General features: G+C 35.9%; 1 protein-coding gene across 2 annotated transcripts; it reads left to right on the top strand.

Moving 5' to 3' along the window:
• The first annotated feature begins 13,066 nt into the window (after window positions 1-13,066).
• LOC142337997 (3'-5' RNA helicase YTHDC2-like) lies at window positions 13,067-58,579 on the top strand. 2 transcript variants are annotated; one of them, XM_075387633.1, is made up of 5 exons: window positions 13,067-13,203; window positions 24,292-24,625; window positions 26,205-26,392; window positions 39,484-39,909; window positions 54,229-58,579. In XM_075387633.1, the coding sequence occupies exons 1-5, from the start codon at window positions 13,140-13,142 to the stop codon at window positions 57,552-57,554; spliced, it is 4,338 nt and encodes a 1,445-aa protein (XP_075243748.1). In that variant the 5' UTR covers window positions 13,067-13,139; the 3' UTR covers window positions 57,555-58,579. The 2 variants fall into 2 exon arrangements, with proteins under 2 accessions (XP_075243748.1, XP_075243755.1); XM_075387640.1 differs by lacking the exon at window positions 13,067-13,203 and having other exon boundaries at window positions 24,571-24,639.
• Window positions 58,580-71,049: the final 12,470 nt, after the last annotated feature.

The raw sequence follows: 71,049 nt of genomic DNA, 5'->3' as shown, positions 1-71,049 counted from the left end.
AATAAAAATAGTAATAATAATAATAATAATAATAATAATAATAATAATAATAATAATAATAATAATAATAATAATAATAATAATAATAATAATAATAATAATAATAATAATAATAATAATAATAATAATAATAATAATAATAATAATAATAATAATAATAATAATAATAATAATAATAATAATAATAATAATAATAATAATAAAATAATAATAATAATAATTAATAACAATAATAATAATAATAATAATAATAATAATAATAATAATAATAATAATAGTAATAATTATAATAATTAATAATAATAATAATAATAATAATAATAATAATAATAATAAAATAATAATAATATAATAATAATAGTAATAATAATAATAATAATAATAATAATAATAATAATAATAATAATAATAATAATAATAATAATAATAATAATAATAATAATAATAATAATAATAATAATACTAATACCTAATACATCTTATATTTATTGAATTTTAATTCAGCCCAGGTCAACATACCACACGTAAATTGTTCCGGATCCCGTAATTTGTTTTTTTAGATGTTTTAGATGTTTTTAGATGTTTTTAGATGTTGGGACTTTTAACGTAATTGGCCATAATGAAACTCAAAGTTGAAAACAGCGCTATCAGCAACCAGACAACCGGATTTGGTTGTCTCTGATAGGCACTTTGTTCGTTTTTTTTGCTCTGTTTGCAGGTTGGGTAGTCTAATCTGTTATAGGCAGGCAATTGATTGCTTCGTATTTTGAAAGGTAGTGTAGAATTTTATAGGAAGAAAGTTGTTTTTCTGTCAGTTTGATTTCGGATGAAAAATCGTACTTTCTTCTATCAAAATATGTTTTGACTGCCCATTTTAATTGCTTCTCTCGAGAAAAATTGTATTACAAAATTTATTTTTACTGATTTAACTATTGCACTAAAATGTATTCATTTAAACTGGATGATGGATAAATATAATTTGGTACATAGAACTTTTGAGCCACACAAGTTCCTGTGCAAGCTCCTCGATCTATATGTTAGTAATAAGTATAGGTTGAAAGAGAAGAAGGTTCGCTAGTAAGTCAATGAACTTTTTTAAATATTGTATTTTCAACAATGAGTTGATCGAACTAAACCAAACTCTGTATGCAAGATCTCCGATTGTCCGAAGAGTCCCAATCATTGCAAAGTTTTGGTCTAGTTAGTTCAGTAAAAATTTGACGTTTTCGCATACTACGTGGGAGAAAGCAAGAATATTTTCCTAAATAGTTATTCTGAATCGGGTCAAGCAGTTTTTCAAACCGAAACTAAATTTGCATCGAAGATCCGCATTGTATCTAGATTATTTTTTTCGAATTATAAAAAGATTATAATTTTTTTAGTTAATTTTTTGCACAATCATATGCAGTAAACAAATGCCCACTATTTTCAGCTGCATGTGTTTTCATCAAATGCCTGTACGATGCCCCAAAGACAAGGCGGCAATTCCTGCGCGAACAAACGGTCAATTCAAATCCCGATGTGGTGGACATAGTGAAAGATTTCACACCTCTCATTAGAGAGTGCATTATCGGACTGATTTCGTGTGTCATGTTTGTAATGAGAATAGCAATAGAATTCATCAGTGCTGATGTATATGAGGTCATGTATTTCACATTTGGAACCTTTTCTGTTCATCTTTTGGCTCATATGATGTATCGATTCTAAATCCTTGCTCACTATCTAAATTCGTGGAAGAGAAAATAAATTTTGTTTGATGTTTTTTATGAGTTACAGTCATACATTCATGGATGAACCTTAAAGAAGATCATCCAAACTAGAAACATAACGCTGAACTGTTCACTACAAAATTCTGCCGATATCAAACTCTTGAGTAAAGTTCTCACTTCAACATTAGTTTTTACTTCTATTATATCTTAATAAAATGGTACGTTTCCAAGTTTTCCCCTTTCCGTGCTTTATTGAAAGTATTATAACGTTACTGAATTGAAATTATTTTGTTTTATTTTTTTTTTCATCTATGGCAGTAAGGATCTCTTAGAGGAAAGTTCTAGAATAGCAAATTTTGGTCTACCAGTGCTGTTTTCAATGGAACATTTTAGTTTAGTAAATCTAAGTGTGCCGATCATATTTTGTTTTTCGGATTTTTTTTCCATTTGCGCCCCCCCCCCATTTTAGTAGCTGCGTAGTACTTGCTCCTGTCACACGCACTTGTCATATACTTTCTTGTTAGAGGAGTTAATATGTAATGGCACGTTTTCTGAAAGGGGGGGGGGCATAACACACCGGGGAGGGGGGACATAAGCGGAAAAGATCCCATTTTTCTTATTGAATGTAAGCAGTTTATATTTTATGAAAAGACCAACGTGGAATCTACTTCCGCTATCTAAGCGATTTTGCGAAATGTGTAGTTGAGCGGCTTGCATCGTATGTAACATCCCCAGTTGAGAGGTCGACTCACGAAAGGACCGTGGTGGACCGATATCGGTATGAAAAGACAGTGGTCGACCGATAATGGATATGATCAGACTTTAGGTCGACCTTAATGGTCAAGGTTGATTTTAGATCGACCGATATTGGTCATGGTCGACTTTGGATTGGCCTATAATGGTCAAGTTCAAAAAAAAATCAACACTGTCTAAAATGTTGTTAGTAGTGTTAAATTTTGCAATATATAATAATAACACACGAAGGTGTCAATCAAAAATTTGATAAAGAAAGTATATTTAGTTCTCGTTCAGGCAGGCATTTATTGTAATGTTTATAGATTGAAAGCTGAAAATCAGAGATCAACATAACACGAAGTTGTTATTATAACAGCAACATAACCCGGAGGCAGTTATTATAGCATTTGCGAATCGCTACTAAATTATCTGTGGAGTGAGCGTCGGGACAAGGAGGCTTGGTACTTTGTGACTGAGCATAATAATCACTCTCATCGCACCAGCAAACAATTTTGAAATTTGCATTACTACAACGCATTCATTCCCCAGAAATCCCTCAAGTAGAAGACATAGCTTTTGTTATAATGTACATTTTAACGTTTCGATACAATTAAGAATCATTTTAAACCGTTTTTGAAAGTATACGCTGTTAAATCTGCCAATTTTTGCTAGGATTATGAGCAGTAAGGCAAAATTCACGCTTTGTAGCGAGGCGGGGGGGGGGGGCGTCCTCCCCCCTTGTGACGATCTGTGTACACGCGTTGTCACGGGGGTGGGGGAGGTACACTTTTTGGGGTTCGAAAAATTTTGTCTCTCAATTTTGCTGTAAGGACAAAAACTTTCGTCTGTAATTTTGCTGTAAGGACAAAAAACAAACGTAAAAAGTTTCTCGATTTGAGCAAGTGACAAAAACTTTTCAAAAGCATTGTATTTCGTGTTCGGCAAAGACTTGTAATTTTTTTGTGAACTTGGTGTTATAAAAGAGGTGAAACTAGTGAAAATTTTTGAAAAAAGTTGATGCGGCGAATGAGTGAAATTTGTAAAACTTCTCAAAAATTTTGTAATTTTTTTTTACAATTGTAAATCCTTTTTCTAGTCTAATGAGACTATCGAAGGACTGAAAGCAAGGGTGACTAACCTGATGGAATACTGAGGTAAGGAAAGACAAAGATTGCAAAAATTTGATAAAATTTTGTTCCAATGTAAGAAATTTGTTAGTTTTGCGAGTCTGAGACCGCACAAGTGGTATTAATGTTTTTTGCCCAAAGGTTGAGTTAACAGATAAGTTAGAAATAGTGAAATTGGAGGCTTGTTGGATTTCAAGCTTGGAGAGAAATTTCAAGTAGAGTTTCGAACTGAAAATAGCGCATGAGAATGAATGGAGGGCAAAATATCGTGAAAATAAACAGAAAAATTGAAGAAATTGGGGTTCGAAATTTGTCTGAGAATTGATTAAAAAGTAATTTAATGAGTTCATTACTCTTTCAGGAAAAGCATGATATGAGGGCCAATTGAATTTTGCTGAAATGAAGGGTTGGGCTTAAGGAGTTTGGTTGGAGCACCTAAGGTGTGTTTTTGGAGTCATTTTGCGCCAAAAACGGACAAAATTTGAAAAGTGCATTAAAAATCTTTAAAAAATGGTAGTAAAAACTTTAAAAAAGGTTTTTGGTAGTAAAAATTTTAAAAAAATGTTTTTCGCCGCCAACAAGCATTTTTTTAGATTTTAAAAAGTGTGAAATTATGGTATGTGAAAAGCAGTTGAGGAATCGGGTTTATAATAAAAATTTTTAGTGATCTTTTTTAACGACATTTTTTGTACATTTGATGAACAAAGATTATATATCTGCAAAAAATGATGGTTATTGATGTAAGAATGTAGAATAAACTATTTAACGCCATTTAAAATAAATTTGGCAATTAAATTGACAGGAAGTTGGCCGGAATATAAAACAAAATTCTTATTCTGAGATGAACAAAATTTACAAGAAAGTTTTGTCAATTAGCAACTTTGCAGAACAAATAATAGTGACTAACTTGATAAGGAATGCATGTTATTTAATGTTAGTTTCTTGCGTTTTTACCTAAAACTATCATTGTTGTGAGTAACAAACACTTGAAAAAAAATAAACCGCTGAAACCGCAGGTTGGGTTTTAAGCGGTCCACTTCCGTCAAGTTCAAGTTTAGTCTTAATGTGTTTCAAAGCCAATGTCGAACAGGATTATGAATTAGCTTGTCAGGTTAAGTCTTGGTATGATATGGAATCGTACGGCGCGTTCAAGCAGGTTGACCCACGATCCGCAGCGGATGCTCGCGCGCAGGAAATACTTGAAATAACATTTTTTCATAACGGGCAAAGATACGATGTCGGTATGTTATGGGCTGATGACAATATCCAACTCCCGAATAACTACTTTTCGTCACTAGTACAACTCAAGTCTCTCGAAAAGCGGCTCACAACATTGAAAGAGAATTATGCTAATACCATCCGTGAAGACTTTGAAAAAGGTTACTTAATTAAAATCCCTGATGCTCACAAGGTCGAGCAGCGGTCATAGGTTGCGTAGGGTATTAAATGGTGCAGCAAAATTCCATGGCACTTCTTTGAATAAATTTATGCTCACTGGTCCCGACCTGCTCCAAAACCTAATCCATGTACTACTTGGGTTCCGTCAACATCAATTCAGCGTGTCCGCAGATATCGAGGGTATGTTTCTCCAAGTGGGTGTCCCCGACTGTGACCAGCCATCTTTGCGTTTTTTTGTGGCGGGAGGACCTCACAACAAATGTTGTAGTGTATCAATACACGCGCCATATATTTGGGGCTAATGACTCGATCACATGCGCTAACTATGCATTGCAACGCACAACCCGAGACAATGTCAGTCAGTACCCAGAAGCAGAAGCAACCAAAGCCGTCCTAGAAAACTTCTACATCGACGATTACCTGGATCCGGTGGAGTCACCTGAGAAGCCCTCAAAAGATCGAAGGAGTTGGTGCATCTTCTCCATCTCGGTGGGTCCAAGCTTACTAAGTTTGTAAGCAATGTACCAAATCTGGCTGATCGAATTGATGGGTCACATCAGTCCATCGAAACAAAAACAATTGCCTCATTTAAGGAAGAATCTTCGCACGTGCTTGGGTTGAAATGGGATCACAACAATGATATTCTAGTTGTGAGCCGGGGTAGTTCCAGTACAGTAACTAAGTCTTTAACACAACGCTTGGTATTAAGCCTGGTGTCTAAGGTATTTGAACCCATCGGCCTAGTGGCACCATTTACCGTTGGTGCCCGATTGTTACTAAAAGACATCTGGCGTGTCAGCGGGCAGCACGGGGATGAAGAATTACCAAAAGACACTGTTGAAAGGTTCCTCGAGTGGAGTGTAGAACTACCAAAGCTTGCCGAATTCACTATACTAAGGCGCTACTTTTTGGGAGAATTTGAACACCTGGAACCACACATGTTTGGCGATAGTTCCCAAGAGGTCTTCAGCGCTGTTGCATTTCTCCGAGCTCAAGCTAACACTTCTACTGGGCCAAAAACAGAGCTTGCATTTAACCTGGCTAAAGCTCGCGTAGCACCTATGAAGGTGATGACAATTCCAAAGCTAGAGCTGCAAGCTGCCCTAATGGCTGCTCGGTTGAAATAAGACGTCTGTCGAGCCCTTACTGTGCGTTTTAATAAAGTTTTTATGTGGACTGATAGCACTACTGTCTTGCAAAGGCCTAACTCCACAAGCAAGCAACCAATATTTGTTGCAAACCGTGTATGCGAGATTTTAGAACACACTAGCGTTGATGAATGGAACCACGTTGCCTCAAGCAATAATCCGGCAGATGCCGGTACTCGTGGTATGTCCGCTGAGGTTTTGCAATCAAGAAGCTGGGTGAGGGGTCCAGATTTCTTAAGAACCAAGGAATTCCAGTTCGAACCAAGCATCGAAGTAGTTAAAAACATCAAACGTGGTATAGTAACTAAGGAAACTGACAAAACCAGAACTTCATTGGCCGCACCCGTAACCAAGTCAACTAAGGAGCCACCCCCGCAACTAATTCCCTGCGATAGATACAGTTATTATCAGAAGTTGCTACGGATAACAGCGTACGCACTCCGCTTGTTACCATCCCACGAATATTACCGTAATGCCGATGGTAGCATCATAGACCTCACAGAGCTTGACGAAGCCGAGTGTCATCTCCAGTATCTTGTTCAAGGGGAGTCATTCAATGCAGAGAGGAAAGATCTCCTCGAAAACAAACCCGTTAAACCGAGTAACCGTATTGCCCCATTTTCTCCATTTATTGGGCCAAATCGTCTAATCCGATCGGCCGGCCGCATCAAACGGTTGGTCGAATTTGACTTTGATGTTAAACATCCTATCGTTCTCGACGCACGCCATGCATTTGTTAAGTTGTTCCTTAGGCACAACCACGTTAAACATCATCATCAAGGTATTGACTACCTGCGGGCTAAAGTACAAGAACGCTATTCCATCCTCAAATTACGATCCTCACTGCGTTCAATTAAATCCAACTGCGTCACGTGCAGAATGTTCCGCGCTGCCACTAGTCAACCCATTATGGCTGACCTCCCAGCAGAAAGACTCGCATACCAGTCTCCTCCCTTTACGAACACCGGGGTCAACTACGGCCCCTTTTACGTTACTGTACATAGCACTACCGAGAAGAAGTGGTGTTTTCTCTTCACATGCTTAACTGTTCGTGCCGTTCATGTTTAAATCGTTCCGTCCATGGACGCCAGTTCGTGTGTAATGGGAGTGGAGCGGTTCGTTGCCCGTCGGTGTACACCTGCCATTATTTGTTCAGACAATGGCACTGACTTTGTTGGCGCGGAAAAAGAACTGCGCGAGAATATCTAAAGGTGGAACACCATCAACATCACCGTCGAACTTGCCCACAAAGGCATTAAGTGGAGGTTCAATCCGCTCAGTGCGCCACACCAAGGTGGCATCTTTGAGAGGTTGGTACGTAGTTTTAAGCGAATAATTTACACCATCCTCGGTTTTCGTCGTCTCACGGATAAAGTTTTGAACACTACCTTTTGTCTGGTCGAACATGCACTTAATTCACGTCCGTTAACGCCAGTAAGCGCCGACCCATCCGACCTAGGCACTTTAACACTGAATCATTTTCTCCTCGGTAACCAAGCAAGTAGTATTCCTTCCATCATTGGCGTAGATGAGTTTGATCACCGCAAGCGTTACGCCCGGGCGCAGTGTTAAGCTAACGCTATTTGGTCTCGTCGGATCAAAGAGTACGTACGGGCGCTGAACCGACGTTCCAAGTGGCAGACGCCTGCCGAGCAACATCTTAAGACCGGTGATTTGGTTTGGGTAGTTGAAGAGACCAATCCACGGAGTTAGTACCCCACTGCTCGGATCACTGAACTCCGTTTCGGTTCCGACTGCGTCGCGCGCTCCGCCGTCCTGCGCACGTCTACCGGATCGCTCGTTCGCCCGCTTGTAAAATTAGTACCCACTCTCCCAGCATCTTCTTCTGGGCCGGAGGATATTAACAAGTAAATAGATTTAAAGCGAGAGAATATTAACCAATCAGATTTGAGTATTTAAATTGCGTATAGAATTGCATCCAATTTACGTAGAAAGCTCGAAAAAAGTTCATATAACCTAATTTTAAGTAAATATAACCACGATATGTACAGATTATGGTGGTTTTCGGCTTAATATTTTTAGGTTCTTTAGACGATTGTCGATCGAATATGAACCGATTCTGACGTCAATAACATCAGACAAAAAGCCAGTAAAAGATCTTCGAAAAAAACCTTGCCGTCTAAACTCTCACTTGTTGCTATGATGGTCGTAATCTTAAAACGTGACTATCTTAATACGTTGCTATCACCAATGCTTATTGATGCTAGCGTGAATGAAAATACGTTGATTTACATACGATAGCGAATTGAAACTTCAAAACGAAAGAGTTGTTTCACACCTTTAATATAAGCTACTAGAAAGTCTGTCAAAATTCAGACAAACTGAATTAATCAAGAAAATTTTCATCGTCATTCAGCATGTAAATTAAATATTGAATTGAAAAACAGCAAAGAAATTTATACCCGTTCGTTTCGCTTTTTTAACGAGGTTAACAAAAATTTTCAGTTATTTTTACCTTTTTTACATTTCTTCGTTCAGAAGAAGTGTGTTTGAAATTCCTCTATAAATAACACTACCATAATGTCTGATTACATAGTAAACAGTAAACTTGAGATTTCATATCGAAAAAAATCTGACGGCTAAAACCGAACATACCAACAATTTCTTAAGTTTAAATACCGAACGTACAGAATATTCTGAAACTGAAGACATCGAATCTCTCTTGCGTTCTAAAACGACCATTTAAAATCTTCCTTACGTTTGAAACCAACAATATCTGTCAAACCAGACGTACCGACGCATTCTTACGCTTGATGCCGAACATACCAAAGATTTCGTACCAAATTTCCACAGTTACCTAGGAACCTATTGACTCACTATACATTGAAAGCCAACACACTCGGAGTCGACAGCGGATTGGGTTCTGTATAAGACACATCTAGAACTTTGTAGCTAATTGGCAATTTGCAAGCTTTGAAGAGTCATAACCTAATATATAAGGCGCTAGGGAACCCGGGGGGAAGTGACGGAAGTATGATCAATTGCACTCTGACACAATTTGGCCATGATGACTTAACAACCCTAAAGAAAAATTGTTCATCACTCAAGTTGCAAAAATTTACCAAAAAATATGATCAATCGCGTACGTGTTTCAATCCTGCGGGACTATGCAAAGGTTTTGCGAAAACACATCGAAAGTGCGACAATTCCAAAATGCGACTACGATGAGACCGTGGATCAGACGACAAATTCTTGTGATCAGCTACTCAGACACGATGTTGACATGAATAGAAATTGTTTGCATAGGTCCTCCTCAATGAAGCGCAAATTGCTGAAAACTGTGCAATTCAAGACAAGTACTATTTGACGGAACAAACTTTGAAAGAAAGCTCGAATATGGTTTCACAATCCGAACACTATAATCCTGCTGTAATCAGACAAATCATTCAAATGCATAGTGAAATTGCTTTGTTTTCGATTTTGTATTGAAGTTTGCTACAGCAAGATAGCAAAAGAACAGCTGAGAACAGGCTACTGTAGGCCTAATGCTGTTCCGCTGCGATTACGCAGGAACCGAAATTGTTATTTTATTATTAAAAGTTTGTCCAGAAAAAATGCATTACACCGTTTGAAGAGGTCACTAACTAGTATTGAACTTTAAATATTTTGAGAACGCAAACAAAAACCCAGAAACCCACCAAGACTTGATAATACCAATTCACCTTGAGAGTCCCAATTTGATATTGATACCACACTCGTCACTCGTGCAAAAAATGAAGACCACGTGTCTGACAGTATAAAAGGAGCTTAAACGCTGAGCTACCAACAGCAAAAGTTCCAAACTTAATTCTGAAAATCTGAGTCAGAAAAAGCTTCTATTTATTGTGAGCATTAAATCTGAGGTAAGTTAGGTCTCACTATTTAACATCTTTTGATGACTATCTAATCTTCTTCCAGCTAATTAACAATTAACATAGTTTTTATCAATATATAATCTTTCACAATTTTGTAATAGTTTATCACCTTCATTCATAATAATTTCATTGCTTACTACTCGGTTAATTTTTGATACTATTTAACATAAACAAATAAAAAAATGAACTTATATTTGCATCTATATAAATTAATGTAATAGACTATATACTAAGACCAGAAGATGTGGTTCCGCAATTCAACCCCGCCATTCAAGTCTTTACAGCACCGACCAGCAGTATAAACAAAACGCCATTAAAAAGTTTCTCTATTAATGTACTTAACATAATTTTAATTCAAACTTTGCTATTAAAATCTTTTTGCTCTGCTCTCTTATTCAATGCCTACTTTATCATAGTGTTTACTCGCTTAACAGTCGTTTTCCGTTCTTCTATATTTACATAATTTCAGTTCTATTTTTCAAAAAACAATTCTATCTGTCCTAGTGCTAATAATTCACTAGCTCCTACTCCACCACCTGAAACACACTGAGCTCATCACTCTTTGCTAAAGACCTCAATCACAGTGCCAATTCTTTTAAAACTCTGAAATAAAAAATATACGTTTTTGATTTAAAACTTAGAGAATCTTCTGCTCAATCAAGCTATGATAAAAGACAACAATTTCTATTGGCTCTCTTTTAACTAATACAGCACTAGGCTGGTTCGAAAGTGAGGTAACATAAGCCACAAAAAAGTGAAAGAAAAATTCATCTAAATATTTAAAGACGGTTTAGTTTAGGTTCAGACTAGAGGTTCACAATACTTTCAGGCAAGAATGGCAATAAATGAAAGCTAACTTGACCGCAAAGAAAGCGTAGAGAAAAAATTGCGGGAAGGATAAACTGGCAGTGACAAATAATTGCTATAAGAGGACTAAGGCCCCAAGGTTTGAAGCGCGAGGATCATCAAAGACAATGTCAGAGATTTAATGATCTCTCGGGAACTAACAATTGCGGTAGCTACTGAGCTTACTAGAGATCTAAGACAAGACACCTTTTAAATAACTAGAAAAAATAAGGGCCTCAGAAAGACAAACGGAACGCTGCATGGATTCATTCATGAATACCAAGAGACTCAAACATAAAAGTATGACTCAACGGTTCAAGGCTTTGCAATTCTTTCAGAAACATTGAATCTCTAAGTGCAAAAAAGAACAACATCAAAATGTCAAGAAATTGAGAAGTGAATAGTTCTGTCGGAAGAAAACTTAACACATTTCTAGTTATTAGGGAAAAAATAACAGAGGCAGGGAATGATACAAGGGTTTTAGAAAAGACTTATTTAGTTTTATTAAAAGTATTTGCCCAAAATCTAGAGAGTTTCTATATCTCCAAAATTTACAGAGAATCAAAAAAAAATCTCGCTACAAATCAACAGAGCAGTTTTAGGATAATGTGTGTCATGACTGCTTAACCTACACAAATGTACAGCCTTCTTCAAAATTGTGCTAAATTTACAATCAGAATACTTAGTGAAATAAAAGATTATATTTGTTGCTTTATAATGAACACAGTAGAGATTAAATTGCAAGAAGGATAACAATTTAATAATAATTCTTGTCCCAGATACATAGATTTTCGCACCCATTTTAGATTTGACTCTAACTTGACCACAGCACGCATGATATTATCTGACGCGGAATTGAGAAAAAATTTCACTAACACCATATCTCGTTGAGGTCTATAGTTGAAAGAGTTATGTAAAACTCAAGTGTTGCCTGTGTTTGTTTGCAGCTCATGCTCGTAGTTTATAGGAGCTATTTTTCTCAGTTATATCACAGAAATGAAATAACTAGAATTTCTGATTGGTTAATAGCTTTGTATGTCATTAACATCTCCCCATGTTTCAAGACAGGATGTGAGCATTAACGAAAATATTTTGCTAAGTTTGAAATAAAAACTATTTATTTTTGTGTAAACGAGTCCCATATTTGGTTATGATGGATTCCTACCAAGTACCACAGGCCACTGAGGCATGGTCATCCCCCATGAGGCATTGCCAAACGCTGTATATCATTATGAATAAAATTAGGTGTTAGACCAACAGAACATTTTCTGCTACAGTCCGCCAATGTATTGTTTTGTACATTACATTGTGCCAAATTTTGTCACCAGCAAAGATATGAGTTAGAGATGATTAGATATTAGTCCTTCAAACCCGCATTTATCAATTCTAGATTTCTTCGTTTTTATGTACCAATTATGTTTTTTTTTTAAAATCATTTCGGCCTAATTAATAAGCTCCTAAAATTGGAAAACAGTTACAAGTGCGTGTAGCACATAGAACTTTAATGAAATTTTCTGCTTTTCAATTTGGTCAGCAGTCATCTATGAAGATCACTAAATAGATCGTGTGCTAACTTCATTAGCGCATTCCGCATGTAAATTTTACTAACAGAGTACAACACTCCCTAACGCCTTGTATGACGTCTTCTATGATAGCGAAGGTTTGGAAGTTTGACCCCAAAGTTTTATGCAACGGAGCTGATCAATGACTGCTAATATTGGCATCTAATGAAAGAATGATAAAAGCCAAAAGAGTTGTTAATAGATGTCAGTAGCTAATAATATGCCTGTAGTTTTTTAGTTGCATTTTTGCTCATGGTAAAGTTTTGACTGTCTATTATTAAGTCTGAATGTCTGTTGTAATAAGTCAATAGGTCTGGGTCAAGAAGTTGAAGACCCTGGATTGCATTAACTTGACTTTTTACCTTCAAATTTAATCAAATTGTTAGTAAAGACGTGCTGTGTTAGTTCGCCAATTCTCATTACATTGAGGATACTTTTTCTGTTGAACTAAAACTGTTATTCAATTCAATGTGCACTTATTTTTATGAAAAAAGAGGAGTGAATAATTATAAAATTTCCGTTTTAAGTGCTTTATTTCCACGTTTTACATTTCAAAAGTCAATGAAAATATGTGACTAAATTACGTCATAGTGTGCGTGCTTCTAAAACTTCTATCTTTAAAAATCACGTGAACTAATTATTCAATTTTGTTGAAAATCACAAAAATGATTGCTTGGCCCGCAATCTTCATTTGTGCGAAACATCAAATGAATTCCAGCTCCTAACGAGCATCCAGCGCATGGAAGAATCCAACAAAATTGACGAGGTCAAGCTAAGTGGGACAGCCAGAAATTCTATCCAAGGTAATATCATTGTTAATAATTAAAGTTTTAATTCACTTAAACCCGCTTCAACAGTACGTTGCATTGTTACGGTTGTTAACAAAATTAAGAGTTCGAACTGCAGCTTTACTTAAGTACCAATTTTTAAGCCATTTTTTGTCTACATTTTGATTTTCACATGAAAGCAAATTTGAGAAAAAGTACAGATACAATACAAAAAAAATACAGGCCACAAAAGTAAAAGTACAATTCGCAATTTTAAATTGTAAGTTGCCTGTTTTTGAAAACAATTTAGACAACATAATTTTGGCCCTTTCGTTTTATTTTTTTTATATCAATTGACGATTAATTATCAGAAGTTTAATAAATATAATTTCAGAAAAACTGGCAGGTATACTAAAAGAGATAATCCAGATATAAGTTGACAATTTTCTGTTAGCAGTTGTTAGTTTAGTGGGATCTTTTCCGTTTGTGCCCTCCAGTACGTTATGCTCCCCTCAGTTACAGAGCAGGTGTCATTACATGGTAAATCATTATGTAAGAATTTGGCACGCGCGTCTTGGGGGTGCAAATAATATGCACCCACTAAGCTGGGGGGTGCGGCACAAATGGAGACGATCCGTTTATTCACGCGTAAAATCTGTTCAAATTTTGAGGCCCCATTACTCCAAATTTAAATCATTTTGAAAACAATTTTTTCACCATTATCTTCTTCACTAGTTTTCTCATCTAAATTTAGATAAAACGCAACGTTCACCTACCAGAAGTGTCAATGTAAAGGGATCTATTCTGTTCCGGCACCCCAGTTTTTTTATGACCACCAGTTGTAAATTATAAGTTGCTATATAGCACGTTACTATGTAAGAAAATAGCACGTGCGCCTGGGGTTGTGAACAATTTATGCTCACTAAGCTGTGGGGGGGGGGGGGGGAGGGAGGGCTGAAACAGAATAGATCCAGGTAAAGTTCTTGATTTGCATAAAAAATTGGGTTTTTCCCATTAACCCCCCCCCCCCCCCCCGTTTAGTGGTCAGATAACCTACAACCCCCTCCCCCCATCATGGTAATTACACCATAATGGGGGCTATATTGGGCATCAGGGGGGGGGGGGGCTATAATGGGAAGGAACAAAAAAAAATGCAGTGGAGAGAAAGTTAAGACAAAATTCAAATGTTCTCTCTCTAATGTTTAACACCAGTGCAAAGTAGTCTTAGTTGAACAAACCTGAAGACATATCACATCGTGTGACCAACTTTCGGGTCTCTCCCATAATTTCCCCCAAGAGAAAATTCAGCCCCCCGTTATGGTAAATTTACCATGAATAGGGGCTATGGGCTATTTGACCACTAAGTTGGGGGGGGCCGCTATAATGAAAGATTTGGCATTTGTAGTCTGTAAACGTTGCGTTTTACTTGACTTTCGTAACTAGACGAGAGTGTAGGGGAGCAATGGCGTACAAATTGTTTTTAAAAAGCAATTTTAAGTTGGAGTGATCAAAAATTGAATTTTACTGCGTAAAACTAGGGGATGCTAACTTACCATCGCCGTTCCGTGTATTAGAGGCATCACCAAGTTGAACAGACTTAAGGTCGAATTCAAATTACTGTAGTTTACGGAGAACTGATCGATTTCTATATGAATCTTATGTCAGTAGATTTGCCGATTATTCTTGGGTTGGATACATTAAACTTCTGACGTTTAATTGCTCTCAAACGAATTTTTAGCAATTATATTTGTCCTGTCGGTCTTTTTTGCAATTTTTTGCTTGACCGATTTTTTGTATGACGCTTTTGACTTTTCGTCCTCAAAAACTGAATAAACAGGTAAAGCCCAGCGGGTATGAAGTGCTCTTAGAGCCTTTCAGCTCCGTTTCAGCTCAAACTATTTTGAATACTTATACTTATGGTGTGAAGGGCGGTTCTTAGAGTTTGAAGACACCCCCTACTAATTACCCCTCCCCCACTATTGCCTCCATCGACCACCGCGATGTTGCAGCCCCACCCCACAACTGCCCACCCCTCCTCCCCATCATCCCCCGATAAACCCTCTTCCCCCAGTGGCTAAGTTCGAACAACCGATCATCATTGTTTTTTTTACTATTCTTCACAATTTTTTTCAAGATTTTTGAAATGTTTGTCATTTTTTGAGTTCTTTAAGCCCTAGGTGTCGAGCAATCTCCTCTAAACCGTGCAAATTTTTTCATTGTTTTGACATTTATTTTTCATCATTCAGGTTTTCCCAGACCCAGAACCGAAAAACGTTCTTAGGGGTTTGATAATAAGTAACTGAAAAGAATTCATTTGCCACGGAATAGCTTTCAATTTTTTATAATGACAAAATTTAGCAATTTTTGTGATAAAATTGCTTTTTCACGTTTTTTGTAACATCTTGTCGGATTTTAAGTTTCTCCAGCCTCAAAATAAGAGGAATCTCCTCTAGGGTTTGACGATAAGTTACTGTATAGTTTCTAAATGTAATGGAATGTTTTTCAAGATTTCAACACCATGAATTTTAGTGTTTTTATTTTACAAAACTTGTATTTTGATATTTATTGTCATTATTCAGATTTTTCAGCCTAATAATCTTCATTAGGACTTGAGAATAAGGTACTTACAACTGTTTTCTGGTCATGGATTAGTTTTCAATTTTATCACAAATTTTAGCAAATTTGACTTTTTTTTGCACTAGATATTTTTTTTGAAATTTTTTGAAGTTTTTTGAAATTTTTTGTTTTTTCCTAAGGTTCTCCAGCCTAAGGAGCCAAAAACCTCCTCTAGGGTTGGATTACAGTTTGCAACATAGCATCTAGATGCAATGGAATGTTTTTCAAGATATTAATATCTAAAATTTTGAAAAAACTAGCAATTTTTTCAAATTTTTTGAATCTTTTTTTTGTTTGTTATCCCTTTTCCGACACCAGTGTACCAGGGAACTACTCAAAGGTTTGATGGTAAGCCGTCGCATAGTTTCTAGAGTTAATGGAATGGTTATCAATATATTAATGGCTTTAGCAGCTTTTTGATAAAATTTATTTTTCAAATTTTCGGAAATTATTTATATGTTCCAAGTTTATCGATCTTTACGAGCCAGTGAAACTGTTTAATGCTTGAAATAGAGATACTGGATAGTCTCTTGAGACAATAAAATGGTTTGGAAGGTTTTAATATCTTGAATTTTTGCAAGATTTTGTTAAAGTTTGCGATTCTTTTCAAAATTCCTGATTACTTTTGTCCTTTTCTGAGTTTAACGATCATTACTTGCCAACGAAGCTTTTGAAATCTTGCAGATGGGTTACTTGACATAATTCCAGAGACAAAAAATATTTTTGAACAATTTCACAGCGAAATCTGGAAGATTTTTTTTTAAACTTTGCAGTATTTTGCAAATTTTTAAAATATCATTTTTTTATTTGATTTATTTACTAACAAGGCTAGAAAACTAAAAGTTGCAGAGTCGAATCAAGCTAAAGCTAGCCTCGCTAACCGTGGCTAACTACTGCCGAAGCCAACCACTCGCCGGAAGTTTGAGAGCAATTCGCCGACATTAGCCGGATATGTTTTTTCATTGTGTGCTATGAAAATCAATGGAAGCGCCCGAAACTTTTTTTGTCCAAATCGGATAATTTAGCAAATAAATTTGAAATTACTGCTTTTATGTTTGTCAGCGAGTGTAGCGGAATATGAGTTTTTCGTAGTCAGCCCTATTTCGAGCATCACAGGAAATTTGTTCAACTAAATCAAAGAGTTTTCAATTCACAATGAAACTGCCTGCTTAAAACGATGAAGGGGTGATCAAATTGAAACAAAATTACGTGATGCTCAAGTTCGTGCTAATTACTGAAAACTGCTAGTATGCTGTCTGGATCGATGCGTATTGTTTGCATCTCAACAGCATGTGCTGTATATATATTTTCACAAAACAATTTTTTGGATCTTTTCCATTTGTGTGCCTCAGGTTAGTGGTTACATGTTATTTGCAACAACCATGCACTGTTACAATGTTATTTGCCCATGCCATATTTTTACGCAATCATTTTTTTATCTTATGACACGTGCTCTAGAATGGGGGGGGGTGCTTAACGTACTAACGTACGGGGAGGGGGCACAAACGGAAGAGACTCGATTTCGACTTTTTGGATCTTCCTTTGTGCCCGCAGTTTGATATGCACCTGCCTGTTACAAAGCACGTTTCATTTCATAGTAAACCATTATAAAAATATTTGGGAAATACGCAAACTTCTTTTGAAAGTGCTTAAAATAGATAGTTTACTTTCTACAATTGCGATTTTAACGTTTATTTCTGTTAATGACTGTATAATTTTACTGGCTGATCTTTTTAATAAAGGGATTTATTTTGTTTTGCCCCCCGATTAGCTGGCATTTTTTGCCTCTAAGCGCTCATGCTTTTTTAACATAGTAAAGTGCTATATGACAAGACATAGCGAAACAGAGAAGATTCTTTTATCATTTCTGTGCGCACTTTTTTCAACTTACTTTGACGCAACTAGGAGACTTGAATCTTTTTGCTTGATTGTTGTAGTGCGAAGAAGTCCAGAAATTTTTTTAAAAATTAAGAAAATTAGAAAATAAGAAAATTCAGAAAATTAAACAGAAATAGTATTTTGTTTGATATATTTTACTGTTTTTATACGCCAAATTAATTTTCAAATATAAAATTACTGACAAAACTGCAAATAAGTTGCCGCGTTACATACCAATGTTTTTTCTTTTTCAGCATCAGTCTGAATTTGTATTTGATATGACTCCATTCTAATTATATAGATTTTTCGTTGCTCTAAATTTTAGAAAATCACAGAAAAACTACAGAATATATAAAGTTGGTATCTTTTACGTTTGTGCCCCAGCTTAGTTGGTACAAAAATTTTGTATCACCCAGGAGAAAGTGTCATACTTTTATAAAAAAGATTTTCAATGTAATTGCACGTGCTCTGTAACTGGGGATGCGTAGGGTACTGGGGGGCACAAAAGGAAGAGATTCAAATTTGGATAGATCATTAGACCCTCCAACTTATCATCAAAGACTTGCTTTCAAAGTAAATGTATAATTGGGATGAATAAATTACCGAGCTTCTTATCGAAATATGCTATAATTTATCTATATGTATTTCCGTAAATGTTTTTTTCTGTAGTACATAGAACAGGAAAAAATTGGATTCATTAAAGTTGATTCTAGAGAAAATCAAAACAATGTTGCACTGGTACTGAAACAAACTCCTCAGAAATAGGCAGATAGCCGAGTAAAAAGATATAATAATGCAGTTGAGAACATTTTGTTCACAAGTCTACAAAGCATTTGTCATTTCACAGTAAACCCTTGAAAAATTATTTGGTATATTTGCCAATATAGCCCCTCTAGTGGTAACAACCTATAGCCCCCCAATCATGATAAAAATACCATAATGGAGCGCCATAATTTCATAGGCGGCTCTAATGGGAAAGAACAAAATATTTCACGTGCACCTTGTATTTGCAAATAGTATGCACCAAATAAGCTGGAGCACAATAGAAAAAAATCGAATTTTTTAATGTGATGGCACGTGCTATGTAATTGATGATGAACAGAGTGCTGGGGGATGCTGGATCGTTAAAAAAAGTACAAAGATCTGTTGACTCTCCTTCCAGTTAAAATATCAAAAGAAACGAGCATGGAAGTTTCCATAGAAAGTGCTTAAAATAGGTAACTTACTTTTTAGAATTGTGATTTTAACGTTTATTTCTCTTAATGACTGTATAATTTGCTGGCTGATCTTTTTAGTAAAAGGACTTTTTTGTTCCCCCCTGATTAGCAGGCATATGCGTTTTTACCCTAAGCGCTCCTTCGCTATTATTATATTGAAGTGCAATATGACAAAACAGAGTAGATTCTCTTATCATTTCTGCGCGCAATTTTTCAACTTTCTTTGACACATTAAGGAGACCTGAATTTTTTTGCTTCATTGTTGGAATGCATAGAGGCCCAGAAATTTTTAAAGGACATTAACGGGGTAAGCTCATTGACAAAATCAAACTGAAATAAGAAATAATGTTTGATAAATTTTACTGTTTTTATGTGATAAATTAGTTTTCAAATTTATAATTATTGACAAAACTGAAGCTTAAGTTGCAGCGTTAAATGCCAAACTTTTTCAGCATCAGTCTGGAATCGGATTGCTTTGTATTAGGTGTGACTCTATTCTAAACATAAAGATTTCTTACTGCTCCAGATTTCAGAAAATGACTAAGATACTTCAGAATACACAAACTTGGTATCTTTTACGTTTGTGCCCCGGTTTAGTTGGTACATATTATTTGTACCACCCAGAAGAATGTGCTATAACTTGTACAAAATGATCTAAAATGTAATTCTACGTGCCCTGTAACTGAGGATGCATAGGGTATGGGGGGACAAACGGAAGAGATCCAAACTTGGATAGATTTTGAGGAGATAACAGTTTGTTGAGTGTCTCTAGAAATCTTTTTATCTTGATCTTGAAACCCATCAACTTACCATCAAATAATTGCTTACACAATAAATGTATAAACGAGATAAAGAAATTTCTAGTGGAATTCAATTCAAAGCTTCTTACGGAAATATGTTAAAATTTATCTGTACTTTTCTCCGTAAGTTGTTTTTGTTTCTGTAGTACATAGAGCAGGGAAAAATTGGATTTATTAAAGTTGATTCTTAAGAAAATCAAAACAATCAAACATCACAATGTTGTACTTGTTCTGAAACTGAGAGAGGCAGTTAACCAAGTAAAAGGTTATAAAAATGCAGATGAGAATTTTTTGTCCACAAGTGTATATCCTCGGCACACTATAGAAAATTGCAAGAAAAGTGTACGGAAAATATTCACACAAAAAGTCTCTATTTCTGCGTAAGAAACAGTAAATTCAGTTTGCATTATAGTTTTTAAAACTTGATTAAAAGCTTGATTCAAATGATGCATTCACTATCAAGTTGAACAGATCTCACCGTGTTCATAAACCTACGCGAGATTTTAAAACAAATTACAGTTTCCACTCACACTTACGCAAGGCTTTAAGATCAAATGGCATTTCTAAAGTGAGTTGACTGTTTTGAGGTGCAGCTCATGGTGCAAAAAATTTATCGTACGGACATCAAAATCCTTATATAGATGTTCACATTTACTTCAAATAAGAATTTTTGTGTTTTTCTGTTTTTGTCTTCGGTTGCACATCATGAGTCCATTCATACAAAAAACTGGCAAATGCAACCTTAATTACGCGGCAACGGTTATCACTGGTTAAATTAAAACTAATCACCGTTTTTTACCCACCTGAGCAAAACATTTTCATCTTTAACTACTAATTTTACTTTAGTGGTGGCGTTTATAAGTTCAAATACTATATCTACACTATTATTAGGCAATACAAACTGTTATTGACATTAACATGCATTAGTTTTTGAACATCAAAATGAAAAGAAATTTTGTTAACGGCTTACACGAAAAAAATCAGTAATTGATAACAACTTTTCCCTAATTGATTTCACTCCAACGGACCTCACAATATTCAAGAATTTTATCGAAGTTCACGTTGCTAAATTAGTGTAATTCTTAATTCTCCGTTCTTTTTTTCAATTTATTAGGCAAAATCAATGTTCAGTCAGAAACACAAAGTTTGCAGCGGAGATTCATTCAATCCCACTGAATTATTTAAGGAAAATTTATTAAAAGTTAAATTTTTTTTCATTCAGTTCAATTAAAAACCACAACAATTGAATTCTTACCGAATTAGGTTTCTTGTACATATGTATTCTACCACTTTAATAATTGCTCTCAAACGAAGTTTGTAGCAATCATTTTAGTCCAGTTGTTTTCTTATGAGATTTGTCGCTTGACCGATTTTTTGTCTGAACTCCAAAACTTTTCGTTTCCAACACCGGGATAAAATTAGCTGATAAAATCTCTTAAAGTTTAAGGCCTTGGGCCTCTAAGCTTGCGATTCACCAAAATTGTTTTGAGGAGACAATTTCTTAATCTTAAAAATTGGACTCCACACAGTCCTCAATCAATCACCCCTCCCACCCAGCTCCTCCCCCTAAAACTCCCCCGTCTACCAGTCTCGACCTGGCAATTTGGAACCGTCACTCGTCCAGCACTCCCATCCCTTCCCCGGTTGAGCGCCTTCCCCCCTACGCTTCACACCCCACCCCATGCTGATTGCCCTCTCCCCTAACGCTAGTATCCTTAGGCACCAGCTGGTTACTACTGAAGGCAACCGCTTACTGGTCGTTTGAGAGCAATTCGTCGGCTATGTTACAAGTTTGTTTTGGATATTTTTCCTTTTGCTGCGGAAACTTTATCCAAATTTCTCTGTTACAGAGCATGTGTCATACATAGTAAATCTATAGGTTCAAATTTTTGTAATGCTTTCGGGCATGCCGTTAATATGCATCAACTTAGCCGGGGGCAAAAGAGGAGAAATCAGTTATCTTAGAGTTTTATTGGTACCTATATGATGCTCACCAATAATAAATACGAGATGCTCAATTTTAAACTTCGGAAAAGTCATATTTTCGAGCTGTAAAGCATTGTTTAATGATTACTTTAAAAGGTCCTCAGGTTATATGTTAAAATCCAGACAGAATTTTTTCAGATGTTTTTTGGTAGCAGTGAATTGAATTGCATTTGAAATTTGTTGAACAATACCATTAATCTTTGGAATTAACAAAACTAACCCTGCTTGAAGCTATAGAGATCTGAGCAAGTTCAAAAAATTTTATAAAAGGTTCAACTTAATGCTGTTTTTGAAAAATGAATAGCTTCCTTCTAGTATTCTTCCTTTGTTCACCTGTTTTTCAAAATGGCCCATGAAATAGAGTTTTTATTATATAATTATATGTCTTCGTGTTCTTTCGTTTTTTAAGCGATTTGTCGTATGATTGATGATTTATTGTATGACCATATGATTGTTCGTGAAGAGGAGTGGGATGGATTGGTGGCTTGGACATTAAGGTAGAGAGGGGATTTTGTCTTAAAATTTTATTGGCATCTACGAATTGGCAGTAATCAAAATTGCTGGAAAGCTGAACTTCAAGTTGCACGAGCATTTTTTGAATTCTTTGACGAGTGAACCACATAAAAATGTTCACACCTCCCTCCGGACATTCAATTTTTCGTCAAAAGAATTGAGATGAACTGGCGAAGCTGAGAAGAATTGAGATTAGTTTTGTTGCTATTCAAGATGTTCAGCAATCATAACTCTAGTCGAAACTCTGAAAAATCATCTTTCGAAGGCGTAAAGCATTAAAGTCTTAAAGAAATGCCCCCCCCCTAATGAATATCTCTCCACCCCACACCCACATTATGCTAGCATCATTTGGTGAAAATTTATAACTATCTAACCTTCCAACTTCACCAACTTTGTTCGGAAGCAATTTTTCCGACCGTGGTTTCTGTTTAAAAACGTCAAAACTGATCCTGGCGATAGTTGATCAACCCCCCCCCCGCACACTCCACCACCGCAATTGCCACCACTTATTTGCAACTGGAGCAAACTTGCACCGCATTCATCTCTGAAAGACGTCGGCGCTTTGTGGTGACAATTTGCTTTTCACCACTATTCAGCGCAATTGTTACATTATTTTTGCGACAAAACCTCGACCCCGGCAGTGCACGTGCTCTGTAATTTGGGGATTATAGAATGGGAGGGGGGAACGGTCAAAACATATTCCAATTATCGTAGACCAATTTGTGTTTTTGGTGCAGATTCTTGTCTGACTATTCTCAATGTCCCCTCGATGAGATCTAGAGAAACTCGTAACCCGTGTTGAGGAATTTTGTTTTTCACTTGTAAGAAATCGTCGTTTTTTAATCGTTTTCATTAGACAAAAACGATCAAAGCCCTTACGTGGTAATCGTCGTTTTGTTCGTTATTTCGTCGTTATTTTTATGTAGGAAATGATCGTTTTTCAAAAAAACGACGAGAAAACGATCCCCTCTGGGATTCGAACCATTGAACTCCTGATCCATGTACCTGATGCACTGAGCTCTGCGCTATCAGGCCATTATACTTTTATGCCAAAACGATCTAATAGAGAAAAAATAGTTCAAGAGCAATTAAACGACGAAGAAACGATCAAAAAACGACGATCTTAACTGAAAAAAACGACGTAAGAAACGACGAAAAAACGACGAAGAAACAATCATTTCTTACACTTAGAAGACGACTAAAACGACGAAAACTAATGAAAACGAAGAAAACGACGACAAACCGACGAAAACGACGACAAAACGACTAAAAACGACAACTTCTTACAAAATATTGTCGTTTTTTCGTCGTTGTCCTCAACACGGGAAGGCTCCATAATAAATTTGTTTTCAACTTTGTCACGACTAAAATAGTTGTGAAATATACTATTTACTGAAACGGCTGAAGAGGCATATTTTAAGCGCTAAGGGTAGCTGTAGTAGATTTGGGTGATAATCTCTTTACTTTTTGCTATCCTTTCCCACTTTTTCGCTTTTCCATTGTTCCACTTTTTTTGCTCCTCATCATATGAATTGAGCCTTCGTAAGTATGTTTAAAATCTATAGAAAATTTATCATCGGGATTTAAGAAATGTGTTTTCTGACACGGAGCTTTGGTCTTGAATTTATTTTCGCTGATTTCAAAATTTTTTGTTATTATATAGCTGCCCTTCTAGTATTGTTTGTTAACATGCCATTCTGGAAAGGCAGAAATATTGTGCCGAAAAATTTCCGGGCTGACCATCATAAACACATCTTAGATCCATATCAAAGTAATGTATTGGTGCGTGCGGTATCTTTGATGCCATATCCAAGACCATACAAATCTAATCAATGTCTCAAATGAGGTATTTTGGATAGCATATTGAGAACAATGTGACATAATTTGATTTAATTTTGAATAAATGAAAATGTCGTTTATGGTGAATAAGATTCCATATCCAAGACCATAGAAATCAGCGAAAATAAATCGACTCAATGAAATTAAATAAATTCAATTTCGGAGGGTTGCAAGAGAGCTGAGAAAAACTGGAAAAATTATTCTTTCTCGGCTCTCGTGCAGCACGCCGCCATTGTGTCTGAGAAATCGACAAAGTTAGCTCACTCCATTGACAGATCTGCTGAAACGCTTTCCTGAAAACAGAAGTGAGGCTCAAAATGGGAGCAGTTCTAGAAATACGAGGTACAACTTCACCAAAAACACAGTTCTACACGACAGTTTGGGTCAGAAACATCCCTGCAAGCCACCATTTGTGCAGAAGAATAACCCTTTTCAGTCCATGTTTCCAGACATCTGCTTGAAGAAGAGTCTGATCATAGACTTTGTTGAGCAGAACAAAGCGGTGGCTTTTGTGGGGAGGAACTTGCAGGAGAAGTCACTTGTTGTACCTCAGTTTATATTGGAGCACGCGGCATTGAACAAATTAGATTGCCTCATATTGGTCTGCAGGTAATATTGATGAGGTCAGCATCTTTTTCCGGACATGTTTTGAGAATTCGCCGGGGAAAAACGCAAGAATTGCGGTATACAGCAGTGGGAAATTTATTTTTACCACCAAAGTTTTGACGTTTTAAGCACTGAATGCTTTGAAAGCGGTGAGTTTTTGTGAGAATTGAGGTTAATTTAGCGGAGCATTTTTATAAGAATTCGGATTTTTAGCGGCGAAGAAGTTTTTTGCCTCAATCATCGCATTAATCGCCGAAAATTGGAATTAAGTCTAAAATAAAATTTATAGCATTAGGGGTTAATCCTATGTTTCTTAGAGATTTTCAGCGTTCACGCCTCAAGTAGGGTAATGCAGATCATAAAAAATTAAATTCTAACGTTAGATTGTAAAAAAAAATCATTAATAACCGCACGGCGATAGCTGGGGCTATTATTGGCCTTCTTTTGGTTTTTTACAATTCAAAGAGCTGTTTTTCTTAAACATCTGTTCATACATTTTCATGATTTTTGAAGTCAAATTGGAGTACTAATTTTGGTGACGCCCAAACAGGAAGTGGATCGAAAAAGCGAGTGGTTTTGCGGCTTCAAATTTTTTAACTCCATTTTTGAAGTAGAGTGAGAACACGGTATTTGAACCAAATTTCTCTTTCTTGCTAGTGGTTTTTTGTTCACGAGCCACATTTTGACATTGATTTTCAGTTTCTTAAAACATTTCTTTATCGGATTTTTTTAAAACCTTTTTTCCCATTTCACTGATTGTCCGTTCTAGATCTATATTTTGTTTAGTCAATGAAAACTCTTTGAATTGTACGTCAGGACTTGTCCTGCTATTTTTTATTTCGTCGTGAAGATTTTTGTTACGATCATATGACCTCACGACAACTTCAAATCTGCCTTTTGTTCATGCGTTCTTGTAATTTAACTGAAGTGCGTGCGTGACGTCATTTTTTGATTAAATTTTGGTCACACGTGACCTACCCTACTCTCAAAAATGACTTCCTGACTTTGAAATTGAATTTTATTTTAATTATTTAAAGAGATAAGGTCAAGTGAATGTGTTGACATCCACTAAACCAATGACGGTAAATGACGGTTATTTGAGAGCAACTAAATAAATGACGGTTATTTGAGAGCACCTAATAGAAGCAGCAATAACTTATACAGATACTTAATCAAAATATAACATCTCAGTCTCCAATGAAAAGACTAATTTTTTGGTCTGTCTTTTACTGTTTTTGAGACTACAGATGTACGCAGCTACTGCGGCTATTTTCTGGCAATCAGCCAGCAATGTTTTGTTTTTCTTTTTTAATTCTGAGTGGTACAGAAACAATAAAAACGATTCTCGAGAGCCAGGTAGAGCTTAATTTAACTCAAAGATCGCCATCGTGTCGGTAAACGACGCTAGTTGGAGTCAGACTATAGTACTACTATAGTAAGACTATAGTATGCGGTGTAAGGCAACGCTCTCACTGTTTACTAGACATTCAACATGGGACAGAAATAAAGAAAACGTAACTATGTGGCCATGGATTCTTTATTAAAACCACCCAATTCCTGTGTCAGATCTCTTCTATTTCAGGTATGATGACATGATGGCAGTTGAGTCGGCCCACATATTGGCGAGTGAGAGAGGGGAGAAGGTGGGGGAGACAGTGGGCTACAAAGTGTGCAATGAGACCTCTATCTCCGCTTCCACCTGTCTCATCTTCTGCACCCCCACTGTCATCCTACACACACTCGCTAACAGAGGATCCAACCTCATACAGGGTACATAACACAATTATAATGCACTCTCATTAGAGCTGTTTTATTAATTGGCAAACGCCTCAAAAACGGCATAAACAGGTAGCGCCCAGTGGGTATTAAGTGCTTTTAGAGCTTTTCAGCTCTGTTTCAGCTCAAACTGTTTTGGAGACCTATACTTATGGTGTGAAGGGCGGTTCTTAGAGGTTGAAGGCCCCTCCACTGTTGACCCCCCCCATTATTGCATCCACCCACCGCGCTGTTACCCCCCACCAACTCACTGTTGCCCCCATCAAGCCTCGGTGCAACCCCCCCCCCCCCCCCCCCCCCCCGGTTTCTAGCTACTGACGACCAACCGCTCGCTAAAACACGCAAATTTATACTATTTGCACAATTTTTTTCAAGCTTTTGAAAAATTTTGAACATTTTTTTAATTTTTATCAGCCCTAGGTGCCAAGGAACCACCTCTGGGTTTTAGTAATAGGTTACTGCATAGTTTCTACTTGAAGTGGAATGTCTTGAAAAATTTTAACCTCACGAATTTTGCATTTTTTTTAGAACTCTGCCATTTTTCCAATTTTTTGACATTTATAGTCATTATTCAGGTTTTTTGAGCTTCAAGGGTCAGGAAACCTCCGTTAGGGTTCGATAATAAAATACTGAAAATTTTTTTTCGCAAGATACTGAAAAATTTTTTTCGCAAGGGAATAGCTTTCAATTTTTAATTTAACAAATTTTGGCAATTTTTAGGTTTCTCCAGCCTCAAGAGCCGAGGCATGCTCCTCCAAGGTTTGACGATAGATTAAAGTATAGTTCCTAAATGTAATGAAATATTTTTTAAGATTTCAGCGCCACGAATTTTAGCGTTTTTTTTACAAAACTTTGGATTAGTTTTCAACCTTTTTAATCACAAATTTTAACAGTTTCTTATGCAACTTGCAAATTTTTTCCTGTGTTTTGAAAATTTGGTGTCATTTTTTAGGTTTCACCAGCCTCAAGAGCTACATAACCTCCTCTAGGGTTTTAACATACTGCATAGCTTCTAGATGTAATGGAATGTTTTTCAAGAACTTAACATCAGTAAATTTTAAAACTATTTGCAGTTTTTTCAAGTTTTTTGGAATCTTTTAAAATTTTTCATCATTTTTTCCGGAACTAGGGTCCTAGGGACCTCCCTCAAGGCTTGATGACAAGCGGTAGCATAGTTTCTTGAGTTAATAAAATGCTTATCATTATTTTAATGACTCCAGCTTGAGCAGGTTTTAAAAAAAAATTATTTTTTTTTGAATTTTTCAGAAAATATTATCATGTTCCAATTTAATGGATCTTTATGAGCCAGTAAAAATTATTTACGGCTTGAAATAATGACACTGGATGGTCTCTTGAGACAGTGAAATGGTTTTCAAGACTTTAATATCATGAGTTTTATCAAGATTTTGTTAGTTCGCGATTGTTTTCAAAATATGTGAATTCTTTTTCTTTTTTTGCAAAACTTTATATTCCGTTTTTTAATTGATTTATTTATTGACAAGAGGAGTCAAGTTCAAACTAAAGCTTGCCTTAGTTAACAGGTAGCGCCCAACGGGCATTAAATGTTCTTAGAGCCTTTCAGCTCACTAATCTTCAAGTGTGTGATTCACAGATTCTGTTTTTGGGGACTTATACTTATGATACGAAGGGCGGTTCTTAGAGATTGACAACGCCCTGCTTCCCCCCACCCCCACTGTTGCCAACTCCTCAGCCCCCGGTGCAACCCCTCGTGCTCACCTACGCCCCTTCAATTAAGCTAAAGCTGGCCTCACTAAGCCGTGCCTAGCTACTGACAAAGCCAACAGCTAGCCGGTCGTTTAAGAGCAATTCGCCCGACGTTAGTCTGTTATGTCTATAGCTGCGAAACTTTAAGCCGAGCGGAGGTATATTGCGTGCTCTTGGTTTTTGCGACTCGAAGAGAAGTATTGGTTCTCTTAAGGTTTTTTTAAACTGGAAATACTATCTATTCGTTCAGGCGGCATTTTGACCTAATTGTGAAAGTGAGTAAAATTACCAATTGAACTAACTTTTTCCGAGCAAGAAAAGTGTTTTTCATGCGCTGAGTTTAGTGAATTACTTTTTGACTTTGGAAAGAGTTTTTGAGAGATTTGAGCATATAGATAACAATTATTAGCCGTATTTTCGTCCGTTTGGATTTTTTTTTCATTGTAACTGGGTTTTTTGTAGAAGTAGATTTTGATCGATGCCACATGAATATGCAACCATTTGAAATCAAAAACACAATGTTTCTGAGAAATTAATATTGCGTTTCAAGTGCAAAATTGGCCCAAAATTATTGTCAATTTTTACTTTTTTTCATTAATTTCCTCATTTCTTGCTCTTCGAGCGGACTTTTGAAACAAATTAGTAAACATGTCAACATTTTTTTGATAACTCCTCGTAACAAACAAGTTTTTGTAAAATAGTGTTTCGTTTGAGAGAACTTACGGAAATTGAAAAATTTTGTAACCGTTTAAGTCTATTCTTTGCTGTATTCAATTTTTATTAATTGGAAAATAAAGTAATGAGAGCGTAAGATAATTTGAAATTTGCTGATAGTGTACTTTCTTTTTTGTTTGTTTAACCAGCTAAGCTTGAAAAGTCAAGTTTTCTAAATGACTTCTACCTCTCACTAACGGCGCATGCGGGCATGACGGCATTTTTCACTCTCTCACTAGTAAAATTTTTAAGATCATGATTAGATTTTGATCAAATGTGAACTACCTCACTCAATAAAATGACTTTTTGCTCTTTAAAATTTAAGTTTAGTTTGAATTATTTTGAGGTCAAAGCAACTCATGCATAGAAAAAGTTCCAAGCAAGAGGTTTAAGCGGAATGACTTTTAACCATCTTTAATAGTCTTTCGTTGAATGTTTTACCTAGTTTTTTGAGCAGCGTCGAATTCTTTTCGGTTTAGATCTGTTTCTGTTTCTATCTCTATTATGGGGCACGCAGAGTTCTATTCTCTCGCAGCAATTCCGGCAACTTGCCAACTGTATTACCATTTAATTGTCGCTTTTATCTTGTATGAAACCCTGTTAAAAATTTTTTGTGGGGTATTCTTCATCCCCACCTACCTACCCCCCCTTACCCCATTATTCGCCTCCACTCGACCCCCCCCCCCCCCCCAACACTCACCCCTTCTACTCTTCCAAGTGGCGATCGGAATCCCACTGTCCTCCAGCACTGCCACACATACCTCCAATCCATTAACCGCATAGCTTGAGCCACACCCCCAACGCTCACCACTTCTACCCTCGCCCACATAGTGATCTGAACCCTCTTTCATCCAGTCCCCCCAAATCTACCCCCAATTCCTTAATCCCATAGCCTGAACTCCCCCCTCCCCCCCCCCCCCCCAACTCATGGCCCCCAACTGTGCTCACCTTCTAATGCTATCGTTCCTAAGCCCCAGTTGGTTACTACCAAAAGCCAATAGCTTGCTGGTCACTTGTGAGCAATTCCCCGATGTTAGTCGATTAGTCGGTTATGGTTGATGTTATTGATAGTATCTCAATCAATTCAATTGTTTCATCAGAATCTATTACGTGCAACCAAACTAACATAAAATTTTGGTACTTGGAAAATCGTAACCGATGAGCTCAATCCAGAGTGCTTTGTTTTCTTTGCACGAACTTTATTTTGAGGTGAACCAAAAATTAAGCAATCTAACTTGAGACAGCATATTAGCTGTGAACTTCTGTCAATGTCTAGAAGCAAAATAGTCTAGACAGGAAAGCAAACTATCAAGCTGAATAGGCTTGGTAATGAGTATAACAAGAAAAGCTGAGTAAGATAGTTTAGTTGAAAAGGTTCAATCCCGACAAATTAGAATCTGGGATAATTTACCGAAGTTTAACGGTTTGTCATGCACTGCATGAGAGTTGGCGGACCCCTTGCGCACACTGGTATCATTTGCATTGCTTTCACAGGGACTGGAATTAAAAAATGGCTATCATTAAGTTGTTTTTGTGCAAAGAATTCTATCATCAAAGTCGGTGCAAAGGGATCGAGCCAATTCTTTGTACCACTCGTACCATTTAAGTAAGAAAACACTAGCTTCCATTATGCATAACAGAAACCAAAAGAAAAATTTTTTCAAAGCAACTATTGTTCATATATTAATTGTAGCAGATTGAAGTCCTAACTGCATTTGAGAGGGACTTAAACGATTTTGCATTTTGTATTGAATATTAACTGGCTACAATATAAAAATTTTTACAGGTCGGGACGGACAATTTTTCCAACCTCTTCAGTTTTGGGATGCCAGAATACTGAAATGAGAACGAGATTGTGGTCATCCCAGGGGACCCCTTAGATAGGAGCATGCCTGAATTGGTACCAGCAGCATTATAGACAGGGGGTTTCTTAAACAATTTTCAGAAACAGTTCAAATTTCGGGTTAAAGTCAAAAATTGCTCATCTATGAGTTCTTTGAAAACCATTCGTGATTGACTGCAACTAAACCTCGATCCCACGCTTGATTAGACTGGAAGCCAACCTTACCCCCCAAACCACCCCTATATAAACCAAACCCCGGAAAAACATTTAACTCGGTGGTTAAACATTAATATGCCCAAAAAAATTATCTGCTCTGTGGTTAGTCATTACAATGCCCAAAAAATTTGGCTACCGTGACAATTTATCAAGTATTTATTGGCATTCCAACATGCCAAGATAACGCTTTATCATTGTTCTAGGAAATTAGCGAACTAAACAATGGGAGAAAAGAAAGCTGAAATCCTTGTTTGTGACAGAATAACGGTTTGTTTTGATTACGCAAAACACAATTTGTTTGCTAGGCTCAGTATAAAAGCAGCTTACACTGTAAATGCAACGCAGAAGACGATAAATTTGTAACCGCGATTGAAATATAGACGCGTTGTTTGGCATAATTTGTCGGTATTGAAGAGTTATAGGTTCTCGTAGAATTTATTATGAAATTTATTTACCCAAAGTTCAATTTGAGTTATTTTGGTTTGCCTGATTGATAGAGTAAAAATCTCGCAGTTATTTTTGCTGCTTGACTGTGGTTCATTCGATTTTAACTGAGGTATAATTTGAGCTGTGTTAGTTGAACCTGATGCTATGGGCATTTGATGTTCTTGAAAAAAGAACTGACTTGAAGATAGCTTTCTTAGTTAGTTGTTCTAGCTTGATGGGAATAGTGTTAGACCCATTTAACGTAATAGTTCGTTTTGTCATGTGATCATAGTGCATGTTAAATGATGCCTAATATTTAGTCTGTTGTTTAGTTACAATTTTTTGGATTTTAAGTAAAATGTTTTGACCATCAACAAATGTCAAAAGCCAAGAGCAAAGTACAAGAGTTATATTGTTAAGAACAAGACGACACACTTGGGTAAAATTTTTGGAATTAAGAGATCTGGGCGTTTTTTTGTTTTCCCATGATAGACTGCTTTATCAAAATTCAGAATCCTACAGTACTTTTTAAAAAGGCGATAATCATAATTCTGTTTGCGTGTTTCAATTTAAATACATTATCCGGTCGGAATCAGTTGCAGTTAGTTTTCAGCAACCTGCCGGCTACATCATTTATTGCGGTCACCAGACTGGAATTAGATAACAGATGTATTTTTGTTTGGATTGTCTCAAAGATAATTGTAGTGCAATAGTGTTGCTATAGAGGGGGTTTTGATTGCTCTCAAACGAAGTTTGTAGCAATTATATTAGTCCTGTCGGTCTTTTTCTATGCGATTTTTCGCATGACCAATTTTCGTCTGACGCATTTGACTTTTCGTCCTCAAAAACGGGATGAACAGGTAGCGCCCAGCGGGCATTAAATGTTCTTAGAGCCTTTCAGCTCACTAGTCTTCAAGTGTGTGATTCACAGATTCTGTTTTTGGGGACTTATACTTATGATACGAAGGGCGGTTCTTAGAGATTGACAACGCCCCGCTTCCCAAATCCCCCCCACTGTTGCCACCCCCTCAGCCCCCCCCGGTGCAAGCCCCTCCCCCGTGCTCACTTTCGCCCCTTCAATTAAGCTAAAGCTGGCCTCACTAAGCCGTGCCTAGCTACTGACAAAGCCAACCGCTCGCCGGTCGTTTGAGAGCAATTCGCCCGATGTTAGTCGGTTATGTTTGCTGTTGCCAGAGTTTCAAAGGATCTTTTTTAACAATTAGTTTTTCTACAGTTTTCTAAAGTTCTACTTCTCTGTGGAATTACTCTTTCTTGTTCTAAAATGTTTCTTCGTTTTCAGGCTAATATAGTGAAATACTAGTGTTTTGTTGGACTTTTTGTTCAATTTCCTGACGGGTCATTCTTTTTGACCGATATGTGGTTTTTTTTTCAAAGATGTAGCTTCACTGCTGCAACCCAAAAGTTTTAACCCACTTCAACAATTTTCTGCCACTTTTATCAGTTCAAGCCAGTTTCACCCCGAATCTCAGCCCACCCTAGATGATCGACTTTGTTCATGAACTGTAAGGTTAATATTTGTTATATTCTCGTTTCGAAAAATAAATTAATTTTAAATGCAAACGCAAACTCATACACAGCAAGATTCATGAAGGGGGTTGAACCCCGTGACGAATTTCTAACCCAAAAAAGATGTAAGATGGGGGGAGTAGGGGGAATTTTTAACAAATTCCCCTGCAAACTTGCATCTTTTTTTTTTTTTTTGGGGGGGGGGGGGTAATGGCGGTGTAATTTGGGAGGGGGGGGGGATAAAACGATGCAAGAGTAGAGTGGGTAATTGGAAGCCCCTGGAAACCTTAATCTTACATTGCTTTAGCCCCTCCCCATTACTCGAAGACTGACAATCTTGAATTCAAAAAATCTGTACCCTCAGCCGGTTTTCGTTAGCCTTCATATCGTCAATGCTTGCCGAATTATTGACAGTCCGTCTATATGAATCTACCCCTTTTTATCTTCTATCCTTTTTATCTTATACCGTTTACCGCCCTAAAATTAATTCCTTTTTCGTCCTTTTCCTTCCTTTTTCTTTTTTCTTCATTTTTGCATCGTGACCCAAGGAGGTATTTTTAAAATTTCTTAGTTTTGTTTACCAATCAATTATAGTTCTTTTGAGACACGAATTTCCTCACATTTTTGAAATGAGTTTATCGCCTTTTCTGGTCTTTCTTCGTTTACCGTTTCAGTAATGTCAGTTCTTTTTTTAATTTTTAATGCTTTTTAGGACAAAAAACTTTAAAAGTAATATTTTTTGTTCATTTTGTGATGATCTATAATGCTCAACAAATTTGGACCTGCTTTCTAAGTAAATTGAAAGTGAAAGAGCGAATTCATGGGTTACGAGATTAATGAACCAACAAGCGATTTTTAGAATTTAATATATTACTTCAGAAATAATTATGAGAAAAAATTTTATTTCTGTTAAATCTTTCTTTCCAGTATAGAACTTGTTATTCTCCATATTAGAAAGATTTCGGCATATTTTCAAAATCTAATGAGTTGTGGATTAGATTAAAAAATTTATTCCACATAGAAAAAAAATTGATGATTGTATATCGTCTGAATGCTTCAATCACAATGTTGGTTAACAAAGAAGACCCAATTGTTTGGTAATTGCGCACTGTTGTAACCAGACAAAAAAATTTGAAATACTGGTGCAAGGTGTTCTATCGTAAAGAATACGTCAAATTATTTATACGACTTGAATATATTTTGCTTAAAAACCAAAACGCTGAAATCAACAGCAAAAAATTACCTAGTCCTTAGCTTAAACTTAGAAATAAGCAGTATTTTCGAAAAGCATTCTCTTCATCCGTTTATTAACTCCATTTTTGGGTATTGGACCCTTTCAGTACACTTTTGGGGATTGTATCTAATTAGGAGCTGGCTTCGGTTGCGCACACCAACATAGAACAATTGGAACTGGGAATAAACAATTAAGTAAAGCTCAAATTTTCGAAATAACTCATCTCATATTGGTTGACTTGTATCTTCGAACCATGAACTTGGAAGTGGCCATGATTCAATTGAAAGATATCTTTATCCAAAACAAAAATCTGAAGTTGATTCTCAGTCTCCATCCCAAAAACGCAGCATTCAGTGACTCTTTTGAGTCAACTATGTTTAAAACGGACGCTTGTGAGGAAGATAAAACAATGCAAGAGTAGGGTGGGTAATTGGAAGCCGCTGGCCAACCAAATCTAAACCTTTTAGCTCCCCGTTACTCAAAGACTAACAACCTTGAACTCGCAACATCTGTACCCCTAGCTGGTTCCCCTTGGCATCCAAACCATCAATGCTTGTCCAATTATTGACGGTCTGTCTAGCTGAATCTACCTCCATTACCTCTTTAACTTACACCATTTTACCAATCTAAACTTTTTTTGACACCGGGACAACCAAAACCAAATGGAATTATGATTCCTTTTATTCGTACCAGAAATGGAAAAATTCGTTTTTCTTCATTTTTGCATCGTAACCCAAAGAGATAATCTTGAAATTTTCTCGTTTTGTTTAACAATCATTTATAGATTTTTAAAACAAGGTTTTTTCAGAATCTTGAAAATGTTTTTCGTCTTTTCTGGTTTTAATTCGTTTTGCGTTTCAGTAATGTCTGTTCTTTTTTAAATTTTTATTTCGTATTAGGACAAAAAACTCTCTTTGAATTTCAGGAGTATTCTTTTTACGCTTCATTCAGGTTTTACTGTTTTTTAAAGATCATTATTTTTTGTTCGTTTTCTGACCATCTATAATTGATTCAACGTGTTTGGGCCTCTGTTTTTAAGTACGTTGAAAGTAAAAGAGCGAAGTCATGGGGTGCGGGATTAACGAATCAACACGCCATCATTAATTTTTAGAAGATTACTTCAGAGTTTTTTTTATCAGAATAAAATTTATTTGTGTTGAATTTTGTCAGTAAAAAAATGGTTCTCCTCTTTATTAGGTTGATTTCTGCTAATTTTCAAAATCTAATGAAATTGCGGACTACAAGAGAAAATTTCCTGAACATTGAAAAAATTTGATGATTATATAACCAAAATGTTTGTTAATTGCACAATGTGGTAACCAGACTGGGAAGATAAACTGCAGGTGCAATGTCTTCTATCAGGAAAAAACCTCACATTGACTATATCTATTGAACATTTTTTCCTTAAATCAAAAGCGCTGAAATCAACAACAAAACTTTACTTAGTCTTTATTTTAAACTTAAAATTAAGAAGTAGTTTTCAAAAGCACTCTATTCATCCAATTTTAACTCCAATTCTGGGAATAGGACCCTTCCAAGATTTTTCTGGTGACAGAATCTAATCAGGAGCTGGCTTCATTAGCGCACCTCAAAATAAAAAAAATTACAAAGGTGTTACGTAAAGCTCAATTTTTAGGATTATCTTTTCTCATATTGGATGGCCTGCATCTTTGAGCATATACTTGAAAGTGGCCATGATTCAATTGAAAGACATCATCATCGGATACCAAAATGTGAAGTTGATTCTCAACCTCGATCCCAAAGTTTCAACACTCAGTAATTTTTTCTACTCAACTGTCTTCAAAAAGTTCGCTAGTGAGGGAGGGGGATGAAACGAAGCAAGAGTAGGGTGGGTAATTGTAGACCACAGGAAACTCTAATCTTAATTTGTTTTATTCCCCATTACTCGAGCTCTGACAATCTTGGACTTGCAACTTCTGTACCTTCAGCCGGTTCTCCGTAGCATCCAAACATCTATGTTTGCCCAATTATTGACTGTCCGTCTATATGAGTCTACCTCCATTACCTCTTTAACTTACACCATTTTACCAATCTAAACTTTTTCTGACACCGGGACAACCAAAACTAAACGGAATTATGATTCCTTTTATTCGTACCAGAAATGGAAAAATTCGTTTTTCTTCATTTTTGCATCGTAACCCAAAGAGATAATCTTGAAATTTTCTCGTTTTGTTTAACAATCATTTATAGATTTTTAAAACAAGGTTTTTTCAGAATCTTGAAAATGTTTTTCGTCTTTTCTGGTTTTAATTCGTTTTGCGTTTCAGTAATGTCTGTTCTTTTTTAAATTTTTATTTCGTATTAGGACAAAAAACTCTCTTTGAATTTCAGAAGTATTCTTTTTACGCTTCATTCAGGTTTTTTGTTTTTTAAAGATCATAATTTTTTGTTCATTTTCTGACCATCTATAATTGATTCAACGTGTTTGGGCCTCTGTTTTTAAGTACGTTGAAAGTAAAAGAGCGAAGTCATGGGGTGCGGGATTAACACGCCATCATTAATTTTTAGAAGATTACTTCAGAGTTTTTTATCAGAATAAAATTTATTCGTGTTAAAAATTTTCAGTACAGAAATTGTTCTCCTCCTTATTAGGTTGATTTCTGCTAATTTTCAAAATCTAATGAAATTGCGGACTACAAGAGAAAATTTCCTGAACATTGAAAAAATTTGATGATTATATAACAAAATTGTTTGTTAATTGCACAATGTGGTAACCAGACTCTGAAGATAAACTAAAGGTAAAATGTCTTCTATCAGGAAAAAACCTCACATTGACTATATCTTTTGAACATTTTTTCCTTAATTCAAAAGCGCTGAAATCAACAACAAATCTTTACTTAGTCTTTATTTTAAACTTAAAATTGAGAAGTAGTTTTCAAAAGCACTCTCTTCATCCAATTTTAACTCCAATTCTGGGAATAGGACCCTTCCAAGAATTTTTTGGTGATTGAATCTAATCAGGAGGTGGCTTCATTAGCGCACCTCAAAATAAAAAAAATTAAAAAGGTGTTACGTAAAGCTCAATTTTTAGGATTATCTTTTCTCATATTGGATGACCTGCATCTTTGAGCATATACTTGAAAGTGGCCATGATTCGATTGAAAGACATCATCATCGGATACCAAAATGTGAAGTTGATTCTCAACCTCGATCCCAAAGTTTCAACACTCAGTAATTTTTTCTACTCAACTGTCTTCAAAAAGTTCGCTAGTGAGGGAGGGGGATGAAACGAAGCAAGAGTAGGGTGGGTAATTGTAGACCACAGGAAACTCTAATCTTAATTTGTTTTATTCCCCATTACTTGAGTTCTGACAATCTTGGACTTGCAACTTCTGTACCTTCAGCCGGTTCTCCGTAGCATCCAAACATCAATGTTTGCCCAATTATTGACTGTCCGTCTATATGAGTCTACCTCCATTACCCCCTTTTACCTTACACCGTTTTACTGCCTTAAGATTATTGTCGACAGGGGAGACAAGCAGAAAAAATTGGTATTATGAGTCCTCTTATTCGTTCAACAAATTTAAAAATTACTTTTTCTTCATATGTGCATCGTGACCCAAGGAGTTAGTTTTAAAATTTCCTGGTTTTGTTTACCAATCAATTTTAGCTCTTTTGAAGCAAGAGTTTAATCAGAATCGTGAAATCGATTTTTAAATTTTTTTTAAGTCTTTATTCGTTATCCGTTCCAGTAATGTCAATTCTTTTTTTGTTTTTTATTGCATTTTAGGACAAAAAACTCTCTTTACGTTTCAGAAGTTTTCTCTTTACGCTTCTTTCAAGTGTTTTTGTTTTAGAAATCAGAATTTTTTCTTCTTCTGACGATCTATAATTGATTCAACACTTTTGGGCCTTGTTTTTAAGTACGTTGAAAGTAAAGGAGCGAAGTCATGGGGTACGGGATTAACGAATCAACACGTGATCTTTAGTTTTTAGAACATTACTCCAGAAATTTTTATCAGAATAAAATTTATTTGTGTTAAAAGTTTTCACTACGAAAGTTGTTCTTCTCTTTTTTAGGACGATTTGATGCTTGATTTTATATCGTCTGAATGCTTCAATCGCAACGTTGGTTTACAACGCAGACCCACTTGTGTGGTAATTGCGCAATGTGTTAACCAGACTGAAAAATTCAAACTGCTGGTGCAATGTGTTCTATCAAAAAAAATGTCATTTTAATTACCTCTTAACTATTTTTTTCTCTATAAAATACGCCTAAATCAACAACAAAACATTACCTAGTTTTCGCATAAACTTAAAAATAAGCAGTAATTTTTAAAAACTAGTCTCTTCATCCCTTTATTAACACCACCCAGGTCTAGATACAGACTCCTGAAAAGACAATGCTCGACCCAAATGTAATATGAAAAGACCTTACTTGACTTATTTGAGCTATGAAAAGGTGTTAGCGAGACTTTAAGACATTTTGGACTTTAGCTCGACTCAGATGTTTCGCAAAAAACTTTAGCTGGATCCAAAATTTTACAAAAGACTTTAGCTCGACACAATATTTGGGCGGGACTTAAGATCGACATAATGTTTGCAAACAAAGTCGAGGTAAAGTCTTTTCATGGGTCCATCATCGGTCTTTTCATAAGTCTACTATTTTGCCATTAAATTTGATCGTGCAATTTTGCATATAACGTAGTCAGCGTGTTTGCTCCTTCATTTTTTACGATTCAGAATACTCTATGATCCCTCAAAAACCTGCCTTATTTTTAAAGAAAAGTTGTTCATAATTTTGGAGGGGAAAACAATCTAAAACAGCCGAAATTTTGTCATGGCTAATGGGACTAGGACCAATACAATTAAGCTAGCTGGTTTCATTGAATCAATTAATGTGGTGATATACTCGAGCTGCCATAACTCCTTATCTTAAGATTTGACGACGATCTTAAGGTTTTTGGCAATTTTAAACAGTCGGATTGCTCTGGGGCAAAGCTCTTTAGTCTTGCTACGGCTCTGCTTCTGTATTTACAGAAGCAGAAAAAAAATGAAAAATTTCAGATTTTGAAAAAAGAGACTTATGAAAAGACTAATGGTGGACCCATGTAAAGACCTTTACTCGACTTTGTTGGTTATGAAATGACTAATGGTGGACCCATGAAAAGAGCTTAGCTGGACTTTCTTCGTTATGATAAGACTTAAGCTCGACCCATTAAAAGATATTAGCTCGACTTTAACTAGGAAGCTCGACCGTGTAAATATAGTCAATATTGCCCCCCCTCCTACTAGACTTTTAAAGTCTTTTCATACGTCGAGCTCTAGGCCTGGGCAGTTTTGGGTATTGGACCTAATCATGAGCTGGCTTCAGTTGCGCACCTCAATATAGCACAATTAGAACTGGGATGAAAGAATTATGTAAAGCTCAATTTTTAGGATTAACTCATCTCATATTGGATGACCTTCATCTTCGAAGCATGTACTTGGAAGTGGCTATGATTCAATTGAAAGACATCATCATCAGATACCAAAATCTGAAGTTGATTCTCAACCTCCACCCCACAAATGCAACATTCAGTGACTTTTTTGAGCCAACTGTCTTCAGAACGGACGCTAGTGAGTTCTTGTTTGACCCCAAGTTTGTGAAGCACTTCTCATTTGAGGCTTGTGAGAAAATGCCAAATGTGCCCCAGATTTATTACCTGGAGGACGTGATAGAGAGTGGTTATTTCCACTCCAAGATGCAGAGTGCTTTGTTTACTGACAGCCCCTTCACGGAAAAGAGGGTAGGCCATGGATCTGACAACAACCATGCACATCTCGACGATATCATGAGGAGGGCTTGTCATGCAACTTTTCAAGGTATCTCTAAAACCCTGGACCCTAAGTTCTGTTTTTAATTGCTCTCGTAGAGAAGCAATTATTAATAGCCGCCCTCATCTTCTCAGCCGGCTATTATAGCGCTCCTATTTTTTACAATTCAAACAATTTCAATTGTATTGGGGCGCTGTCTTTTTTATTAAGACTCGAAGACGAGTATTGGAGAAGTCCTTTTTATTACGACTCGAAGAGGAGTATTGGAGAAGTCCTTTTTTTAAATCACATTAGTTGGAGTGAATTTTGAAGCAGGAATTGAAACGCGTGAAAAAATTTAGAGTGGTTTGGGTGCGAAGAGGGGAGCGAAAAGAGCCGCTGTTTTCGAGAGAGCGAGATAGAGGTGTGAAAAAAATTTCTGAAAGCGAGCGAAATTTTGTGATCACGTGCGGCTTTTTAAAACCGTTTTTTGTTAATTTTTTGGTTTAGAAGTCTTATTATGATATTGTGCGATTTTTAAGGTTGCTTTAATAGTGGTTTGTAGGTTCTTGGTCATTAATAAGAATTTTATACCATTTTGCTGGTTTTTCAGCTATATTGCTGAACTTCAGGCGAATTTTACCAGTTTTTTGCGTTTCGTCTTGTTATTTTGCTATTTTTGGGCTTTGAATAGACGCATGTTAGTTACTGAGTCTTTAAATACGAAGTGATTACATTTTCTTAGGTTTTAAACGATTTTTTGTTAAGAAAAATGACAATAAATGGAAACATTTTTATTTATTCTTCTTATTTTTTTTTGCTGTTTTTCGCTTTTTTCTAAACTTAGAGAAGTTTCTTAGCCCGTTTTTCTGTTGTTTTTGAAAATTTTTAGTTTTCTTTTTGCTCCATTTAACGTTTTTTGGCTGTATGCGCTCTTGTGAAACCAAAAATCTTTTTTTTTTCTAAGATTTTTTTCATTTAGTGTTTTATCGCCTCGCGCTTATAGCCAGCCCCCTCTCCACTTGCAAATTGCATTCAAGTTGTTTTTATATGCTCTTTGTGTTCAAGTTTTTATAGCATCTGGGGATGCTTATAGTCCAACTTAGTTGATTTTGATGCGTGTTGATGATTTTGATTTCTGTTTTAAGTCATTTTATTATAGATAATTGAGTAATTTTTATGAAGATTTCCGCAAATTTTTGTGATTTTTTTGGAATTTTTGCTGAAATCTTCTGATTCTGCTTTTTGATACTTTTCAGTATTCCAGTTTTTGATAGGAAATTTTCTAGAGATTTTAATGAAATATATTTAGAGCACTTTCCGATGACAGATATTGCTAATTTTTTGGAGTGATTTTTGAAGCGGGAAATGAAACGCGTAAAAAAATATGGAGTGATTTTGGCGCTGAAAAAATCTGAAGAGTCGAGCGAAAAGGGAGTGGTTTTCGTTCAATCAGCTGTTTTTGAGAAAGCGAGAACCTGATGTCTGAAAAATTTTCTCTAAACGAGCGAATTTTTTTTTCACGTGCGGCTTTTAAATGCAGTTTTTTCCAACTTTTGATGGTTACGAAGTTGGATCATGATATCGTATTAGTTTTAGGCTTGCTAGATAGGAATTGAAATGTTCAACTAGGTAATTTGAGTTTACTGGTAATTTGGAGAATTTTGATCAGTTTTGCTGATTATTAGACAAAATTTAATGTTTTTTTTGCCTGTTTATTTGTTCTAATGCTTTAAGTGGGAATCGAAGAGAAACTTGTTACTCAAGATATTTTCGGTTGCCAATTGCCTAAAGTTCTCTTGGTATCAATTGTTTTTTTTGGGAAATTTGGTAGAAAATTTAAGAAATTTAAAACCATTTTTCTTGTTTTTCGCAGTTTTTCTCTTTTGAAAATCTGAGAAGTTTCCCAGCATATTGTGACTTGCCCAATGTTTTGAGAGTTTTTCACTGCTCTAAGTGCAAAAGAAAATTTACTCGGTTTTGTGCTTCCTTGTACTAATAAAAAACTCATTAAGCTTTTCTAGTTTTTTTGTTCAATTTGTGTTCGAATGCCGTTTCTATTCTTCCTTATTTTTTATGGCATTTGTGGAGGTTCAGGGTTCTCAATAGTTGTTATATTTAATAAGTCAAAAGTATGGGCAATTTTATCCTTCGAGTCGTTTCCGGAATTCTTCGGGCTATGTTTTTCTTTAATCAGTTTTATTGGCGTGAACTTTGAAGCGGGAAATGAGAGTGGTTTTTGTTCATATCGCTGTTTCCTAGAGAGCGAGAAATTGAGGTGTGAAAAAAGTTCTGTAAGCGAGCGAAATTTTTTGATCACGTGCATTTTAAAGCATTTTTTTAATTTATTTTGGTTAAGAGGTTTGTTTATGATTATATTTTAACTTTAGGCCGGTTTTTGTAGTTGTTTGAAAATTTCTGGCAAATTTTATTTATTTTGTGATATTTCGGAGGTTTTGATCTATTTTGCTGATTTTCGGGCTAGTATTTGCGTTTTTTTGACGATTATTTTGATTTACTGACTCAAATGGGTATTGAAGAAACCCCTTTTACTTGAGCAAATTTAAGATAACAGTTAGTTAGAGTTTTCTGGGTACGAATCATTTTTTCTGTTGGGACTTTTTCTAAAATTTTTGAAGTTTTTCGTTTTTTTTTCTGTTTTTAGACCAAGTTTCTGAGCCTATGATGACTTGCCTATTGTTTTGTGATCATCTGGATACCGTATTGGCTGAAGAAAATGTTTCTTTGGATTTTTATGTTTTTGAAATGTTAAAAAATTTAATAACGTTTTGCAGTTTTTTAGTGAAAGTTGTTTTATAGGGTTTTTTTCCATAATTTAGCCTCAAGTTTTTTTTTGAAAAGTTCATGTAAGTGGTTTTAGAAAGAACTCTTGGTTTTGATGTAGTTATTTTGGCAGAGATCGGGATCTCAATTAATAACAAAATTTGATCAGATTTTTCTAATCATATTTTTAACAGATTTGATTTTATTGTTTTTACTTTTTTTTCATGGTCTTGTTTCAAGATAATCATAAATTAGTGAAGGCACGTTTTGTTTGATGAGTAGTTGGATGGCGTTTAAATGGATTTTCACTTCAAGTCGTTTCCGGAATTCTTCATGCTATGTTTTTTTCAGATCTGTTCACACATTTTCATGAGTTTTGAAGTCAAATTGGAGTAGTGATTTTGGTCACGCCGAAACAGGAAGTGGAGCAAAAAAGCGAGTGGTTTTGCGGCGTGAATTTTTTTTCTAAATTTAAAGTAGAGTGAGAAAACGGTGTTTTAACAAAAATTCACCTTCTCGCTAGTGGTTATTTGTTCACATGCGGCAATTTCACTTTGATTTTTATTGTTTTTTTTAATTTTTTGAATAGGATTTTTTCTAAATGGTTTTCCCAATCCGTTCATAGTCCGCTCTAGGTCTAGTTTTCTGTTTAGTCAATGAAAAGTCTTTGAATTGTGTGTCAGGACTTGTCCTGCCATGTTTTTTACTGCGTCCAACATTTTTTCGCTTTACCCATTTTGCCGCTTTTTCGACATTATGCGTGAAATCTTTTTGACTTCTCTAGGCTAGTTTAACTCTTCTGTCATTCTGCTCAAAGTCTTTTTAAGCAGCAGCTGCTCAGCAAAGCAATTCAAAATGAAGAGAGTCAGTATAAAAAAATCCAAGTCAGAAATAGAAACGGGATAAACCAATGAAGCCCATTTTTAGAAGCCCGTTACTTGAACTTTGTTCTCATAAGTTTTGGTTACTATCTATAATGCTTATTGGTATTGATACTGGACCCTGTGGCCTCTCACTGAGAGACAGAAGTATGTTCAATTACGAAATGACATCAAAATAAATCGCACTTAAAAATGTTTTTATACAAAAATCATTTTTTGTTGATATTTTTTTTTCATTCAATCCCAATAGAATTATGGGAATCAACGGCGGCTATTTTCCGGCAATCTGCCGGGTATGTTTATCTTTTTGATCTGAATGTTTATACTGTGGATGAGAAATATCCCGAGAAACGCATGAAGTTTCGGGAGTGAGCACAATAAACTGAATTGCCGAGCGAGGGAGCTCATCATTCGCTGCCTGACACATAGTTAGCAACAGTGATTATATTTCTTAGCAGAGTCCGACGTAAACTTTTGTCCGACGTTTGACGCTAAAAGTAAAATCTGCTGTTTCCTGGAGCCTATGCAAGCTGATGTACAATTGAATAATACGCATAATTCAATTCGATCTCTGGTTTTTGTGGCCTCTTCTATACTTAATGTAGTTCTGTAAGAGTTTGTATTATTTTTTGTCAGGCCCAACACTTCTATGACATTTGAAGGTGCTTCAGGGTCTTTAATTTAATTAATAGCCGCAAAGCGATAGTAAGGGCATTATTGCTCTTATCTTGGTGTGAATAAAACCATCCATTTTTCAGAAAGTTCAAACTGTTGACCAATTAGACAGCGCTACCAATGAAGACTAATTTGCTGAGGAACTCAGTAAAGTAATATCAAAATTTCCGCAAATTTCAGTAAATTTGGACTCGTTCGCTTTTTCGCGTAGTTCTAAAATTTGGCATTTTGATGATCTATCTATGGCAGCCAGAAAACTATTTCGCCTTACCGTTATATATAAGAAAACCAAAACCAATCTAAATTTGCTGCTTTGGTGCAGTGCTTTTTTATGCGTAGGTTTGAATTTATTACTAATAGTTCTGTTAGATTGTATTCCCTAAAACTTTTCCTCAGCTTCTTGGATGGCTACTATGGAGGTCCTTGATCAGCACGGGATCAGTTTGATTTCATGCGGGATAGCGACCTTGGCGTTCATGCCAATTTATTGCGGATCTCAAATGGCGGTCCCACCAAAATGGTCTCTGCTATTGGTTCTTTAGCAGGGATTCGTTCTTCAGTATTAAAAACTCCTAACAGCTCCAAGCTCATCTGCGTCTTTACTCGTAGGAGAAGAAATCAATAACTTGTTGATGGCATTTCCCACTACATTATTGAGGTAGGGAACTTGATGGCTCTGTCGACGGGTACTATTAGTCGGTGAAGCAATTCGTTGTGTTAAGGCGGTATTACGGCTAAAAGCGCCCTAGTCGAGAAGTATTCGGTTTTTAAATATCGATTTTTAAGAAATCGTCCGTATAGTCGGTTTTCCTCCTAGCCAAAAACGAAAAAACGTTCCTACAAATTTTTTGTTGAAATCATCGGTTTTGTTCGATATTTAACGTACGAGAGATTCAATATAGTTGAGAGAAATATCATATACTTTTACTTTCAGTGTTTCAAAAGCAGATTATTCCAGCACACGAGATAAACATAAAGCCCATTTTTTTGTGATTCTAGCACAACGGGATAAACCCATAAAGACCACTTTTAGATGCCCGGTACTTGAACTTTGTTCTCATATGTTTTAGTTAATAGCTATAATGCTTATTGGTATTGATACTAGACCCTGTATCCTCTCACTGACAGACAGGAGTATGTTCAATTACGAAATGACATCAAAATAAATCGCACTTAAAAATCTTTTTATACAAACATCAATTTTTGTTGATATTTTCTTTTCTTTCAATCCCAATAGAGTTATGAGAATCAACGGCGGCTATTTTCCGGCAATCTGCCGGGTATGTTTGTAAATTTTTGTCTCTCTTTATGCGAAATTTTGGTTTGACCGTTTTGACTATTCGAGTGACTTTTACGCTTTTGACTTTTTGCGTTCTGCGTGATGGAAATTCCCTCTCAATCACAATTTCAAGCAGCTAAACTCAATTGGCGGCCATTTAATATTCAAAGTCAAATGAAAATTGCGCCGAAACTGGTGACATTTTTCACTTTAAATCTTAATAGTGGTATATCAAAACTCTAATGTGGTTATTTGAAGCGCCCACTATTGAACTACTTAGTCCCATTTCGGCTCCCCCCGACTAAAGCAGGCTGCAATTGATCAGAGCTCCCAATAGTCGTTCGAGAGCAATTCTTTGGACGATTAGTCGGTTATGTTTGTGACTATTTTACGTTTTTAAAGGCGACTTGAAATTAATACAATAGTTCAGAAGCCAGCGCAAATCTTAAATAAATTTTGAACTTGTTTCAGACTAACGCTGCATTCCACTCCATTTAATGACTCGATGCACTTTAGTCCAGTACATGCCACCATAACATAAAAGCCTTTTATCTATTGCAAAATATGAAAATTAGTGTAGATATTAGAAGACTATAATCAAAATAAGGCCAATATATATAGCACAAAATTGTATTTAAACTTGTTTAATAGGCGCCTCCGCTTCTCAGTCGGCTATTGTAGCGATTCTAATTTTTTTACACTTCAAAGAATCTGATTTGTTTTGGGGTACTGTCTATTTTTTAAGATCTGCTCACACATTCTCATGATTTTGACGTCACATTAGATTAGTGATTTTGGTCACGCCTGAACAGGAAGGTAAGCGACGAAGCGAGTTGTTTTGCGGCGTGAATTTTTTTTTGCTCTAATTTAAAGTAGAGTGAGAAAACAGTGTTTGAACAAAGTGGTTTTTTGATCACATGCGGCAATTTCACTTTGATTTTCACTGTTTTTTCGAAACTCTAGAGCGGATTTTTTTCTAATTTCTAAATGTTTCCCATATCCATTCATTGTTCATTCTAGGCCTAGTTTGTTTGTTTGAATTAAATTTTCATTTCTCCCTAATGGTTTTTTTTTCACGTGCGGCATTTTGACATTGATTTTCTGTTTTTTTTTCCTTTTTTTATCTGATTTTTTTAGAAATGGTTTTTACCAATTCAGTCATAGTTCGTTCTAGGTCTAGTTGTTTGCTTAGTCCATCAAAATCCTTTGAATTGTACGTCAGGACTTGTCCTGCTATGTTTTATTACTTCGTAGAATTAAAATTTTTCGCTTTACCTTAGTTCACAGCTTGTTCAAGAATTTGTGTGAATTCTTTTTGACTTCTCTAGGCTTCTCTTCTCCCGTTCTGCTTACAATGCTTTTAGAAAACAGTCGCTCAGCGAAGCAATTCAAATTGAACAGAGTCAGTTTCAAAATACGAAATCAGAGATAGAAACGAGATAAACCCATGAAGCCAGATTTTAGATGCCCGGTACTCGAACTTTGTTCTTAGTTAACATCTCCATTGCTTATTGGTATTGAAAATAGCCACTGTGTGGTCTCACTACAAAAAGAGAGTATATTCAGCTCCAAAAAGACATCAAATTATGTCGTACTTCAAAATTGTTTGTACAAAAATCACTTTTTCACTAGCTTTTTCTCTTCTTTCAATCCCAATCTTGTTTATGGAAATCAACGGCGGCTATTTTTTGGCAATATTCCGGGTATCTTTTAGTTCATTTTTACAACATCATATGTTTAACCGAAAATTTGTTTTTTTAGCTTTAAGTTCTCGGGTGAAGTTTTAAGGAACTGTTGTCAAAATGCGTGTCCTATTTATGCAAATCTTTTTCGAGATCCAAATGGATGTTTTCCGCTAGCGACCCCAATAAAATCGGCACCCTCATTTGTATATGTTTAAAAACCACCTCACCTTTTGAGCCGGCTATTATAACGCTCCTAATTTTTTTTTACTTCATCGAATAAAAATTTTTCGCTTTACCTTAGTTCACAGCTTGTTCAACATTTTGCGTGAAATTTTTTGACTTCTCTAGGCTAGTTTCATTCTTCTTTCTTTCTGCTTAAAGTGTTTTTAGGCAGCAGTTGCTCAGCAAAGCAATTCAAATTGAACAGTGTCAGTATCAAAACACGAAATCAGAAAAAGGAACTGGATAAACCCATAAAGCCCGATTTTAGATGCCCGGGACTCAAAATTTGTTCCTAGTTAACATCTCTAATGCGTATGTTTTGATAATAGCCCCTGTGTCGTCTCATTACTAAACAGGAGTATATTCAGCTCCAAAATGACATTAAAATAGGTCGTACTTTAAAATTGTTTGAACAAAAGTCTTTTTTTCTCTAGCTTTTTCTCTTTTTTCAATCCCAATCTCGCTTCTGGGAATCAACGGCGGATGTTTTCCAACAATCTGCCGGGTATGTTTAAACTTTGTGTATGCATTTGAGTTATTACGTATGTATACGTGTGAATAGGCATTTAGAAAAAACTGCTAGTGCGGAGGTTTGAAAAAATTATGCGGAGATCAATAAGTGACTGCATATAATGTAAACATTAACCAAAAACTTGGTCTGACTGCATTTTTAGTAAATACAAGCTTTGTAAAAGGGTCTATTAGTAAAATTTTCTTGAAAACTGTTTTATACATAGTTGTTGATATATTATACCAGGAACGTGATTGTATAAATGATTTTTTCAGGAGGGAGCAAAACTTTATTTTTTGAGGGGCGCCTAAATGTCGGCTGTATAGGACTGGGGGGGGGGGGGGGCTAGCAAAAAAGATCGATCAAAGTTTTATCAAGATTTATCTTTAGAGATCACTTTTTTCGCATTTGAAATACTTGTGATGTCGTAAAAGTCAAGAATGGCGTAAAATTGACATCTTTAATTTCTCTAAAAAGAAATTTGTAGCATATATTTTAGTCCTATTGTCTTTTCGCTCGACCGATTATTCGTCTAACTTCTTTGATTGTTCTTCCTCAAAAACGGGATAAACATGTAACGTCCAGAAGGAATTGAATTATCTAAAAGCCGCTGCACGGCTTACTAGTCGCGCAGTATGCCATTCACCAAAACGGTTCATAAACCGAATCTTAGACAAAAAGTCCTGGTTCATGGCTGAATGACAGTTCTTAAAGTTTAACGGTTCCGCATTTCACCCCCATTCAACCTGACCCAATTCATCCCCACTTCCCACTCTCCCAACCTCTTGTACCTTATTCCTCCTGTAACCCAATACGTTCGAACCCCGCTTGCTTTTTAAACTTCTTAATAGCCGCAAAGCAATAGCTGAGGCCATTATTTGCCTTCTCATTTTTTAATGGCTGCAAAGTTGTACGCAGAGCGAAGCTATATTGCGATGCTCTTGGTTTTTTTGTTTCGTCGTCTGACGCTCTTTTTCGATTTGCATTTGTTCACACAGCAAAGCCGAAAAAGTCAAATTTTCTGAATGATTCCTTCCTCTCACTAACGACTTTTGCGCGCGTGACGTCAGTTCCCACTATCTCTTGTTTATGCTAAAAGGAAATCATATGTGCAGAAAAAGTCCCTAACAAGAGGCTTCAGTGGAATGATTTTTAACAAGCTTTAATAATTTGTCGCTGAATGTTTTTACCCGGTTTTTTGAGCGGCGCCGATTTTTCAAGTTTGATCTGTATCTGTTTCTATCTCTATTATACGACACGCAGGTTGATTCTTTCGCAGCTATTCGGGCAATTGGACGTCAATGTTTTTTTATTTCGTCAGGTTTTTTACGATCATATGATGTTGCAGTCACTTCTATCTGCTCTTTTTTCTTTTGTTCGTGCATCTTCAATTGATTTGCGTGGTTGACGTCTTTTTTCACACTTAGTGGAGAGTATTTTCAATTGTATGATTAGGTTTTGGTCACATGTAACTTACCTCACCACAAAAATGAGTTCCTCATTCTGAGTTTGACTTTTCTTTACATTAATTCAAAAAGATAAGGTCCAGTGAGTGCATGTCACTATAATTGCAGGTGTTTTGAGAGCAGATAATAGAAGCAGCAATAATTGAAACAAATTCTTCTTTAAAACATAACATCTCAGCATTATAAACAGAAGTTTTTTTCGGTCTTTTTCTTTTATTACTATATTTTTTTAAATGCTAGTCTAAGAAACTATTATGGCTATTTACTGGCAACCTACCAGCTTTGTTTGCTCAAATTAATTTAGTAATTACTTGAGGCCCAAATTAAAGACTTTGAGAGCCTGTTTAATAATGGTATTGTTTTTTCGAGCCTGGATATTGGTAATTAAAAAACTTCTAATTTTCTTCTCGATCCATATTTAAAATAAAAGGGACGTTTTGGTTGTTAATCAATAATTATCTTTTTGTTCATTTCGGTCTAACCATTTTGTTGAAGTTAGTGACAAGACAGACAATTGTGATAAAAACTTGCCACTGTTTCCCACACTTGTTAAAAGAAAAGGCTTCGTGGATAATTGTGACGTATACTTTCAAACTTGAAACAAATTGAACAAAATCCGCTTACAGTCACAAACATCAACATAAACACTTATAACACTAATCTTGAAATATGGCCGTGAAAAAGACCCGGCTCGAGAAAAAATCGGTGAAATATGTAAGATAAACCCGAAGAATTGTGTTTTCATCTTAAATTTCGCACATAATTTTGCGGTGAAATGCGGTGAAATTATGTAAGTTCATCGCTGGAGTAAGCGGTGAACTTACAAAAATTCACCACATTTCACCTCGTACTACAAGATACCGTCCTTGCACGGATGCGAACTTCTTACCTCCTGCATATCAGCCACTTCTTCTTCTTCCACTGCTCCACCTCTCACTATAATCTAGCACATTTGTTTTGAAATTAAATCAAATTCACTCTCCTTTATGTAAAACATACGCGTTGAACTCTTGTAAGATAAGCGATGAAATTACAAATTTTAGTGGTGAAATGTGGTGAATGCGATGAAATTATGTAAGTTCACCGCTTACTCTTGTGCTGAAATTACATAAATATTTCACCGCTTAAAAACAGTTTCAAAAAGATGTATAATTACTCGTGGTTAAATTTTCCGTGCGACTTTTAATAAATGTATCTTAACTGTTCCCACACAATTTTAACACTATTTTCTAAGCGGTGAACTTATGTAATTTCACCACTAAGTTTAGTGGTGAATTTATGTAATTTCATCGCATTCAGTGCTTATCTTATATAATTTGGACATTTTTTTTTCAAAGTGGTGAGCTTTTGTAATTTCACCGCTAAATTCAGCGGTGAAATTATGCATTGTCACCACTACCAGGCGATAAAGGTATTTTCACAGCATTCGCCGCCTGATTTATTTATTTTCACCGCATTCACCGCTTATCTTACATAATTTTGTGTTGAATGGCGGTGACACCTCGACCCGGGGAGTAACAAACTCAAAAACAATTTATTCTAATAAATTGCACTTTTACTACCTAACAATGATTTTTGCTTGACCGAAATAGCTCTTAATGAAAACTGAAACCTGTTGCTGAAAAGGGCGCTAAAATGGGTTTCATTCTTTTTCTAATATTGAACTAACTTCTATATGTTACTTTATATGTTGCGTTATATGTTTCTAGTTGTCATGTTTCGTGCAATACTCGGCAGTTGGTACAAAAAGGCGACGCTTTATTATTTTGTCTCTGGATTTTATTAACTTTACTGGTTAACAACATTGTTTTGACGATTCCAAAAAAGTTTTTAAAAGAAACCCTAGAGGTTGATTTTTCTGTAGGCTTGGTTTATGCTGGCAGAAACATGACGCTGCGTACAGTTTTGTCAGTGAAGTCCATTTAGTTATTAATTGGAAAAAGGTTAAATTCCCAGGCTGAGATTCCAGCCCAACAAAGTCCACATGTCTAGAACAAATTGAACCCACCAAGGAGGCTTCTTGAGCTTATAAAATTACATGGTTTCGAAAAATTGAAGAACGGACAAAAAGCAACTGCATATAGACAACTTTGAGCACACTAAGGTCTAGTAGACACATGCAGCCTCGAAAGCATGAAAATCAGAACATACAACAAATTATGTTGGAACAAAAAACATGCAACAAAACAAAATGCTCAGCACCGTTGCTGCGATGTTGCTAGAGTGCCGACTCAAGTGAAAGGTGAACTCATTAGAGCCACTGAAATGGCAATTCTTTAAAAACAGAAGTCACTATTGCCTTAGTTTTGCCGCAATGTTGGACATTTTTACTTCCAGAGTAAGAGTACACTGCAAAATTTCAACAAAAAAATCGTGAAATAGCTGAACAGATGACAGCACTTTCAGTCAAGAAACTTGTCGGCCGAGCTTTTTAAAACTATAATTCACAGGTTGCTTTTATTAGCCTCGAAGCGGTAGCGGCAATTAATGGGGATATTGTTTTTTTTACAATTCTACAAGAAATTAAATTGTATTGGGGCGCTGTTTTTTTTATATATCTGTTCACACATTTTCATAATTTTTTAAGTCAAATTGGAGTACTAATTTTGGTCATGCCCCGAAACAGAAAGTGGAGCAAAAAAGCTAGTGGTTTTGCGGCGTCAAATTTTTTCACACTATTTTTGAAGTAGAGTGAGAACACGGTGTTTGAACCAAATTTCTCTTTCTTGATAGTGATTTTTTGTTCACATGCCGCATTTTGACATTGATTTCCAGTTTTTTAAAAATTTTTTGATCGGATTTTTTTCTTAAATCTTTTTTCCCAATTCACTGATGGTCCGTTCTAGGTCTATTTTTTGTTTAGTCAATGAAACTTCTTTGAATTGTACGTCAGGACTAGTCCTGCTATTTTTACAATTCAAAGAACTTGAAATTGTAGTGGGGCGCTGTGTTTTTTTTAAAGATGTAATCACACATTTTTCAATGACTTTGGTGTTTCAAAACGGGATAAACAGGTAAAGCCCATCGGGCATTAAGTTTCATTAGCGACCCAAAGTGGCCTTTAATAGTCCTTCAAGTTCTTAGATTGATGCAGCTGCTGGAATGGCCTTAATTCAAGGTTAAAAGGTCATTTTTAAGAGTTTTTATGCCCAAAATGGTGCAATTTTTCATGTTTTTTTACAAACACAAATTCGCAAAATGATACTAATTTTTGCAATTTTTTTCAACGTTTTTGAAAATTTATGTCATTTTTTGAGTTTTTCCAGCTTCAGGGAGCAGATAGTCTCCTTTGAGGTTTAATAATAGGGCACTGCATAGTTTCTAGTAGCAATGAATTGGTTTTCAATATTTTAATGTCTCGAATTTAAGCATTTTTTATAAAATGTACAATTTTTATTAAGTTTTTTTTAATTTTTGTCAATTATTGATATTTGTCCATTTTCGAGTGCCAGAAAACTTATTCTACGGTCTGATAAGAAGTTACTCTATGGTTGTTAGTTTCAATGGATTTGTTAGTTTTAATGGTTTAGTTTCAACAATTTAGCCTTTCGAATTTTAAAATGTTTTTGATAAAATTTTCATTTTTTTCAAGTTTTTTCAAAGCATTTGTCTTTCACTCAGGTGTTCTTGCCTCAGTAAACAGATAACCTCATGTAAAGTTTGGTAGTATGTTATTAATTTGTTGCTTTGGGCAATTGAATAGTTTCAGCATTTTAATAGCACGAATTTCTACTTTTTTGAATTCTGAAATTTTTTCTAAAAATAATTGCCTATCCATCTTTGATCCAATGAATTTCTTAGGGCTTGGACTTGGGTAACTGAATAGCCTCTAGATATACAGAAATGATTCTGAAGATAATAATATCGCAATTTTGAGCAATATTTCAATAAATTTTTCAATAAATTTCATTTTAAAGATTTTTCGGTCATTTTGGAAATAATCGATCTTCAAGGGCCAATGAATTTTTTTTCAGGTCTTGCAGAGATAATACTGGACCATTTTCAGAAACAAAAATTTATTTTAAACATATTTTTGAAATAGGTAAAAGGGATCAAATTTTGTCTGAGTGGTAAAGACTTCAACAGTCTTAGCAATGAGTATAATTTTGTTTAGTTTGTTTGATTATTTTAGTTTCTCAATTATTATAGTTGTGTTTTTGTTTGTGTTTTGGATGTTTTTTTTTCACTTGATCTGCTGGTCAGGCAGAGTATTTTTAAGCTTTTGATTCAATTCTTTGAATTGTGTTTCAGGACTTGTCCTGCTATGTTTTTTAGTTCGTTGGCTCCAACAATGCTTGACTTTTTGATATCAGTGATTTCTACTGCCTTGCAGTTAAAATTTGTGTGCTTGACGTCATTTGTTTTGCTTTTAGTTCAATTACGTGACTTACCTCACTAAAAAATGGTTGTAAACTCGCTTAATGAACTTTAAATTTTATGAACATTTACTAATTAAAGGTCAATAGTGTGCATCTAAGTAGCGCCAAACATTTATGACCTAATTCTTGAGTATTAGTGTCTTGAGGTTTTAATTTCAAATATTAATTTTGAAAAATTTCTAATAAGGTTTTCGAATCTAACCCAAAAAGTCTAGTGGTCTGTTAAAGGACTGGTGGTCAATCTGTCTATCTTATGTCTTTATAGTTGTTTCAATTCATGGAAGGCCACAAGCGTATATCGCGGTTATTTTCCGACAATCTGCCGGCTATGTTCGCAATTATGCGAACACTTAAATATACCTCTATGATAGCGCTTGCAATTTAAAGGAAGAGAAATGCATAAAATAAGGTCTATCTCCCTGTCGGTTGCAGATTGGTGAAAACTTTACAGAAACGAGGAAGCATTATAAATCGATTACTGTAAATTGAAATTTGTTTTTGTTAAGATGAGATGGACATTCTACTGCGCCACCTGCTGCAGCTTTTGCAAAGGAATGGCAGCGATGTCAATCATGCTCTACCCGACTCATCTATGACACCTTTAATGATTGCAGCAGCAAACAACAACGAGGAGGTTGTCAAGGGTCTCCTAGAGCTGGACGCGGATGTTCGCCTTGCCACAAACTATGGCTGGACTGCTTTAGACTGGGCGTGCAAGAAGAATGCATCAAAAGCACTTGCATTACTCGAGAGTAAACTACCATGTGAATCTAAGGCACCAACTTCGGATCTATCAATGGTTGAAAATGACAGCATATTAAACTTGGACCAAAAACGAAAGCTCAAGTCATACCTTTGTGCCAATGACAACTGTGTTGACCATAAGGGGGTAGCGCTAATCATTAATAACGAGATATCAGTTGGAAAGGTGGAAAGGGTACTTGTTTTTGTACCTGGAGTTGATGACGTATTCAGCATTCTGGACTTGCTTGAAACCAGCGATGCGTTTGAGGACATTCAGAACTCGTTCTCAATAATAATGCTGCATGATAATTTTGACTCCTCTCAATTCATTGAGTATCTGAATGCTGTCACAAATAAAAAAGGTAAGAAGTTGTTTTTCACAATTGGTACGTACGAGTACAGCATTCTTATGGAGAACATTGATGTGGTGATTGACTGTGGCAAAGACAGGAGTGTCGTGTTCGACCACTTGAATAATCGGAGTCAAGTAGAAGATTGCTGGATCTCAAAAACCAGCTCCGAACAGCGCAGTTTCCTAGCCAACTCCCCAGGTGCTAAATGCTACCGTATGTACACTCGGATCCGCTATGAGAGCTTCCGAAGCGACAGAGTTTCCGAAATTGTGCGGAAGCCTCTGGACAATTTGTGTCTTTGGATTCGTATGCTGGCGCCTGAAGGTAGCAGCATAGACGATTACTTCAGTCAGGCTTTGGAACGACCTCGACCTTTTTCAGTAAAAGTGGCAGTGACCGTTTTACAGTTTCTTGAAGCTTTAAATGATGACACGGATATAACTGAGCTGGGGTACATGATGTTGAATATTCCGATAAAACCTAGGTTGGCTAAGCTAGTTTTGTACGGACTAGCGTACAAGTGTCTCGATCCAGTGTTAACAATAGCATCAGCGTTACTTGTTGAGAATATGTTTGTCAAGTGCAGCCCAAAAGAGAAGACGAAACGAACCAAGATCTTGAACAAAAAGAATCACTTTGCTCAAATGTCTTACAGCGATCATGGTGCGTATCTGAAAGCGTTCCTTTCTTGGCTCAAAAACAGGGAAAAAGAAAGTGGTCCCGGAACCAGTAGCAGCAATGCAAGCGTACTTAACTACGACTTTTCTGTGCTCAATTATGGTCAGTGTGAAATGGCGTACTTAATGAAAGATAAAATCTCAAACTACTTGAAACGGTTTGAGCATTTCAAGTCAATGTACTTTGGTCAAGAATGGAATAAAGAATTCAACACTTTTTCGGATAATTTTTCCATGATTCGAGCTATTCTGTGTGCTGCATTCTTTCCCAACATATTGCAAGGTCAATGGGAAAGCAATAGCATTGTCTCTTTAAACCAATCACGCATTTCAATTGACAAGCAAAGTATCCTATTTGACCAGATCGCCAAAAAGATGAAGGAAAAAGACAATTGTTCAAACTGGATGATTTACTCCGAGTCAAAAAAGGTCAATCACAGCGCGAGTGAAGTTAGCGAGTTAACCTTTGTATCTTCTTTAGCAGTTATCCTATTCAGTGACTCGCCTCTAGTTCACTGCAACTTAGTTGAACTTGCACCAGAGAAACATCGTTCAATTTCGTGGGACACGCCTTGTATTCTAACAGTATCAGAGCATATCAAGTTTATACAGTTCAAAACGAATAGGAAAGACGCCGACCTATTACTTGCTTTAAGACGTCGTTTGCATTCCATTGTTAGTCGCCAGTTCCGAGTGAAAACCGAAAGCTACAGTGGCGATGTTGAGACGCTACAGTGTGTTTCGTCTATTCTGAAAGAAGAAGACAAAGTGCTAGGATTGAAACTCATTTCTGGATGTACACAGCGTTCCAGAAATGGCCAAGTAGTAGCAATTTTGGGATACAGACCATACTTTCCCTCATCACGGGGAAAAATCCGATGTGATTTTTGTGATCAAGAATGGAATAATGGTTCTTGCTTCTTAGATGCACACATGGGAGGGTCAAAGGGTCAAACATCAAGCTGTCTTCGGCAGAAGTGTTTGATGCGAGAGCGGGAACTGTTTCGGAAGCGTAATGATGAACAAAGAGCCGATGAGCTCAAGTCAAAAAACGCCAATCAGTCCCGATCCGCTTTTTCAAAGAAACCTATGGAAATGCAGGCAGGTCTTTTGGGCTATATGCCGCTGTCTAATTGCCAGAATGAACCCTGGATCCCAGACCAGCTCACACGGAACCTAATTGCGGGTCAAATCGGCAAATACTACCCCCCTCATCAGTTGCTAACTTCAGTTGCGCCTTTGAGCCTTTCCAACTTTCAAATGCATCCTTCAAGGGCCAATGAATACACAAACCCATACTTTGAGAGAGCCCAAAATAAAGGGAAGATATTGCCTTCAATAGTGCAGTCTGCAGCTTCTGTTGATTTTAGAGGAAACTTGGTAGTATTGCAAACTCCGACACCATCCAAAAATTCCACCGCAATTACAGTTCCAACCCAACCAGTTTGTACTGCAAACATGTACACAAGCGCTCAGAGCTCAGAGATCGCAAATATAGCGTGTAAGTCTTCAAACGTTAATTCATTGCCTGCTGAAAATCACTCGGTTCTTATCAACAATGAAGCCAGCAAATTAGCACATCAACAAGCAGTAAGTTCTTGCCAAGCTATAATATCAAACAATGCAGCAGGAATTATAAACACTAACAAGACTGCATTGTGCAGAAACAGCAATTCAATGATAAAAGCCACTGAACAGAAACCTGTGACTAACACGAAACCACCAATCGCAAAGCCGACTGTTTGTAATAAAACCATGCCTGAGGAATACACAATCCCGCCAGGTACTGGTCGAGCCTGGGGTGACAAACGATCAATTGAGGAGATGCCTTGGAACAGCGTGGAAGAGAGTTGGATCTGGTTCAGCAAGACCTGGCGACCCTTGCGGGGTCAGCAGTGGCTGGGCCAAAAAGACTGTCCCTGGATTGACGCCAGTACCAGTGACCTCGTGAAGGAGAACTTCATTTGCTACCCTGTTGACCTCAATGACAACTCACCAGATCTGGCAATGTTTAGACCAGCTGTAACTGAACCAAATGTCAATCTGAGCGTTTGCTGATTTTCCAATAATATCAATCGGAAAAACCTAAATTAAATTATTCAGGCGCACGAAATTCATCCCAAATTATTGAAAAGAAACTAAAAATGATCGCAAAGTGCAATGAAGCTTCAAGAACAAACACATATCCAATTACTGTACAATTAATTCAATCACATTAATCTCCAATCAATTCCGAAATTGACTCAAAATCAAAGCACTATCCAACTCTGAACAGATTAGAATGTGAAAGGGAAGGGTCCTAAGTGACTGGAGAGGAAAGAAAGAAAGAAAGAAAGAGACTTGACAATGGTGAACAATCAGTGATCTTTAATGGACCAATAATCTTGGTCAAATCAAAATAGAAGACCACACAATCTGATTTTAACGTTGATTGTTATTTGGAACTGTACAAGTCTTTCAGAATATCAGAGGCTGTAGACTGAATGAAACCTGAGTAAAACTTTTCGGAGACTAGTTCCAGCCAGCCAGTTATGCTGTCATAGATATCTTCACCCCACCTTTTTGTACCTAATTATTATGTGCAATGAACAGGAGCAACAAGAATGCAGAGTTAATTGGCACACATTCAAGTTCTGAACCTTCGAAGATGTTCAGAACTCCGATCTCAAAGGTGCTACTATTTTCTGCAAACTAATACCTCTTTCAATCTGTTAAGAGTTCACACAAGCAGAGTTTTAATGGACTGTTACTCCCTTTTTGCCCGACTTTTGAGCATTAAGTGAAGTAGCGTCCACTAACCTGTACTACTGTATTGTATTTCGTTATACTGTATCGGTTATATTGTTTTGTTACTCGCATCATTTCAAATGATTGCCGAGAGCTCTTTCTCTCGACTCCCTTTAACCTATCATTCTTGCCAATTGTATTTACCACTAAAAGTTATTATAATCAGCAGTTTGACCATTGCGAGTCTCTGCATAACGTAACGAAGAAATTCTACTGTCGAAAATTTGCCAGTTGCTACTATAGCGTGTCACATAAAGTTGCAATACAAGAGCGTTCCAAAATCCAACTGGCAGACTTCAAAGGTCAAAACTCAAATTTCTTGGGGAAAAACAAAGGCATTTAAATGATCTTCATCATACATGGAACGTGCAATTATTTCAGCTTTATGGGACAGACTATAAAAATGATTGCTTTTTGGTGCTATATTACTAACTGAACCCTGTATTTCAAATCATAGATTTGCCATTTGACCCCAAAAGTAACCAAACATGTTTCCTCAGCATTAGAACCTCAATTTCCCCGCCCGTCCAATGATCAATCTGCTATTGTTCCCATAACTAGTAGTCCCATCTGAATCTGATGTCTAATTCTATAATGTAAATCTTGTACATATCCTGCTTAAATTCTACTTCCTTGTCGTTCAAACTGACATCCCCTATCAGGAAGCCCTTATTTTAGTCAACTAATGACTTATAAAAACTTTATCAAAAAGTGCGGCAGATTAGTTGCCGTGTTGGAAATACTGCGAAAGTGTTATCAAGTTAGGTGCTACTATACAATTCTCCATTACGCTACGATGTTCGATCGAAGTCTTCGATTTCAAGCGAGTCAAATTATGAATCTCTTGTCCTCTTATCGTGAGTTGATTTAATCTTTATTGTTGCCAGTGTTTGGTTAATAATAGCTAATCTTCATGAAGGCCCCTGGCAATGACTAACTGCTAAGTTAGGCCCTTAAACTGCTGAATTCAAATCTGCAAAACGGTGCCAAGGTTTTTAATCTATCAGAGAGACTATTATTAATAGCCGCCCTCATCTCAGCCGGCTATTATTGCGCTCGTATTTTTTTACAATTCAAAGAATTTGAATTGTATTGGGGCGTTGTCTTTTTTTTAAGATCTGTTCACACATTTTCATGATTTTTGAAGTCAAATTGGAGTGGTGATTTTGGTCACGCCGAAACAGAAAATGGAGCGAAAAAGCAAGTGGTTTTGCGGCGTGAATTTTTTTCGCTCTAATTTTAAAGTAGAGTGAGAAAACGTTGTTTGAAAAAAAATTTGGTTTCTCGGTAGTGGTTTTTTGTTCACATGCGGCAATTTCACTCCGATTTTTACTGTTTTTTCGATTTTTTGGATCAGATTTTTTTCTAACTAGTTTTCCCAATCCATTCACAGCCCATTCTGGACCTAGTTTTTTGTTAGAATCAAAATTACATATCTCACTAGTGGTTTTTTGTTCTCCCTAGCAGCATTTTGAAATTGATTTTCTGTTTTTTTTGTTCTTTTTTCATCTGATTTTTTAGAAATGGTTTTGAACGTCGTTCCTTTAAGTCTTAGTTACCACCTCTAATGCTTATTGGTGTTGATAGTAGCCCCTGTAGCCTCTCTCTAAGAAACAGAAGTTTGTTCAACTACGAAATGCCATCAAAATAAATCGGACTTAAAAATATTTTTGTACAAAAATCTTTTTTTTTTCAATATATTCTATTCGTTCAATCCCAATCATGCTTATTGGAATCAACGGCGGCTATTTTCCGGCAATCTGCCGGGTATGTTTGACATGATTGTAGACTATTATAGACTGACAACAACTGACTTCGGATTTTTAATCTTAAAGAGACGCATTAAATTCCCCCAGAGCTCTGATGTTATTTGAACCCGTATAACCGCAACTAACAATAAAATGTCGCATTTATCTTTTTGATCCAAACGTTTATTCTCTGGATGAAAAATATTCCGAGGAAACGAAAAATTTGGAAACGCATGAAGTGTCGGGAATGAGCACAATAACCTGAATTCCCGAGCGAGGGAGCTATATTTGTTCCGACCCCTTTTGGAACAGGATTTTTTTGTTCAGACAATTTTGACCGATCGATATATTCATCGTAGAGAGTTGTGAGTGGTATCATTAAAAAGCCCGTCCAGCGTAGAATATGGAAGTAAAAAGATTTTTAGTATTTCGTTTTCTAGAGCTAGTTATCGTGGTTTAAACTTTTCTGAATATTAGATCTATTTTTGTTATTAATTGCTCTCGTAGAGAAGCAATTATTGTGAACTTGTGTGTCTTTTTTAATGCAAAATTTTTGCTTGACCGTTTCCAGTTTTCGAGTGACTTTTACGCCTTTGACTGTTTGCGTTTTGCATGATCTTAAATTCCCTCTCAATCACAATTTCAAGCAGCTGAAATCAATTGGCGACAATTTTATACTCAAAGTCAAGTGAAAAAGGCGCCAAAACTGGTGTCATTTTTCGCTTTAAAGCTTAATAGTGTTATAAATTAACCTCTAATGAGGTTATTTGAAGCCCACTATTGAATTTTTTTAGTCCCGTCTCCCTCACCCCAACTGAAGCAAATTGCAATTGATTAGAGCTCCCACTAATTGTTCGCGAGCATTTCTTCCGACGTTTAGTCGGTTACATTTTTTTCACATTTTCCGGATTATTTGCCTAAAATTTCGTAAATTTTGCTAAAATAACGTTAAAACTGTGTAAAGCAAAAATTTCAGTTTTAAAGACAAAAAATTGTGTTGACTATTTCGATTTAATTTTTTGATTAAAATTTTCGCTAAATATTTCAAATTTCAGCCTTTTTCATCAAAAATTGCCCAAAGTAAGCTTCTTTAGTCCACTTTGACTAATTTTGCCGGAAGTACGCACCCAAAAGCAACTCACAAAAATTTTTTAATATACAAAGAGAGCTAGTATTAATTCCACTTCCATTGAGAGTAGTCTGGAAATAAAATTTTGAGGTTTTATTTTATTCTATGATTATCAAAAACGCAGCATTTATTTTTGATTTTTAATTAAAAATTATCTAATTCTATAACATTTGAGGCTATTGAGTTTTCTTAATGGATAAAACAGCAATAGTAACGCTGATTTTGGTATCGCAATCGTGGCATGTTACAATCCAAAAAATAGTTCGGATTGTAGTCAGTTGGTCTTTTTTTGAAAGAAATCGATCTTTTATATGTTAATAAAAGAGATATGTTAATAAAAGAGCAGAACAATTTAATTCAAACTCAATATTGATAGGTTTATATGGTTTCCTATGTAATTCCAAACTAATGTAGGTAGTTTCTCTACTTGATATATGATGGTTGTTCTGACATTTAATAAAGTCTGGTTTTTTGAATAAACAATAGCTTGTTGAGCTTGTCAATAATTTTTTAGTTTGGTCAAATTGTAGCTTATTGTCCGCTAAAAAAATACCTCTTCTTCCCCTTTGTTTACAATTTCACAATTTTTTTTTATTTTTAGGCATTGCCACATTATTCACACTTTTTTCGCAGTTTGTAACGTCATCACATTATTGACAGCTGATATGTTATATCGGCATTAAAAAAATAGCGCAATTGAACATTAAAAAGTCTTGAAAGACAGATTATGGTCTTAACGGCTTCGATACCCCTTTCGAAGAATTAAACTCAATTCTATTTTTGTTTAACTGTCGTTTTTACTTGTTTTTTTATTCTTATAGCTATTTCTGGATAATGACAATTTTATATGCTTTTTGGAAGATTAAGTGAGCCTATATTCTGAGTTGAAAATTTAGCTGATAGCTTTCAACACTTTGAATACAATTTTTTCAAAAATAGTGAACTCTCAAGAATTAACTTGCATTTTTGTCTATTTGTTACCTAGTCGCGTAATTACAGGTCACATATGAATGCTTCTTGTAGACAAATAGAAGAATGATTTCGTTATTTCATTTGGTAGCTAATGGCTTTCATGACTTGGAAAATATTTGTTTTCGAAAAAAAAAACAAAAATATTCTTTGTTTTTGGTTCTTTTTTGTCTACTTGTTACCTTTTCTCATTAATGAGTGGTCCTATACCACATTATTAGCGTTCTATGAGAGCTCAGTTGAGCATATATTGAGGCGCAAAATTATGGCTTGAGGACTTCGACAGCGTTTTCTCGCAAGTTTCAATATAATTTATATTTGTTGTCTCTATTTTTTTGATCTTTTTGTAACCGCATAAGAAATTGAATAATGACAGGTCGTAATACCCTTCTATAGAGGCGGATGTGATCATAAACATGTTGGATGTTTTCAATTGTATCCAATGATTTTCGTTACTTTGCAATTAATTGGTTTTAAAAATATAAGCCAATTTTTTTTAACTTTGCTGTTTCTTTGTTCTTTTTTGTCTAATTGTTACCGAGCCCTTTTATGGAGCGTTCACATATCTTTTCTAATGAACTACAATTTTTTTTATTAGTTTCAGACTTCTCCAACGCTTTTTTGTTTTTGCTAATAAGTTGTTTTTTAAATGGGCATAAAGTTTTGGATGTAATTAATGTTTGTTGTTATTGTTGTTTGATTTTATTGTTCGTGTTGACTTGCTTTCCTTATAATGGCTGATCTCATCAATCTAATTTGGCTTTTTTATTCCACTGAGTTATTTACGTTTGAGGCGGTCTTTTTGTTCTTAAACCTATAGGATAATTTTGTTGTTTTGAAACTAATTGTTTTAAAAAAGAATCAGCTAATTTTTCAAATTTACTGTTTTGTTCTTCATTGTCTAATTGTTACCAAGCCTTATTATGGACTGGTCCCATATATTTTCTGGTGAATTACAGGTTATTTTGTTTAGTTTCAGTTTCATCTGACGCTTTTTTGACTGTGTTATTAGGTTTTGTTTTTTAAAACGGACATAAATTTTTTGATGTAATTAATGTTTGTTGTTGTTTGATTTTGCTGTTCGTATTGACTCGCTTTCTTAATATAGGCATATCTCAAGAATTTATTGCATCATTTTTCACTCCACTGAGTTATTTGTTTTGGAGGCTATCTTTTCTTTCATACATCAACTTTTTTTTGAAAAATACTTGATTTTTTGGGTGTTTTCTATCTGTTCCTCACTTGGTAGACATTTATGCCAAAAATGTGAATGAGCCGGGTCGGAACTTTGTGCAAACGCACATTACCAAGCCTCCTTGTTTTGTATCGCAAGTCAACATACTTACCCAGTGTTCGAACCCACGACATCCACGCCAAGTCCACGCAAGATCTTGGATTTCCACGATACCAATTCCAAGTCCACGCAAGATCTTGGATTCTTCAAGAACCACACGAGGGTTTCCAGGATCTTAGCAGGAACTTGCGTGGGTTTCCAAGTTTTACTTTTTTTTACAAATGCTTCAATTTTATCCCAAAATTACTCACAAAGACAAAATTTTGGTTCGATTGCCCTGGATAACAGTCAAAACTTAGAAAAAAAAACATTTTTTTTCGAGCCCACTGCAGCATTTCCAAGATCTTGACAGGATCTTGACAAGATTTTGCGTGGTTTCTCAAGATTTCGTTTTCCCTTATTTTCGTCAAAACGGTGCCTTATAAGTGCCAACCTAACTCAGCGAAGACAGTTTTTATTTGATTTTTTTGGCGATAACAAAAAAATGCTTTAAGGTTGAAAAAAAATTATGATTGAATTCATGTCTGACAAACATGTTTGTAACCTACGAGGCCCAAATTGACCTAATAACCTAGATGCCTTAGATTTTGGATTGACAGGCTTCCAATGTATACATTTCCTCAATTTGTGATGAGGACAATAGTTTTCAGGAATGATAATTAATTTCCTGAATTCCAAATTTACACGATTTTGTCCGTTATGGAGGTGATATAGTAGAGTTGTAAAGTCTATGCTTCAGATAAAGTAATAAACTTTTCCCCATTCATTAATGAAAATCTCAATAATAATTTTTTGACACGTTTCTATCTTTTTCAATGGGTATCGTAGCAAAACGTACCCGTCCATGAGCGATTTTTTTTTATTTGAAACACAATTTCTCTTTCCGAAACGTCTTTATATACAAGGAGAAGATTGTTTTCTTTTCTAGGTAGATCAGAAACAACTAAACCGCTCCTCACAGAGCATGCAAGCTGTTGATGCATGTAGTGCAATGTAATGGTCCTGAAAATTTGTAGTCGAACTGTTATTTAAGGTTGATTCCTGAAGAACATGTCTATCTTCAAATTTTATTGATTGTGTTGTGTTTTGGTAAATGAAGAGAATTTTCTGCGTGCTATTTGCGTTCTCCATACAATATTCTAGTCCATGAAACAAAAGATACCAGTGATTGCTGTTAATTCAACAATTTACTTTTTTCATGATTTCGGCAAATTTCGGAGACTGTTGTTTTGTGTCAAACACACAAAACATCATAGCCTTCATGGCGAGGTGTGAATTTTTTTCCCACCTCATCATGAAGGTTTGACTCATCCGGGAACGCAAAGATAGACTGGAATTAGCCCCGGAAACACGACAGTTGTGCCATTAAACGCCGTCAAGCATGTTTTTCGTTAATTTTGGGCTTTTAAAATAGCTGAAAAAGTTGGGTGTAATTCAGCAATTTGCTAATAACACCCAATGTACTCTTCCAAAAAAAATAGATTACTGGAAAACTGGATTACTGTAATATAGAAGCGGTAACGACATACGGTCCTCAAGTAGCTTCCATTTTTTGAAGTCTTGCAGATTTAGATTTATAGAGGTACAATTTGTTGTTTTAATGATAAGTAGTCAAGTGCTTAGCAAAATTCTACCAACATAGTCTCATTGTATTGGCATTGTAACCCTCTGGCTTGTCATATATTGTACTACCCTAATTCGGCCTGGTAAAAAAGTTAATGATTACTAAATTTGAAAAAAAAGTCACCATTTCAGGTGATTTTGGTGTTCACCAAATATGCGTACCTCAAAATACCATAGTATTCCTACATTTATTGGTTTGTTGGATTTGTATTGTAGTGGGGAGTAACCCCATACACATTTTTATCGGGTTTTAGGGAGTTGAGTGGGTCATTTTTTGCTCTGTAGGCGCCGAAACTCGATTTTCGGCCAATTTCGGCCAATTCGGCGGTGACATAATAATGAATTTTTTTGATTCAAGATTACATATTATAGTGTTTTAGATTGCTCAGTTAATGGGGAGTATCACTATAAACAGATTGTACCTTTTTTAACTAATTTTGAAGGTTTATTTTAGCGAAACTTGATATTTGGTAGTCAAAATAGGTCATTTGACCAAATGAATGAGTGAAGTGGTGTTGTTTGCAATTGAACAAGTTTTTGGGCGTGAGTTTTGTGTTTTCTAGACACTATTTAGGTTGCTGAAGCTAATTGTATCAAACAATGGCATTAATTCAACAATTTTTCTTTTTCACCATTTTATCAAATTTCTGTGGATGTTGTTTTATATCAAAACACACAAAACATCATAACCTTCATGGTGAGGTGGGAAATTTTTTCCCACCTCACCATGAAGGTTTGCCGTGATCTAGAACATGGAAGTGGACCAGAATTACACCCACAAACACGCCGGAAACGCTGTTTCACGTCGTTTTTCGTCGGTTCCGGAGATCTTGGGCTTCGGTTTTAGCCCAAAAAATGGGGTACAGAACAGTATTTTGTTAATATCTGCTAAAGTACTGGACCAAATTAAACGGGAGTAGTCACATTTTGTTGGTGTTGAACCCTTCTTGCTTGCGTGTTTTGGTTATCCCCGAAAACGGCTCGGCTAAAAAGTTATTTTGGGGTAACTATGCAAAAACTGCCAATTTTGGTACATTTTGGGTCACCCAAATTTCGGTACCTTAAAACAGTGGATTTAAGGTACATATTATAGTGTTTTAGAATCCTCAGATAGTGGGGAGTAATTCCCTGTACAAATAATAGGGTGTTTTCTGGAGTCTCGAAGGTCAATTTTAGCTCTGCAGCTGATTTCTTCTTCCATTTTGGGGTCCTGGTACGACGCCTTATTTTTAAAATATCTCCTCGTAGAGTGCACCGATTTTTGATTTTTTTGCATAGTTGAACGTGTCATGAGCCGAGCTTTCAGCCTATATATATTACTTATAGCGTTTTCCTTACCAGTTTGGAAATATTGACCGGTACACGGACAGTCAGTTTTGGCCATATTGGAGAGAAGACCCACATGCCGAGTCGATAAAAACTTGTTCAAAAATGTTGTAGAAGGTTAAAAGATGGCTGGGTAGATCCCCTGTGACATGGCAAAGGTTGTCACAAAATTTGGTTGTTATAACCAAACTCCTTGGTTATGAGTTTGATGAGTTCGGTTGGGTGGGAAGACTTGTGCTTCTGAAGCATATGGTACGGTACCTTCATTCCTTAATATCTCCCGATTGAGCCGCTCAATCAAGATTTCATTTCAATATTCTAGTAGCATTTGTAATGAGCTTTCTAACAGTATATTATACGTTTCATATGTTGCTCTCACTTTCGAGATATTGACCATTGCAGATCATGTCATTTTGGCCCTGGAAGACCACTTCTTCTCCACGTTTTGGGTCAGATCTTGGCTCCAGATGGCCCAATCACTCCAAAATTGGCCGTGTTATGTCTGGTATAAAGTCCTGTAACTTATATCAACCGGTAATGTGGTTCAATAAATGCGAACCACATATTTATTTATATATACTACTATTAACCTAGTAATCCCGTCCCATAGGCGGTTTTGCCGCAAAGGTGCGCCCCGTTGAGACGCTGGTTGGTCAGCTCCCCCCCTATTGCACCTTGTCTTTCCCCATAGGATCTTTAGGAACAATTTGTGCTGCGCACAGACTTTTGTGAGCGTTCTTGTGTGTGTGTTTGTTGTTTTAAATTGACGTACTTCTCATATGTATACCTCATTTCAGGTTGTTATAAATATGTCAAACTTTCTGCAAAGTTATAAAATTCCTCGAAAAAGTGAAAGATTGCCATATTACCAGTCTCAATCCATTGAGATATTTGATCACCCGGTGGTCGAAAAGGTCAGTTCTGCAGTTTTTTAATGCATGTATGCATGTACGCAGCAATGCTGCCGAGTAATAGCGCGGGAGACCCCTGCATTTTCTCGGTAGCATTAATGGACTTTTTCTTAAGCATGCAAACCTCAAATAACATGTAATCTTGGTTCTATGGACTACTAAACGTGTTTAATTGCCCTCAAACAAAGTTTGTAGCAATTATATTAGTCCTCAGGTCTATTTTATGCGATGGCCTGACACATTGTTTCGTCTGACCCATTTGACTTTTTCGTCGCACTCCCCTCACGCCCTACAGCCCACTATCACCCTGCAGCTGTTTACAATCGGTCCACCCGGTCCATCAATGCACGCATCAATTTTTTATTGAGAGCACTTTTGAAAATTTCAATCTGTTTTAGCTCTTTTATTCGTTATCTGGAAAGAAGTATTCTTTATTCATACAAAACTCTATTTTTTGTTACATAAAACGGAAATCGGAATTTTCTTCTGCTTAGAGCTCCTAAAATAAGCTTACAGTGCTAGTCAAGCCAACTTTTTGTCATGAAGCATCTTTTAAGTGGCTGGACTTGAAAACATTTTTCAAAACGCTTAATGCTTCTTTTTTTTAGAAAGTTTTGTTGTCATTTTTCGGTCAAAAAGTTATATGAAGTCAATTCCCTTGTAACCCTGATTTTCTAGGCTGGATACGCGTTGAATGCAAGCATCAAATATTTATTGCGGGTAATTTTGAAAATTTCACTTTATTTTAGCCTTTTCTTCCGTTTTCTCGAAAGAAGCATTCTTTATTTCGACAAAACTCTCTATTTTTCAATACTATAAAGAGAAATAGGAATTTTCTTATGTTTAGGGCTCCTAAAATCAGCTTACAGTGCTAGTTAAGTGAAGTTTTTACCATGAAGCATCTCGTATGTGGCTGGACTTGAAAACATTTTTCAAAACGCTTAATGCTTCTTTTTTTTAGAAAGTTTCGATCTCATTTTTTGGTTCAAAAAACATTTTGAAGTCGATGGGCTTGTAACCCTAATTTTGTAGGCTAAATACGCGTAGAATGCACGCATCATTTTTTTCTTGCGGCTAATTTTGAAAATTTTACTCTATTTTAGCCTTTTCTTCCGTTTTCTCGAAAGAAGCATTCTTTATTTCGGCAAAACTCTCTATTTTTCAATACTATGAAGAGAAATAGGAATTTTCTTCTGTTTAGGGCTCCTAAAATAAGCTTACAGTGCTAGTTAAGTGAAGTTTTTACCATGAAGCATCTCGTATGTGGCTGGACTTTAAAAACATTTTTCAAAACGCTTAATGCTTCTTTTTTTAGAAAGTTTTGTTCTCATTTTTTGGTTCGAAGAATAGTTTGAAGTCGATGGGCTTGTAACCCTGATTTTGTAGGCTGGATACGAGTTGATTGCACGCATCATTTTTTTTATAGGAAAACAATCCTAATCAAGAGAAGTCGAGAAAGCGTGGCTTCGAAAACGCCTTTCATGCATTTCAAGGTACAATGGGAGCCGCAAAACTGGAGCTGAGGGAACTTTACCCAAAAGTTGTGAAGGTCTGTTTCTTAAACTCACGAAAAAAAGCAGAAAAGGAGGGAAAATTGAAGGGCTGGCTCAACTTCCATAATCCCACGGACTGCCGTGAAACATATAATGAAATGTTGGAACACCCCCAAAAAGGAATCGTTGTTGGGGAGTTTGGCACTTGTCAGGAGGCCCCCCTTTTATCATCACTACAACCCAATAAACACAAGATCCTGAAGAAAATACCAACTAACTTTGACAAAGATCTGAAATTTGATAAGAGAATCAAGCCTTTGTAAAGTTATTTGTAAATATTACTTAGTTTGATCTTTTATCTCGCAATTTCTTCTATTTAAAGTTCCTGAATTGAGTTCATATTGCTAGCCAGGTGGTCATTTTGGCGTCAAGCATTCTGTAAAGGGCCCGACTTGAAAACTTTTTTCAAAACTCTTAATGCCTCTTTTTTTTTAGAAAGTTTTGTTCTCATTTTTCGGTCAAAAAGTTGTTTGAAGTCAATGCGATTGTAACCCTAATTTTCTAGGCTGGATACGCGTAGAATGCACGCATCAAATTTTTATTGCGAGTATTTTTGAAAATTTCACTCTATTTTAGCCGTTTCTTTCGTTTTCTCGAAAGAAGCATTTTTGTTTTGGACAAAACTCTCTATTTTTTCGTTACAAAAACGGAAATAGGATTTTTGTTCTGTTCAGGGCTCCTAAAATAGGCTTTCAGTGCTAGTCAAGTGAATTTTCTGTCATGAAACATCCTGTAAGTGGATGGACTTGAAAACAATTTTCAAAACGCTTAATGCTTCTTTTTTTTAGTAAGTTTTGTTCTCATTTTTCGGTCGAAAAGTTATTTGAGTTCAATGCGCTTGTAACCCTGATTTCCTAGGCTGGATACGCGTAGAATGCACGCAACAAATTTTTATTGCGGGTAATTTTGAAAATTTCACTTTATTTTAGCCGTTTCTTTCGTTTTCTCGAAAGAAGCATTCTTTATTTGGAGAAAACTCTCTATTTTTCGTTACTAAAAATGAAAATAGGATTTTTCTTCTGTTTAGGGCTCCTAAATCAAGCTTTAAGTGCTAGTAAAGTGAATTTTCTTTCCTGAAACATCCTGTAAGTGGATGGACTTGAAAACATTTTTCAAAACGCTTAATGCTTCTTTTTTTTTAGTAAGTTTTGTTCTCATTTTTCGGTCGAAAAGTTATTTGAGTTCAATGCGCTTGTAACCCTGATTTCCTAGGCTGGATACGCGTAGAATGCACGCATCAAATTTTTATTGCGAGTATTTTTGAAAATTTCACTCTATTTTAGCCGTTTCTTTCGTTTTCTCGAAAGAAGCATTTTTGTTTTGGACAAAACTCTCTATTTTTTCGTTACAAAAACGGAAATAGGATTTTTGTTCTGTTCAGGGCTCCTAAAATAGGCTTTCAGTGCTAGTCAAGTGAATTTTCTGTCATGAAACATCCTGTAAGTGGATGGACTTGAAAACAATTTTCAAAACGCTTAATGCTTCTTTTTTTTTAGTAAGTTTTGTTCTCATTTTTCGGTCGAAAAGTTATTTGAGTTCAATGCGCTTGTAACCCTGATTTCCTAGGCTGGATACGCGTAGAATGCACTCATCAAATTTTTATTGCGAGTATTTTTGAAAATTTCACTCTATTTTAGCCGTTTCTTTCGTTTTCTCGAAAGAAGCATTTTTTTTTTGACAAAACTCTCTATTTTTCGTTACTAAAAACGGAAATAGGATTTTTCTTCTGTTTAGGGCTCCTAAAATAGGCTTTCAGTGCTAGTCAAGTAAATTTTCTGTCATGAAACATCCTGTAAGTGGATGGACTTGAAACCATTTTTCAAAACGCTTAATGCTTCTTTTTTTTTTGGTAAGCTTTGTTCTCATTTTTCGGTCAAAAAGCTATATGAAGTCAATGCACTTGTAACCCTGATTTTCTAGGCTGGATACGCGTAGAATGCACGCAACAAATTTTTATTGCGGGTAATTTTGAAAATTTCACTCTATTTTAGCCGTTTCTTTCGTTTTCTCGAAAGAAGCATTCTTTTTTTGAACAAAACTCTCTATTTTTCGTTACTAAAAACGGAAATAGGATTTTTCTTCTGTTAAGGGCTCCTAAAATAGGCTTTCAGTGCTAGTCAAGTGAATTTTCTGTCATGAAACATCCTGTAAGTGGATGGACTTGAAAACATTTTTCAAAACGCTTAATGCTTCTTTTTTTTTTAGTGAGTTTT

This window comes from Convolutriloba macropyga, chromosome 1 (assembly GCF_964194025.1).
Source record: "Convolutriloba macropyga chromosome 1, txConMacr16.3, whole genome shotgun sequence".
In the NCBI taxonomy this organism is placed as follows: domain Eukaryota; kingdom Metazoa; phylum Xenacoelomorpha; order Acoela; family Convolutidae; genus Convolutriloba; species Convolutriloba macropyga.
Note: the sequence above shows the minus strand (reverse complement) of the source record. Positions and strands in the feature narration are given on the sequence as shown.

What these genes read in the sequence shown, in the direction of transcription:
- LOC142337997 (XM_075387633.1), top strand. Translation starts at nt 13,140, where the DNA reads ATGGAAGAATCCAACAAAATTGACGAGGTCAAGCTAAGTGGGACAGCC. An exon ending in AGCCAGAAATTCTATCCAAG is followed by an intron (nt 13,204 to 24,291) that starts GTAATATCATTG and finishes CTCCATTGACAG; the next exon opens with ATCTGCTGAAACGCTTTCCT. An exon ending in TGCCTCATATTGGTCTGCAG is followed by an intron (nt 24,626 to 26,204) that starts GTAATATTGATG and finishes CTTCTATTTCAG; the next exon opens with GTATGATGACATGATGGCAG.